Below are 72089 nucleotides of genomic sequence, written 5' to 3'. Positions count from 1 at the left end.
TCCTCCTGGGATGAGATGCGCGACCGCTTCATCGCCAACTTCCAGGGCACTCACGACCGCCTGCCGCCTGCGGGTGACCTACAATGCATCAAGCAGCAGCCAGGAGAGACCCTCCAGAAGTACATCCAGTGCTTCAACAACATTCCCCTCAAGATCCCTAAGGTGTCGGACGAGGCCGTCATCTCAGCGTTTACCGACGGCGTCCGCGATATCAAGCTGAAGGAGGAGCTCGCCATACATGAGGACCTCTACACATCCCTGGAGATGTTCAACATGGCGAACAAGTGCGCGAGGGCTGTGGAGGGACGCCTCTCCCTCCACGAGCTCCCCGATGCTGACCCAGAAAACAAGAAGGCCAAGGCCAAGGACGTAAAGCGCAAGGGACCAGCTGTGCTTGCAGCTGAGCCGGAGATGAAGCATGGCTGTGATAACCCTGAGTCTTCCAAGAGCAGCCGACCGTTCTACGTCTTCCACAACGTGCACATGCATAACACCAATGACTGCTAGGAGTTCAAAGCCCTCCGCGACGTGCGCTCGGTCGACGCCCTGAGCGAAACGATCAAGGCTACGGTCGTGGAGGTGGCCAAGGTGGAGGACGCTGGGACGGCCGCGACCATTGCCAGGAGTGGCGCGACCAGCCTCGGGAGGACCGCTGACAAGGTCAGTCTCAAGAAGGTGCCTGGAGGGACTAGCCTCGGAAGGATCATCCTCAAGGAAACGCTGGTCTTCCTTCGCTGCCCCCTCCGCCAAGAAGGAACGAAGATCATCACCAGGACGAGGGGGTTGGGGGCTTCCAGGAGCCTCGAGCCATTGCCTGCATCCTGGGCGGCTCCCAGGCCCCAGCCTCTCACCGCGTCATCAAGCAATTCGCGCGCGAGGTGAACGCCGCGCTCCCCAAGCTCGAGGTGACACGCCCTCTCAGGTGGTCCAAATACGACATAACCTTCAACTCCTCTGACCATCTCAAGTGCGCGGCCACTGCCGGCGTGCTCCCAATGCTTTGCTCGCTCATCATCAGCAACGTGGTCGTTACCAAGACCCTCATCTATGGTGGAGCAGGGCTCAACGTTCTCTCTGTCAAGATGTTCAACAATATCCAAGTGCCATACCACCAGCTTTAGCCTACCAAGCCCTTCTTAGGGGTGACCGACAGCTCCACGCATCTAATAGGGCAAGTTCACCTCCCTGTCACCTTCGGCAAGCACGAGAACTACCACACCGAGCTCATCGACTTCGACGTCGCCGACATTCGCCTGATGTACAACGCCATCCTCGGGTACCCAGCACTGGCCAAGTTCATGGTAGCAATGCACCACGGCTACAACATCCTCAAGATGCCAGGGAGCAGCGGCATCATCACGGTTTCCTGCAAGGAGAAGGACGCGGTCTACTCTCTCGAGCGCGCCTACCAAGCTGTAGCAGTTGAGAACCCTGAACATGAAGGCGACATACTCCCTCCTGAGGTCTCCCCCAAGATAAAGAAGCTGCAGCTGGGCCAGGGATCTCATGCGGAGGCATCGCCCGACAGTGCCGCCTTATGCCTCGCGTCCTTGGATGGGTCGCCTTCACCTATCGCATAGGAAGGCACACCCGGTGCCCCTATCAGGTTGGGCTCGGGGGATCTTCTCCGGAGGGCCTCAGACGTGGCCGATGTCATGAGGGAGGCGCTCGGGCACCATGTAGAGACATGCTTCAATGCACGCTTCCCAGGAGAAGGCGCGGGGCGTGAGGCGCCAGGTGCTCAGGAGTTCATGAGCAAAGCAGTCAAGGAGATTCGGGAGGCAAGGGTCATGCAGGCCAATCACCGCCCACCACTGGGCGTGGCTCCTTTCCCTGGAGATGGTAAGGAGTTCCGCAGCTGCATCGACATCCCAGGGCTCAACAGGGCCACGTCTCGGCAGCTCTTCTGGCCACCCCGTGTTGGCCAATGTGAGGGTCCCCCTCGCAGCTACGTTCGCACGCCCTTTTGCCTGCCGAGCGCGGATGTCGTGTTCCAGCGCCACATGCGGGACGTCCAAGCGGCTCAGGAGGCTAGGCGCCAGGCGATCCTGGCGGAGATCGAGATGAGTCTTCGTGAGCCCACCAGGCCCCCAGAGCCTCCCGATGCTTGGGGCCAGGGTGGCTCGTGGGGAACGACTTCAGCAAGGTGCATCTTCTGCTACCCCGACATCTCTTCAACAATGGTTCCAGGTGACATATTTTAGTTCATTCCAGTTGGGAGCACCCCTCGGGCTGCATTAACCCCAGACCGCGTGGGTCTGTCCCTGCGACATGTATCCCTTTTGCGTCTACCAGAACTAGTTTACCTTCCTTTATGAGTTGCCTTGAAATTATCGATTGCCTGACCGGCGCTTCGTTGCCAAGAACGTCACGCGCCCTCATGAGCCCACGCATGACTACCTCCTGATTAAAGACTGGCACGGCGTTTATGCTCGGGTCCGTCCCTGCAGTGTCGCTAAACCCAAGAGGCTGAGCTCTGGCTCACGGGCCAGCTCCCGTGTACATCACCTCCCATGGCCCTTGGTGCCTTGTTCTCGCATGAGCTAATCTTGGGCGGATGAGTGAGGTCGCACGACCTGGTGCCTCGCCACCGTGAGGGCCGCACGCCGGTTGTGTTTTCTTCAAGACCTTTGCATGAGAATACTCAGCACGACATCTATGCTCGAGTACATCCCTGCAGCATCGATAAAGACAATGGCTGAGCTCTGTCTAGCAGGTCGGCCCCATTCACGTCACCTCCTGGGGGCATTGGTGTCTGGCCTTCTCATGCAATAACCTCCGGTGACTCATTCGGCGCAGGTTTCCTAACCATCTTGAAGGACTGACACAAGTGTTCCCAATCAAATTCTGGCACAACCCGCCTTGAGGTAGGGTCTCGTGAGTCCCGCGCTGGCTCACGAGTGCCCATAAACACCTCCTTCAGCCATGTCATGCAAGCCACGTGTCAGGGCAGGGTTGTACACACCCCGGGGGATCTCCTTAGAAGGAGCCCCCTCCCATGCACCAGTGGAAGCACCATCCTCCGCGCTGGCAGTTGACACTACCGAGGAGCGGCTATGCCCATGGAAGAGCGGAAGCGCCATGCTCTACGCCGGTGATAAACAACTAAGGGTAGCCTTGCGGCTGCAGCAACCTCAGGGAGCCTCTGGTCTTAGTGCCTAGCCTCACCGTGCTGCTCTCCCTCGGGAGGGTAGCGGAGGGGGCTGGGTACGGGGGCTACACTCAGGTCACACCTGGCGTACGCTACCCTACCAGGTCCCACGGACATGGTCTTCGCGCGCCCCTCCCGAGCAAGAGCTCGCGCGAGGAAAGGTACGATGGTCTGTTCATATGTCAAGGGGACTCCTGAGCATCGTGTCTCAGGAACCTAACTGGCCGCGTAGCCCCTCACCCCCTGGTCTCTTCTGGGCGACCCGGAAGACCCAACGTCGGCTGAGGTACGCGCGAGGCCGGGCCCTGGCGATGCAGAACGCCAGGGCCTAACTCTCATCTCTCCCTTCCCAACCCGTTTGTACATCAAGAGGGACTCCTGAGCATCGCGTCTCAGGAGCCTAACTGGCTGCGTAGCCCCTCACCCCTTGGTCTCGTCCTGGTGATCCAGATGACCCAACGATGGCTAAGGTATGCGTGGGGCCGGGCCCTGCCGATGCAGAACGCCAAGGCTTGCCCTCGCACCTCCTTTCCCAAGATGTTAGCACATCAAGGGGGAATCCTGAGCATCACGTCTCAGGAGCCTAACTGGTCACATAGCCCCTCACCCCCTGGCCTCATCCTGGCAATCCGGCTGACCCAACGGCGGCTGAGATACGCGTGGAGTCGGGTCCTGCCAACGCAGAACAATAAAGTAAATGGAAAGGAAGTCGCAAAACCATAAGTTAATTATTACAAAATGCATTTTTCCAAGCATCAGTTTTAATGCCTCCACGAGGCATGGTACATGTTGCAGAATAAAAACGGGAAGGAGCACCACTGCCGCGCCACCTCTTTATCCTTGGCCATCGCCGTCGCTCACCTGTGGAGCCCGTCGTCGACGGCATAGCTGTCGCCCTTGCCCTAGCCGTAGGACCAACGGCGAGGAACTTGACCAACAGGGCCTCCACCGGACCTTTCACGATGTCAGCAGCAGCATCACAGGAGTCAGGGTCCATGGGCTCGAGCAAGGCGGTGAAGTCAAAGCTGGCGTCCCGGAGATAGAGATGGCTGAAGGCACGCGTCAGAGCTGACGAAGAGAGTATTTGAAACTCACGTTCCACCATGGATCCAAACCCAGCAACGACGTCCTCGAGCGCCTCGACGAGCTCGGGCAGCAGAGCGGCAGGGCTTTCCTTTGGAGTCACCACTATCCCTTGGGGCTCGCTCCAAAAGAGTTCCTGCCGCGCCTTGCGGGACCTCGCCTCGAGGGTGTTAAAGACGTTGCCCTCCATGGCGGCCGCCTTCTCGGCCTCGGCAAGGGATGCACGAGCCGCCTCCGTCTCCTCTTTCAACTTCCACAGGAGGCTGTGCTCCGTGGCCTGCTCCTGGGCTACCTCCTTTAGCTCGGAGTCGTGCTCAACGACCGCAGCTTCCTGGGCCTTCAACTTTTCCTCTCGCCCCTGGAGCTGACTGGCCTGGGCAGCCTGCTGATCTTGGAGGGCCTTCAGTTCAGCCTCCACTGCACGACACCGCTCCAGCGCATCCTTGCCCTCTGTCAATGACACGCCGCGCTCGGCGGTAGCTATGCTGTCCACCTTCTGAGCCTCCTCTACAGATGTTGCGGCTTGACCCCAGGCCACCCGGACCAATGCATCAGCCATGAGCCACCCCGAGACCAGCTCTGGTCGCTCCAATGCCCTGCACTATTCCGGACCTCAGAGTTCACCCTGGAGCCGGTCCAGCGCGAAGCGGGCCTCCTCCAGAGCTGCGGGCGCGACAGGAGCACCATGGCCCGACGGCGTGGCAAATGGAAGAAGAGGCGCCCTTGACACCAAGACTGGCGGAGTAGTAGCAGCAAGAAGGGACGGGGGTCCGAAGGCCTTGCGTCCCCAGCAAGCGCGAGGGGGATGGGCGCCGCCACAGTTGGCTCTGCTGCGGGCACCATTTCCTCTTGAGGTTGGACCTCAGGGCTTTTGGAGGACGGTGCCGCTGCGGGGGCCACAGGAGCCGCTGCGTCCTTCTGCGCTGGAGCCGCAGCAACCGCCCCAGCACGCTTGACCTTGGCGGCCCCAGCATCCACCTTCTTCTTCTTCACCACTAGCTGCGACCTGATATCAAACAAAGACACTAAGCACTACAACGAAGTCTAAGGGCAAGGCAAAGAAGGAGCACTTACTGGTCCGTGGCGATGTAGTTCCTCTTCTGGTGCATCAACGCGGGCTTCGTGGGCGCGGCTGGAGTTGCACCCTTGGGAGCAGGTGAGCACATGGTCGTCGCCCCGCGGGATGGCGACGGCCAAGGAGGAGTGCTGCCTGGGGGAATCAGCGCCGTCCTACCCTTCTTCACGATCGCCCACTTCTGCTTCTACGAAGAGGCCCTCCTGGATCTTGTGGTGACCCCGGCGGGGCGAGCCAGCTGCATGACCGGATGCGCGTCCTTGTCGTCGTTGCTACCTCTAGAGCTTGCATGGGTTTTTCCCTTGAAGAGGAAAGGGTGATGTAGCAAAGTAGCATAATTATTTCCCTTAGTTTTGAGAACCAAGGTATCAATCCAGTAGGAGACGACGCACAAGTCACCTAGTACCTGCACAAACAATCAAGAACCTTGCAACCAACGCGATAAAGGGTTGTCAATCCCTTCACGATCATTCGCAAAAGTGAGAACTAATAGAGATAATTAAGTAAATATTTTTGGTATTTTGGTTGTATAGATTAGAAAGTAAAGATTGCAAAATAGTAAACGAGATGCGATATAATGGAAAAGAGATGTAATATAATAGAAAAGAGACCCGGGGCCATTGGTTTCACTAGTGGCTTCTCTCAAGATAGCATGTATTACGGTGGGTGAACAAATTACTGCCGAGCAATTGATAGAAAAGCGCATAATTATGAAGACATCTAAGGCATGATCATGACCATAGGCATCACGTCCATGTCAAGTAGACCGAAATGATTCTTCATCTACTACTATTACTCCACACATCAACCGCTATCCAGCATGCATCTAGAGTATTAAGTTCATAAGAACAGAGTAACGCATTAAGCAAGATGGCATGATGTAGAGGGATAAACTCAAGCAATATGATATAAACCCCATATTTTTATCCTCGATGTCAACAATACAATACGTGCCTTGCTGCCCCTACTGTCACTGGGAAAGGACATCGCAAGATTGAACCCAAAGCTAAGTGCTTCTCCCATTCAAGAAAGATCAATGTACTACGCTAAACTAAACCGATAATTCGAAGAGACTTGAAAAGATATCAAATAATGCATATAAAAATTCAGAAAAGAGCCAAATAATATTCATAGATAATCTTGTTCATAAATCCACAATTCATCGGATCTTGGCAAACACATCGTAAAAGAGTATTACATCAAATAGATCTCCAAGAACATAGAGGAGAGCTTTGTATTGAGAATCAAAGAGAGAGAAGAATCCATCTAGCTAATAAATATGGACCTAAATGTCTGTGGTAAACTAATCACGCTTCATCGGAGAGGCAATGGTGTTGATGAAGAAGCCCTCTATGATCGATTCCCCCTCTGGCAAATCGCCGGAAAAGGCCCCAAGATGGGATCTCACGGGTATAGAAGGTTGCGGCGGTGGAAAAGTGGTTGCGTGGCTCTCCCTGATGTTTCTAGGGTATAAGAATATATATAGGCGAAAGAGGTACATCAGTGGAGCTACCAGGGGCCCACGAGGGTGGGGGCGCGCCTACCCCATTGAGCGTGCCCTCCTGCCTTGTGGATGCCTCGTGGCGTTTCTGACTTCAACTCCAAGTCTTCTAGTTTGCTTTCGGTGCAAGAAAGATCATCACGAAGGTTTCATTCCGTTTGGACTCCGTTTGGTATTCCTTTTCTGTAAAACTCTAAAATAGGCAAAAAAACAGAAACTGGCACTGGGACTCCGGTTAATAGGTTAGTACCAAAAATAATATAAAAGAGCATATTAAAGCCCATTAAACATCCAAAACAGATAATATAATAGCATGCAACAATCAAAAACTATAGATACGTTGGAGACGTATCAGTCGTCATCGGAGAAGTCGCAGAGGAGGTCCCTCTGCCTCGCGGCAGAAGATTCCCCCTCGCCCTCCTCTTCCTAGGTGGCTTGAGAGGAAGGGTCGCCGGAGGATAGGTTCACCAAGGAAGCGGACAGCGGAAGGCTCCGTCAACACGGGCCTGCGCTTGTTAAAGACATGCATGGCAGCGGCGATCTTCTCCCCATCTTCTCGGCAGTACAGCCTGAGGGAATCATCTAGAGGGCCGCTTGGGTCTTTCTCGGTTAAGGAAAGCAGGACCTTGGTCAACTCCTCGTCAGGCGGGTTGTCCAGGCGTAGCCGGATCTTGTCTTCGGCACCCCCAAGCTTCCACAAGAGGCGGGAGCACTCCTGGAGCGGTGCCAGGCGCTGCGTTAGGGACTCCTTGATAATCATGCCCCCCGTCAGCTTCTTGGCCTTCAGGTCGTCCTCCATCTTCTTCATCAGCGGCCTCAACTAGGGATCGATGATCTTCTCGGAAGACCATCCCTTCTCCGAGGTCGGAAGCTCGGTCGGCAGCTCCAGCAAGATGTGGGAGCACTTGGCGTCCATGAGGACCCATTTGTTCCGGACGTCCTCCACCTTCTTCCCAGCACGGGAAATCACGTTGCTTCCATGGGACGCGATGAAGCCAGCAAACCCACCGGGCTGGTGGCTGTTCACGCGGAGGTAGAAGAAGTGGCGGAGCATCGCGGTGGAGGGCATCGCTCCCACGAATGCCTCATAGTAGAAGGCGAAAATGGACAGAAGGAGGACAAAGTTCGATGAAGGTGGAGCGCGTGGAGGCCGTAATGGTGGAAAATAATGTAGAAGAAGCGGGAAGAAGGAGGAATCAACGCTACATAGACGCTAAGATGGAAGACGGGGTAGAAGGTGCTGTTCGCGGGCTCCGGCTCGGTGGTGGCGACCCAGAGCGCCTTCTTCCCCCATTCATTGTCGTCGCTCGCCATCAGGAGAAGCGCAGTCTGGAGCTTCTCCTCAGTGACGGAGGGCGAGATCAGCGCCGGCTCGAACCAGGAAGGGCCGACAGCCGGGGCTAGAGCTTTAGCTTTCTCGGTGGCCATCGGGCGAAATCTTGGTGGGGAGGACCGGCAGATATGGAGGATTTTTCTGGTGTGGATAGAAGGGGATCTGGAACAAGACCGGAGGAAGGCAATGAAAGCTCAGCGGCAGGTGTCATCCCATTTTGCCAGCCAGGAACGGTTGCCGAGGCAGTATGGGGAAGCAGAGACGCCCACGTCCCGACAATCACCACGCATCGTTCAAGGACGCAGGCGGTTAGGGCCCGCGATGCTCCGCACTTACCCTTGGCTTCACCCAGAAGCCAAGTCCGAGCGCGCCTTGGGCCCGGGGGCTACTATCGGTGTTGATGTAGAAGCCCTTCGTGATTGATTCCCCCTCCGGGAGATCGCCGGAAAAGGCCCCAAGATGGGATCTCACGGGTACAGAAGGTTGTGGCGTTGGAAAAGTGGTTTCGTGGCTCTCCCTGATATTTCTAGGGTATAAGAGTATATATAGGTGAAATAAGTAGGTTAGTGGAGCTACTAGGGGCCCACGAGGGTGGGGGCGGGCCTACCCCCTGGGCGCGCCCTCCTGCCTCGTGGACACCTTGTGGCATTTCTGACTTCAACTCCAAGTCTTCTGGTTTGCTTTCGGTCCAAGAAAGATGATCGCGAATGTTTCATTCCATTTGGACTCCGTTTGGTGTTCCTTTTCTGCAAAACTCTAAAATAGGCACACACAAAATAGAAACTAGCACTAGGCCTCCGGATAATAGGTTAGTCCCAAAAATAATATAAAATACCATATTAAAGCCCATTAAACATCCAAAACAGATAATATAATAGCATGCAACAATCAAAAACTATAGATACGTTGGAGACGTATCAGTCGTCATCGGAGAAGTCGCGGAGGAGGTCCCTCTGCCTCGCGGCAAAAGATTCCCCCTTGCCCTCCTCTTCCTAGGTGGCTTGAGAGGAAGGGTCGCCGGAGGATAGGTTCACCAAGGAAGCGGACAGCGGAAGGCTCTGTCAACACGGGCCTGCGCTCGTTAAAGACAGGCATGGCCGCGGCGATCTTCTCCCCATCTTCTCGGCAGTACAGCTTGAGGAAATCATCTAGAGGGCCGCTTGGGTCTTTCTCGGTTAAGCAAAGCAGGACCTTGGTCAACTCCTTGTCAGGCAGGTTGTCCTGGCGTAGCCGGATCTTTTCTTTGGCACCCCCAAGCTTCCACAAGAGGCGGGAGCACTCCTGGAGCGGTGCCAGGCGCTGCGTTAGGGACTCCTTGATAATCATGCCCCCCGTCAGCTTCTTGGCCTTCAGGTCATCCTCCATCTTCCTCATCACCGGCCTTAACTAGGGATCGATGATCTTCTCGGAAGACCATCCCTTCTCCGAGGTGGGAAGCTCGGTCGGTAGCTCCAGCAAGATGTGGGAGCACTTAGCGTCCATGAGGACCCATTTATTCCGGACGTCCTCCACCTTCTTCCCAGCATGGGAAATCGCGTTGCTTCCATGGGCCGCGATGAAGCCCGCAAACCCACCGGGCTGGTGGCTGTTCACGCGGAGGTAGAAGAAGTGGCGGAGCATCGCGGCGGAGGGCATCGCTCCCACGAACGCCTCGTAGTAGAAGGCGAAAATGGACAGAAGGAGGACAAAGTTCGATGAAGGTGGAGCGCGTGGAGGCCGTAATGGCGGAAAACAACGTAGAAGAAGCGGGAAAAAGGAGGAATCAACGCTGCATAGACGCTAAGATGGAAGACGGGGTAGAAGGTGCTGTTCGTGGGCTCCGGCTCGGCGGAGGTGACCCAGAGCGCCTTCTTCCCCCATTCATTGTCGTCGCTTGCCATCAGGAGAAGCGCAGTCTGGAGCTTCTCCTCAGCGACGGAGGGCAAGATCAACGCCGACTCGAACCAGGAAGGGCCGACAGCTGGGGCTGGACCTTTAGCTTTCTCGGTGGCCATTGGGCGAAATCTTGGTGGGGAGGACCGGCAGATATGGAGGATTTTTCTGGTGTGGATAGAAGGGGATCTGGAGCAAGACCGAAGGAAGGCAATGAAAGCTCAGCGGCAGGTGTCATCCCATTTTGCCAGCCATGAACGGTTGCCGAGGCAGTGTGGGGAAGCAGAGACGCCCACGTCCTGACAATCACCACGCATCGTTCAAGGACGCAGGCGGTTAGGGCCCGCGATGCTCCGCACTTACCCTTGGCTTCGCCCAGAAGCCAAGTCCGAGCGCGCCTTGGGCCCGGGGGCTACTATCGGTGTTGATGTAGAAGCCCTTCATGATTGATTCCCCCTCCGGGAGATCGCCGGAAAAGGCCCGAAGATGGGATCTCACAGGTACAGAAGGTTGTGGCGGTGGAAAAGTGGTTTCGTGGCTCTCCCTGATGTTTCTAGGGTATAAGAGTATATATAGGTGAAATAAGTAGGTTAGTGGAGCTACTAGGGGCCCACGAGGCTGGGGGCGGGCCTACCCCCTGGGCGCGCCCTCCTGTCTCGTGGACACCTTGTGGCATTTCTGACTTCAACTCCAAGTCTTCTGGTTTGCTTTCGGTCCAAGAAAGATGATCACGAATGTTTCATTCCATTTGGACTCCGTTTGGTGTTCCTTTTCTGCAAAACTCTAAAATAGGCACACACAAAATAGAAACTAGCACTAGGCCTCCGGATAATAGGTTAGTCCCAAAAATAATATAAAAGACCATATTAAAGCCCATTAAACATCCAAAATAGATAATATAATAGCATGCAACAATCAAAAACTATAGATACGTTGGAGACGTATCAGTCGTCATCGGAGAAGTCGCGGAGGAGGTCCCTCTGCCTCGCGGCAGAAGATTCCCCCTTGCCCTCCTCTTCCTAGGTGGCTTGAGAGGAAGGGTCGCCAGAGGATAGGTTCACCAAGGAAGCAGACAGCGGAAGGCTCCGTCAACACGGGCCTGCGCTCGTTAAAGACAGGCATGGCAGCGACGATCTTCTCCCCATCTTCTCGGCAGTACAGCTTGAGGAAATCATCTAGAGGGCCGCTTGGGTCTTTCTCGGTTAAGCAAAGCAGGACCTTGGTCAACTCCTTGTCAGGCAGGTAGTCCTGGCGTAGCCGGATCTTGTCTTTGGCACCCCCAAGCTTCCACAAGAGGCGGGAGCACTCCTGGAGCGGTGCCAGGCGCTGCATTAGGGACTCCATGATAATCATGCCCCCCGTCAGCTTCTTGGCCTTCAGGTCATCCTCCATCTTCCTCATCAGCGGCCTTAACTAGGGATCGATGATCCTCTCGGAAGACCATCCCTTCTCCGAGGTGGGAAGCTCGGTCGGTAGCTCCAGCAAGATGTGGGAGCACTTGGCGTCCATGAGGACCCATTTATTCCGGACGTCCTCCACCTTCTTCCCAGCACGGGAAATCGCATTGCTTCCATGGGCCGCGATGAAGCCCGCAAACCCACCGGGCTGGTGGCTGTTCACGCGGAGGTAGAAGAAGTGGCGGAGCATCGCGGCGGAGGGCATCGCTCCCACGAACGCCTCGTAGTAGAAGGCGAAAATGGACTGAAGGAGGACAAAGTTCGATGAAGGTGGAGCGCGTGGAGGCCGTAATGGCGGAAAACAACGTAGAAGAAGCGGGAAAAAGGAGGAATCAACGCTGCATAGACGCTAAGATGGAAGATGGGGTGGAAGGTGTTGTTCGCGGGCTCCGGCTCGGCGGAGGTGACCTAGAGCGCCTTCTTCCCCCATTCATTGTCGTCGCTCGCCATCAGGAGAAGCGCAGTCTGGAGCTTCTCCTCAGCGACGGAGGGCAAGATCAACGCCGGCTCGAACCAGGAAGGGCCGACAGCTGGGGCTGGACCTTTAGCTTTCTCGGTGGCCATCGGGCGAAATCTTGGTGGGGAGGACCGGCAGATATGGAGGATTTTTCTGGTGTGGATAGAAGGGGATCTGGAGCAAGACCGAAGGAAGGCAATGAAAGCTCAGCGGCAGGTGTCAGCCCATTTTTCCAGCCAGGAACGGTTGCTGAGGCAGTGTGGGGAAGCAAAGACGCCCACGTCCCGACAATCCCCACGCATCATTCAAGGCCTCAGGCGGTTAGGGCCCGCGATGCTCCGCACTTGCCCTTGGCTTCGCCCAGAAGCCAAGTCCGAGCGCACCTTGGGCCCGGGGGCTACTATCGGTTCTGATGTAGAAGCCCTTCGTGATTGATTCCCCCTCCGGGAGATCGCCGGAAAAGGACCCAAGATGGGATCTCACGGGTACAGAAGGTTGTGGCGGTGGAAAAGTGATTTCGTGGCTCTCCCTGATGTTTCTAGGGTATAAGAGTATATATAGGTGAAATAAGTACATTAGTGGAGCTACTAGGGGCCCACGAGGGTGGGGGCGGGCCTACCCCCTGGGCGCGCCCTCCTGCCTCGTGGACACCTTGTGGCGTTTCTGACTTCAACTCCAAGTCTTCTGGTTTGCTTTTGGTCCAAGAAAGATGATCGCGAATGTTTCATTCCGTTTGGACTCCGTTTGGTATTCCTTTTCTGCAAAACTCTAAAATAGGCACACACAAAATAGAAACTAGCACTAGGCCTCCGGATAATAGGTTAGTCCCAAAAATAATATAAAAGACCATATTAAAGCCCATTAAACATCCAAAACAGATAATCTAATAGCATGGAACAATCAAAAATTATAGATACGTTGGAGACGTATTAAGCATCCCCGAGCTTAATACCTGCTCGTCGTCGAGTAGGTAAATGATAAAAACAGAATTTTTGATGTGGAATGCTACCTAACTTTATTGTGGCATGAATGTTCAAATCCAAAAGATTCAAGACAAAGTTATAATATTGACATAAAAATAATAATAATAATAATACTTCAAGCATACTAACAAAGTAATCATGTCTTCTCAAAATAACATGCCGAGAGAAAGTTCATCCCTACAAAATCATATACTTTGTCTATGCTCCATCTTCGTCACACAAAATATTCAAATCATGCACAACCCTGGTTTCAGCCAAGCAATTGTTTCATACTTTAGTATTCTCAAACTTTTTCAACTTTCACTCAATACATGTGTGTGAGCCATGGACATAGCACTATAGGCGAAATAGAGTGGTGGTTGTGGAGAAGACAAAAAGGAGGAAGATGGTCTCACATCAACTAGGCATATTAATGGGCTATGGAGATGCCCATCAATAATATTAATGCGAGTGAGTAGGGATTGCCATGCAACGGATGCACTAGAGCTATAAATGTATGAAAGCTCAACAAAAGAAACTAACTGGGTGTGCATCCAACTTGCTTGGTCACGAAGACCTAGGGCATTTTGAGGAAGCCCATCATTGGAATATACAAGCCAAGTTCTACAACGAAAATTACCACTAGTATATGAAAGTGACAAAATGAGAGACTCCCTATCATGAAGATCATGGTGCTAATTTGAAGCACAAGTGTGGAAAAAGGATAGTAGCATTGCCCCTTCTCTCTTTCTCTCTCATTTTTTTGTTTGGCTTCTGTGGCCTCTTTTTTACATTGGCTTCTTTGGCCTCTTTTCTTTATTTCCTCACATGGGACAATGCTCTAATAATGATGATCATCACACTTCTATTTATTTACAACTCAAGGATTAGAACTCAATACTTAGAACAAAATATGACTCTATATGAATGCCTCCGACGGTGTACCGAGAGGTGCGATGAATCAAGAGTGACATGTATGAAAGAATTATGAATGATGGCATTGCCACAAATATGAAGTTAACTACATGATCATGAAAGGCAATATGACAATGATGTAGTGTGTCATAATAAACGGAACGGTGGAAAGTTGCATGACAATATATCTCAGAATGGCTATGGAAATGCCATAATAGGTAGGTATGGTGGCTGTTTTGAGGAAGGTAAATGGTGGGTTTATGGTACCACCGAAAGTTGCGCGGTACTAGAGAGGCTATAAATGGTGCAAGGATGAGAGTGTGTATAATCCATGGACTCAACATTAGTCATAAAGAACTCACATACTTATTGAAAAAATCTACAAGTCATCAAAACCAAGCACTACGCGCATGATCCTAGGGTAAGGGTTGGTAGGATTTAACCATCGTGCTATCCCGACCTCCACACATAAGACAATTAAAGAAACACCTCATGCTTCAAATTTGTTACACAACGGTTACCAAACGTGCATGCTACGGGACATACAAATATCAACACAAGTATTTCTTAGATTCACAATTACTCTACTAACATGACTCAAATATCACCATCCTCATATCTCAAAACATTCATCAAGAATCAAACTTCTCATAGTATTCAACGCACTTTATATGAAAGTTTTTATTATACCCATCTTGCATGCCCATAATATTAGGACTAGTTCTATAGACAAAGCAAACTACCGTGCTATTCTAAAAGACTCTCAAAATAATATAAGTTAAGCATGAGAGATCAAAATTTCTATAAAATAAAACCACCACCGTGCTCTAAAAAGATATAAGTGAAGCACTAGAGCAAAATTGTCCATCTCAAAAGATATAAATGAAGCACATAGAGTATTCTAAGAAATTCCGATTCATGTGTGTCTCTCCAAAAAGGTGTGTACAGCAAGGATGGTTGTGGTAAACTAAAAAGCAAAGACTCAAATCATACAAGACGCTCCAAGCAAAACACATATCATGTGGTGAATAAAAATATAGCCTCAAGTAAAGTTACCGATAGATGAAGACGAAAGAGGGGATGCCTTCTGGGGCATCCCCAAGCTTAGGCTTTTGGTTGTCATTGAATTTTACCTTGGGGTGCATTAGGCATCCCCAAGCTTAGGCTCTTGCCACTCCTTATTCCAAAATCCATCAAATATTTACCCAAAAACTTGAAAACTTCACAACACAAAGCTTCAACAGAAAATCTCATGAGCTCCGTTAGTATAAGAAAAGAAACCACCACTTTAAGGTACTGTAATGAACTCATTATTTATTTATATTGGTGTTAAACCTAATCTATTCAAACTGCTCTATGGTTCATACCCCCCCCCCCCCGATACTAGTCATAGATTCATCAAAATAAGCAAACAACACACGAAAAACAGAATCTGTCAAAAACAGGACAGTCTGTAGAAATCTGTAGCTTTCAAATACTTCTGTAACTGTAAAAATTCTTAAATAAATTGGTGGACGTAAGGAATTTGTCTATTAATTATCTGCAAAAAGAATCAATTAAAGAGAACTCTCCTGTAATAAATGATATCTATTCTCGTGAGCGCAAAAGTTTCTGTTTTTTACAGCAAGATCGCAAAGACTTCACCCAAGTCTTCCCAAAGGTTCTACTTGGCACAAACACTAATTAAAACATAAAAACACATCTAACCAGAAGCTATATAGATTATTTATTACTAAACATGAGCAAAAAGTAAAGAACAAAAATAAAATTGGGTTGCCTCCCAACAAGCGCTATCATTTAACGCCCCTAGCTAGGCATTAATAATTTCAATGATGCTCACATGAAAGAAAATAATTGAAGTGCAAAGAGAGCATCATGAAACACGTGATAAACACATCTAATTCTAACATACTTCCTATTCATAGGCTTCTTATAGGAAAAAAAATATCATAGCAAGCAAAAACTAGCATATGCAAGGAAGCGGAAAGAAACAATAGCAATCTCAACATAACGAAAGGTAATTGAGTAACATGAAAATTTCTACAACCATATTTTCCTCTCTCATAATAATTACATGTGGAATCATAAGAAAATTCAACAAAATAGCTATCACATAAGATATTTTCAGCATGATCCACATGCATACGAAGTTGACACTCTTCCAAAATAGTGGGTAACATTAACTAAAGTCATGACCTCTCCAAACCCACTTTTATCAAAAATTTCATAAGATTGAACATACTCAAATTATGTGTTATCTAAGGTTGACACTCTTACAAACCCACTTTCAATATTATTGCAAACACTATTATCAATCTCATATTCATCACGGGGCTTAAAGAAAATTTCAAGGTCAAAAGAAGAATCACCCCAAGCATGATCATTGCAACAAATAGTAGTCATAGCAAAACTAGCATCCCCAAGCTTGAGGTTTTGCATATCATTAACACAATTGACATTAAGAGAATTTATAGTAATATCATTGCAATCATGCTTTTCATCGAAGGAACTATCAAGTATGGGTGCAATAGCAATGATCTCATGTTTAACATAAGGAACTATAGCAAATTCTTCTTCATAAATATTGGCATCATGGCCACAAGAAAAGTAAGCATCATGTTCATCAAGGGATATGTCAATCAAAACATCGGAATCATAATTATCTATAGATTCATGCATATCATTATTTTATTCCAAAGCAGCGGTCATTCTCTCAATAAATTCTTTGACATAGACATTATAAGCATAGTTTTCATAGCAATATTTAAGTATGTCAAAATTTTCAATCAAAGAAGCAACTTCATAATCACCCTTAAAAGAAACAAATTCTTAAATTTGTTCGATTTCATAGTAACTATAATCACCCTTTGCATAAGAAGATAAGATTTCATTACCATTAAACTCACATGGGTAGGGAAGGTGTTTTTTTAGGGTTCTTACAACAACAAGTAAAATCATAAATTTCACAAAGATTCCAAGCATCACACAACAATCGGTTTATTTGATCCCATAAGAGTCTCCCTTTTTCGTACAAACGGTGACACACATAATGAGCATGCTCATCTAAAGATTTTCCCTCAACTAAGTTAGTTGGGGTTTCAGCACGAGCACATATAGATCGAAGATGATCCAAGTAGAACACTTTAAGTGGATCCATATCAATAGATTTTTAGCAAGCAAATAGAAGGCACATGGAAACACAAACAAAAACACATGCGGGAAGAAGGCGAAGAAAAGGCAAAGGTTTTCAAAAATCGTTTTAGAAGTGGGGGAGAGGGAAACGAGAGGCGAATGGCAAATAATGTAATGCGAGGGAGAAGAGTTTATGATGGGTACTTGGTATGGCTTGACTTGACGTAGATCTCCTCGGCAACGGTGCCAGAAATCTTTCTTGCTACCTCTTGAGCTTGCGTTGGTTTTCCCTTGAAGAGGAAAGAGTGATGCAGCAAAGTAGCGTAAGTATTTCCCTCAGTTTTGAGAACCAAGGTATCAATCCAGTGGGAGACGACGCACAAGTCACCTAGTACCTGCACAAACAATCAAGAACCTTGCAACCAACATGATAAAGGGGTTGTCAATCCCTTCACGGTCATTCGCAAAAGTGAGATCTAATAGAGGTAATAAAGTAAATATTTTTGGTATTTTTGTTGTATAGATTGGAAAGTCAAGATTGCAAAATAGTAAACAAGATGTGATATAATCGAAAAGAGATGTAATATAACAGAAAAGAGACCTGGGGGCCATAGGTTTCACTAGTGGCTTCTCTCAAGATAGCATGTATTACGGTGGGTGAACAAATTACTGCCGAGCAATTGATAGAAAAGCGCATAATTATGAATACATCTAAAGCATGATCATGAACATAGGCATCACGTCCGTGTCAAGTAGACCGAAACGATTCTGCATCTACTACTGTTACTCCACACATCGACCTCTATCCAACATGCATCTAGAGTATTAAGTTCATAAGAATGGAGTAACGCATTAAGCAAGATGATATGATGTGGAGGGATAAACTCAAGCAATATGATATAAACCCCATATTTTTATCCTTGATGGCAACAATACTATACGTGCCTTGCTGCCCATACTGTCACTGGGAAAGGACACCGCAAGATAGAACCCAAAGCTAAGCACTTCTCCCATTGCAAGAAAGATCAATCTAGTAGGCCAAACTAAACCGATAATTCGAAGAGGCTTGCAAAGATACCAAATCGTGCATATAAAAATTCAGAGAAGAACCAAATAATATTCATAGATAATCTTGTTCATAAATCCACAATTCATCGGATCTTGGCAAATGCACCGTAAAAGAGTATTACATCAAATAGATCTCCAAGAACATAGAGGAGAACTTTGTATTGAGAATCAAAGAGAGAGAACAAGCCATCTAGCTAATAAATATGGACCCGGAGGTCTGTGGTAAACTACTCACGCTTCATCGGAGAGGCAATGGTGTTGATGAAGAATCCCTCCACGATCGATTCCCCCTCTAGCAGATCGCCGAAAAATGACCCAAGATGGGATCTCGTGGGTACAGAAGGTTGCAGCGATGGAAAAGTGGTTCCATGGCTCTCCCTGATGTTTATAGGGTATAGGAGTATATATAGGCGAAAGAAGTACATCGGTGGAGCTACCAGGGCCCCACGAGGGTGGGGGCGAGCCTACCCCACTAGGCGCGCCCTCCTGCCTCGTGGACGCCTCGTGGCGTTTCTGACTTCAACTCCAAGTCTTCTGGTTTGCTTTCGGTGCAAGAAAGATCATCACGAATGTTTCATTCCGTTTGGACTCCGTTTGGTATTCCTTTTCTATAAAATTCTAAAATAGGAAAAAAACAGAAACTGGCACTGGGCCTTCGGTTAATAGGTTAGTCCCAAAAATAATATAAAAGAGCATATTAAAGCCCATTAAACATCCAAAACAGATAATATAATAGCATGCAACAATCAAAAACTATAGATACGTTGGAGATGTATCAATCGTCATCGGAGAAGTCGCGGAGGAGGTCCCTCTGCCTCGCGGCACAGGATTCCCCCTCGCCCTTCTCTTCCTCGATGGCTTCAGAGGAAGGGTCGCCGGAGGATAGGTTCACTAAGGAGGCAGACAACGGGGGAGGCCCCGTCAACACGGGCCCACGCTCGTTAAAGACACGCATGGCAGCGGTGATCTTGTCCCCATCTTCTCGGCGGTACAGCGGGAGGCAATCATCTGGAGGGCCGTTGTGGTCCTTCCCGGTTAAGGAAAGCAGGACCTTGCTTAGCTCCTTGTCAGGTGGGTTGTCCTGGCGCAGCTAGATCTTGTCTTCGGCACCCCCAAGCTTCCACAAGGGGTGGGAGCGCTCCTGGAGCGGTGCCAGGCGCTACGTAAGGAACTCCGTGATAATCATGCCCCCCGTTAGCTTCTTGGCCTTTAGGTCGTCCTCCATCTTCCTCATCAGCGGCCTCAAGTAGGGATCGGTGATCTTCTTAGAAGACCACCCCTTCTCCGAGGTCGGAAGTACGGTCGGCAGCTCCAGCAAAATGTGGGAGCACTTGGCGTCCATGAGCACCCATTTGTTCCGGACGTCCTCCACCTTCTTCCCAGCACGGGAAATCGCAGTGCTGCCATGGGCCGCGATGAAGCCAGCAAACCCAGTGGACTGGTGGCCATTCACGCGGAGGTAGAAGAAGTGGCGGAGCATCATGGCGGAGGGCATCACTCCCACGGACGCCTCACAGTAGAAGGCAAAAATGGACAGAATCAAGGTGGAGCGCATGGAGGCTGTAATGGCGGATAGAGTTGGATGAAGGTGGAGCGCATGGAGGCCGTAATGGCGGAGAACGTCATAGAAGAAGCTAGAAAAAGGAGGAATCAACCCTGCATAGATGCTAAGCAGGAAGAAGGGGTAGAAGGTGTTGTTCGCGGGCTCTGGCTTGGCGGAGGCGACCCGAAGCGCCTTCTTCCCCCACTCGTGATCGTTGCTCGCCGTCAGGAGAAGCGCAGTCTGGAGCTTCTCCTCGGTGACGGAGGGTGAGATCAGCGCCGTCTCGAACAAGGCAGGGCCGGTAGCCGAGGCTGGAGCTTTAGCTTTCTCGGTGGCTATCAGGCGAATCTTGGTGGGGAGGACCGGTAGATATGGAGGATTTTTCCGGTGTGGTGAGCAGGGGATCTGGAGCAAGACGGAAGGAAGGAAATGAAAGGTCAGCGGTAGGTGTCAGCCCCTTTTGCCAGCCAGGAACGGTTGCTGAGGCAGTGTGGGGAAGCAGAGACACCCACGTCCCAACAATTGCCACGCGTTGTGCAACACCGCAGGCGGTTAGGGCCCGCGGCGCTCCGCACTTGCCCCTTGGCTTTGCCCAAAAGCCAAGTCCAAGTGCGCCTTGGGCCCGGGGGCTACTGTAGGCGTTCCGGATACGGGGTTACCCATACTTGCCTGCCTGCTGCCCATTGCACAGCTCCATCGACAGCCTGGTACGACCCAGCTTCAGCATCAATGACTCAAGACCCTCGTGAGGGGCCAAGCCTCGCGAGGCAGATGACGCCAAGACCTCCAAGGGGATCGACCTCCTCAGGCTAGCTCCCGTGGAGCGAAGACTTCCATGCAAGGTGCACCTCACGAGGTTCAGCTGATGTGAGCCATGACGATCACGGCCTGGTGGGCGCCAGCGGGCGCAGATTACCAGTTCCCTCTTTGGTGCAAAGGAGGCAAGCAGCAGGCGCGGAGTCCCGAGGAATCAACCAAAGGTTTCATTCTAGTGCAACAAGACCAAGACTGCCAGGACGGCAGGACGGAGGTCATCGGCGAGCCCACCGCAGTGTCATGACCATAGGCTTTTGTAGGTGAAGACCACTTTCATCAGAATAGGATGTACTTCTTATCCCCCTTCAAATCTGGCCATTGTGGGATCCCTTCCCAGCAACATTTGGGACGAGGATCAAGGCCACAATAAATAGGACTTAGCCACCACTGTGGAAGGGGGAGATCCATTCCACCCAAGAGGAGAAAATAGATAGATCGATTCCACACACACCACCTCACCAGCTCATCCGAGCTCAAGAACACCTCATCTCCTGAGGCTGTTCATCCATTGTACTAGTTCATCCTCAGCCCCTTGAGGTAATCCACCACAAAGCGTGAGTAGGGTATTACACCGCAAGGTGGCCCGAACCAGGATAAACTGATGTGTCCCTCTGTCCCTTTGAGCTCGACGCGCTAGGCTGTGAGGATCGCGAGTAGGTAGGCTAGGCAGGTTGAGATCTCCGCATGCACCCCAGAGTTCGAACCTCTCAAGGGTTTGCGGAACCCGAAACCCTACAGGATGATCGGCACGTGTCCTTCTTTGCTCTTGTGTCTATCCCTTCGTGGAAATGTCATGAGTTGTTCCTTTAAGTCCTTTTAGCTTGCTACGACTTGGGTTCATATGTTGATGACCGACATGTGCATTGGTGGGTCATGTATGCCTATCCCTGTAAGTTAGTGCCACCTTGGGTTTACGACTAGTCATGTCGGCCCGGGTTCTCTGTCATATGGATGCTAGCGACACTATCATATACGTGAGCCAAAAGGCGCAAACAGTCCTGAGCCAAGTAAGGTGGCACCCGTGGGGATACCATGCGTGTGACTGTAAAGTGATATGTTGTGTTACATGCTAGATCGGTGTGACTTAGGATCGGGGTGTCGGTGTACTAAAGTAGGGACAGTACTTTGTACCCCTTACTAAGTGCATGGGCACTCGAAGCCGCGTGGCCACAACCACACTTAGCAAGGCAAGGGGAAGGGCCGGAGCTGCAGAAACCATCTACACAGCACCAAGACCAGAAGATCAAGAGGGCAAGGCAATTTTCCCCGGCAAGAGTCTTGCCGGGGCAGGATCCGCGGCCCCGAGGAGAGTCTTGCCAGGGCAACTTGCCCAGCCCCACGCCAGCAGGACGCGCCACCCTTAAGCCCAAGTTCCCCAACCTCGTTGGAACCAGGCCTCGGGGGGCACTTCTGTGGTGGCATGCAGATCTTTGTGAAGACAAGAGATACTTCAAATCAGAGGAGGAATAGAAGGCAACAAACCACGGTAAGATCCTTGCCAAGGAAACGCGCAAGGCCTCCGGCAACATCCTTGCCTGGGACGACTACGATGCCGCGTCAAGACCCTTGCCGGGGCCCCGGCAAGGCCCTTGCCGAGGACATCTACGACATCTACGGCCAAGCCCATGCCTGCCACGGCCCCGCCCCCATTTCCTATGCAGCTGCCAGCCCACCAGCTGGGCATGCTCCTGCGTGTCAACGGGGGGCTCCTGGGCCAAATCAGAGCATGCCTACTTGGTGGCATGCAAATCTTCATGAAGGTCCTACCACCGCACCACCTTAGCTGCCTGCCAGCCTACATGGCGCCGCCTCAGCTGCCTGCTAGTCTACATGGCACCACACGCCTTGCTGGCTCGGGCGCATGTCGAAGCAGGGCGGAGCGGCAGCGGACGGGACGTGGGTTCGCATTTAATGCGCCTTTTCCCATATGACTATCGATAGGCTTAAACACAGTACCCCGATGCCACCTCCTGGTGCCACTGTGGCGATCCCCTTGCCTATAAAAAGATGCCCAAGGCATCCGGGAGAAGGATTCGGATCCTAGGACAAGTTACACTCATTGTAGCTAGCTCAAGAACAACAAGAACACTCAAATAGAGATCTTAGGCAGGAGTAGGGTATTACGCACAACGCGACCCGAACCTGGGTAAACGCCCTGTGTCCACTGAATTGGCCTCCGATCCCTCTCTCCTCTCAACCCCGCGCCCCGCAACCGTAGTAGGGATCCCGTTCAGATCCCATAGGTGTCGTTTCCACCGACATCAAGATAACCGGCAGGATTTCTCGCACCCACCCCGGTAAGCGCACCTCTTTGGAGTGCTGCGCTCGCGCAGAGGACGTGCCAGAGAGCTCCCCCAGCAAGAGCAAGAAGTCTAGAGCAACACCACCAGAGACCAAGAAGGTGTCCTTTAAGGAGGACGGTATGGGAGGGGCTTTCACCATAAGCTCCTCCCTTGATGGCAAATAGGAAGGCGAGCTTGTTGCTTTCCTGCAGGCGAATGTCGATGTGTTTGCGTGGCAAGCCTCCGTCATCCACAGTGTTCCCAGGGAAGTGATTGAGCACCATCTTGGTGTCTGTCCTCATGCGCGACCTGTCAAGCAGAAGGTCAGGAGGCAAGCTCTAGAAAGGCAATAATTCATCACGGAAGAGATCAGAAAGCTAGAAGCAGTAGGCTTGGTGAGGGGGGTACTCCACCCGACGTGGTCGGCCAATCCTATAGTGGTCTGCAAGGTAAATGGGAAGTGGAGGCTGTGTATTGATTACACGGACATCAATAAGGCGTGTACAAAAGACCCCTTCCCGTTACCACGCATCGACCAGATTATTGACTCTACGACTGGGTGTGATTTCTTATCCTTCCTCGAAGCCTACTCTGGATATCATCAGATCTTCATGTCAAAGGAAGATGAAGAAAAGACAGCATTCATCACCCCATGTGGTACGTATTGTTTTTTACGGATGCCTTTTTGGTTGAAGAGTGCTGGCTCGACTTTTGCAAGAGCGGTCCAAATTGGTTTTGAGCCCTAGCTCCATAGAAATATTGAAGCCTATATGGATGATATAGTGGTCAAAACCAAGGACAAGGCAACACTGGTGCAGGATTTGGAGGAAGCATTCACAAACCTACGCAAGATCAATCTCAAGTTGAACCGTGAGAAGTGTGTTTTTGGCGTGCCTTCTGGCAAGCTTCTCGAATTCTTCGTGTCGCAGCGCGGGATAGAGGCCAATCCCGACAAGATCAAGGCCATCGAGCAGATTGAGGCGCCTAAGCGGATCAAGGATGTGCGTCGGCTCACTGGCTGCATTGCCGCCATGAGCAGATTCATCTCCAGGCCCGCCAAGCGTTCCCTTCCCTTTTTCAAAATTTTGAAAAAGGCGGGCCCAATGGAGTGGACCCCAGAGGCCGAGACAACACTGCATGATTTGAAGAAGTACCTCTCTTCTATGCCCATACTGGTCGCGCCTAGGCCACAGGAGCCATTGTTGCTGTATCTAGCGGCGACGAATCAGGTGGTTAGTGCTGCACTAGTGGCGTAGAGGGAGGTTTACGAGAAGGCAGAAGAGATGGCAGGCCTGGTGGACACCAAGCCAGGGCTCCCCCCGACAGGATTTGATCCCGGCAAGGTGTAGCACCCGACAGAGTCTGATGCCGGTGAGACAGGACTCACACAACTAGGTGAAGTGGTGCAGAAGAAGAAGATGATGCAGCACCCAGTTTACTTTGTCAGCTCCCTCTTGCAGGGGGCTAGGTCAAGGTATTCTGGTGTGCAGAAATTGCTCTTCGGCCTCCTTATGGCCTCAAGGAAGCTGTGTCATTAGTTCCAAGCACACGAGATCACTTTCGTCACCCGCCTCCTGTTGCAACGGATACTGTATAACCCAGATGCAACGGGGAGGATTGTGGAGTGGGCCTTGGAGCTGTCAAGTTTTGGTTTGAAGTTTGAGAGTACCTCGACAATCCAGAGCAGAGTTTTGGCAGAGTTCATGATGGAATGGACCTCGACGCCCGACGAAGAGTTCCAGGAGACCACTCTCCCTGGCAAGGAATCAAGTCGCAACTGGGTCATGTACTTTGATGGGAATTTCTCGCTACAAGGCACCAGTACTGGTGTGCTGCTTGTCGCACCCACTGGAGAGCACCTCAAGTATGTCATCCAGATGCACTTCCCCAGGGAGATGTCAACAAACAACACTTCCGAGTACGAGGTATTGCCTGCCGGTCTCAGGATCGCGGCAGACCTCGGAGTCAAAAAGCTCATTGTTAGAGATGATTCGCAGCTCGTCATTAGGCAAGTTAATAAGGATTATCAAAGTCCGCTGATGGAGGCCTATGTGGATGAGATAAGGAAGCTGGAGGAGTGTTTTGATGGTATACAAGCGGAGCACGTTCCCCGAGTGGAGAACGAGATCGCCGACTACCTGTCGAGGCGCGTTGCCTTCAAACTACCTTTGGAACCAGGTACCTTTGTGCTTCGGCTGACTCAGTCATCCGTGGAACCATCAACGGAGCAGAACAAGCGAAGGAAATCAGGCCCCGACAAGTACTTTCCCACCGAGCTCCCTGGAGCCGCCGGCAAGGATGCTGTCGGGGACACTAAGCCTGCCGTGGGGCCGCCGACTCCGGCAGGACGTCAAACCCTGGCCGTAGAGATGGCAGCTCCCATGGTAGAGGAGATGCCTTTAGTCCTTGCCGTCGAGCCTCGGGCTCCGGCATGGGTGAAGCATACCATCCGATTCCTTCAGATAGGGGAACTCCTGAGGAACAGGAAGAAGCAGAGAAAGTGGCCCGTCGGTCTGCCCTGTATTAATTCATTCACGATGTTCTTTATAGAAAAAGGCCAAACAGCGTCAAGATAAAATGCATACCCCGGGAGGAAGGACTGGAGTTGTTGGCGGAGATACATGGGGGCATATGTGGCTCCCACATAGGGTCGAGGGCCCTTGCCGGCAAGGCTTTCTGGTAGGGTTTCTTTTGGCCCACTGCCCTCTAGGATGCGATGGCACTAGTAACCAAGTGTGAAGCCTGCCAGTTCCATTCGAAGAAGCTTCATCAACTAGCTCAAGCCCTTCAAACAATCCCTCTCTACTGGCCCTTCTCGGTCTGGGGGCTGGACATATTGGGCCCTTTCCCTTGTGCCGTCGGGGGCTTTGAGTACTTGTACGTTAAAATCGACAAGTTAACAAAGTGGCCTAGGGTGGAAGCCGTGAGGAAGGTGACAGTGCAGTCAGCCATCAAGTTCTTCAAGGGGCTAGTCTGCCGTTTTGGTATACCCAACAGGATCATCATAGAGAACGGCACACAGTTCACAAGCCACACCTTCATGCAATACATTGAAAGATCTCGGTAGCAAGGTCTGTTTTGCTTCCGTGGCACACCCATGAAGCAACGGCCAAGCAGAGAGAGCCAATGCTGACGTTCTGCGAGGTTTAAGAACGAAGACTTTTGACAGGCTGCGCAATAGTGGAAGGCGCTGGATTGATGAGTTGCCGGCGGTTCTTTGGTCGATCAGAACGACGCCAAATCGAGCCACCGGCCAGACACCCTTTGCCCTGGTCTATGGGGCAGAAGCAATTCTCCCCACAGAACTCATACAGGAGTCACCTCGAGTGCTTGCTTATGATGAGCTTGAGCAAGAGCGATTGCAGCAAGATGACATGACGCTCCTTGAGGAAGATCGTCTTCGGGCGGCTGTGAGAGCAGCACGCTACCAGCAAGCCTTGCGCCGCTACCATAGCCACAAGGTTCATGCCCGAAGCTTTGAGGAAGGTGACCTTGTTCTTCGACACGTTCAGTCGGCCAAGAATTCCAACAAGTTGACGCCAAAGTGGGAACGCCCTTATTAGGTAACACGAGTCACCAAGCCTAGCGTAGTCCGCCTGGAGACTGAAGATGCCATTCCAGTGAGCAACTCCTGGAACATCGAGCATCTTCGTAAGTTTTACCCGTAAGGCACGGCTGCCGGGCCCCCCGGCAGACCACCTTTTGTACAAGCCTTGTCGGCAAGGCATGTAACCCTTTGTACAAAGCCAGGCGCAGACCCTGAGCATAAATAAATGAAGCATTGGCGCCCTAAGTTATAGCATGCATGCTAGGTTGAGTCTCCTCCTCGGTTAGGGTTGATAAGTGCTTAGCGGCGACTAACCCCTAGCTTAGAGGTCGAGTTTGCATCTCTTTGTTCCTCTCTGGCCTTTTTGGTTTGCAGGATACATGAGCAAATCCGCTTAGCCTTATGGAGATTGGGGGAACAAGCTGGCGCTCCGACCCTGGCAAGCTAAGGTTATCGGGGGCTGAAGATACGAGGGTCTGACCCTGGCAAGCTAACGCTATCGGAGGGGGGACCACAGATCCAGATAAGTTTTTCATCCCCCATCTTGCATTCCCGTATGAAACTAGGGGCATATGAAACCTCGTCTTGCTTCCAGGCTACCGTGCTCCTTTTTTCCTGTACCAAAGGAATTATTTCTTGGGACAGAATCTGGTTGCAGCTGCGGCAACAAGGAGACAAGCGTAGGGCCTAAATCTATTTCATCACTGCCTCCATCGGAAATGCGAGTGCAACTGAGCGAAGTAAGGGGGCGGCAAGGTCTGTTGCTGGGAGACTTTGTTTATGCAAAAAATAAAAAGGACTCATTCCTTGGTCTGATCGTGGCTTACACACAAAGGACCCGACAAGCACCCCTTTTTCATTAATACGCACCATACAAGTACAAATCATACGGAATGTATACACAAGCAAGGGGATTGCAGGTTTTAGATCTAATTAAGGCCCATAGGCTTACAAGCTAAAAAAAGAGATAAGGTGCCCGTAATCCCTTTCTTGTCCCTCTCCTCAGGAAATGTGACAAGAAGGTGAAAAGGGCAGAGGGAGCGCCTAGGCGAGGTACGAGCAGCAGAAGGTGCGAAGAGAACATGCCGGCAATCGCCTAGGAGAGGGCTGGCGGTGCTGGCGCCGGAGCAAAAACTGGAAGATGAGGCAGCGGTCCGTCCTACGCTATGAAGGCGTCGGTGCCATCGTACTCCGACTTGACGGCCCGCCACCCGCCTTCTTCGCTTCTCCGGCCTCCCCATGCTAGCCACCCAAGGAGGCGACCCTGAAAAGTTAAAGGAGGTGGTGACACGGATGATGGGGTTGCCGGTGTCGCCTCGGCGCGGTGCGACCGACGCCTAATTAGATCCGTCATCCCGCCGCCCGCTACCCTCGTCGTTGCTGCCGCTGTCCTTCTCGTCACTCTCATTCGAGGAAGAATCTTCATCGTCAGAGGAGATCTCCACGCAACACTTTAGACGAGTGCCAAGATCTCTAAAAACCTTGACGGAGAGCAGGCCGTTCTCCATCAACTTGAAGTAGAGAACGAGCCCCGGCGTTAGGCTGTGGATGCGAGCGAAGGTCTTCCACCCACGGCGAAGATACATGATGGGAGGGGCTGGGAAGTCGACATCAGCCCATGTGTCACTGTTCCCATAGCCCCTCATGTGCAGTCTCAGCGCCTGCGACGGGTCTAGTTCCATGGCCCGAGCAAACAGGGTCGGGAGACGGAGACGACGGGGCGCCGGCTGGCGCAGCCTGATGAAGAACTCGTAAGGGTTGTCCCCGACGTGGCCCTTCATTGGGGGAAGGACTACTGGCGGAGGCGAGGCCGATGCACCACCCCTTCCTCCTCTTCCCCGAGCACCACGGCGGCCTCGGCCTCGTCCCCTCCCTCTTCCCCTCGCGGTCGGCTCCACCACCACGGGCTCTTGGGGAGAAGCGACGCACTGTCGAGCAGAAACCGTCGCCGCCACCGATGAAGCATCAGCGCGGCCTGTCGCCATGGCAGGATAGAAGAAAGAGCAAAGATGGGGAGAGGCAGATGGCGAAGGACTGCGGGGCACCGTTTCTTCCGCTACCCACTTAATAAAGGGATGGGATGTAGCTCGGCCGCCCTTTTCAGCCAATCCGGCTCCTTAAGGTGACAGTGGGTGAAGCCGTTGACCGCCCTCCCCGCCCAATTAAAGGCGTGTGGGTATCAACCCACACGCGCACGTCTTCCCGTGCTCTGCGCGCCTGTCACTCGCCCCGCGCCGTGCATGCGGCGTACGTGGCGCAAGGGACGGGCGTAATAGGACGCGTGGAGCGACGGTTCCCAAGTACGGAGAGTAAATGAGCAGCAGCCCTCCAGTCTCGAAGAGACACACAAGCCTCCTCCTTACTGTTCGCCGCAAATGACGCCAATATGCTTCAATCACCCGCACGCGTAACCCCCACATCATGCATTCATCACAGGTCGTGGGGAAGTGCAGCGGGCGAAAAGTTATTGCGGTAAAAAACCGCCCCGCGTGCCCATGCACAGTTTTTGGGCCTAGCCCAACAAATGCGCCGCGCTTATGTGTGGCCCAGGCCCGGGGGCTCCTGTCGGTGTACTAAAGTAGGGGCACTACTTTGTAATCCTTACTAAGTGCACAGGCAGTTGAAGCCGCGTGGCCACGACCACACTAAGAAGGTTAAGGGGAAGGGCCGGAGCTGTAGAAAAAATCAACACAGCGCCAAGACCAGAAGATCAAGAGGGCAAGGCAATTCTCCCCGGCAAGAGTCTTGCCGAGGCAGGATCCGCGGCCCCGACGAGTCTTGCCGGGGTAACTTGCCCAGCCTCACGCCAGCAAGACGCACCACCCTTAAGCCCAAGTTACCCAACCTCGTTGGAACAGGGCATGGGGGGCACTTCTGTGGTGGCATGCAGATCTTTGTGAAGACAAGAGATACTTCAAATCAGAGGAGGAATAGAAGGTAACGAACCGCGGCAAGATTCTTGCCAAGGAAACACGCAAGGCCTCCGGCAACATCCTTGTCGGGGATGACTATGACGCCATGGCAAGACCCTTACTGGGGCCCCGGCAAGGCCCTTGCCGAGGACATCTGCGACATCTACGGCCAGGCCCAAGCCTGGCACGGACCCGCCCCCATTTCCTATGCAGCTGCCAGCCCACCAGCTGGGCAGGCTCTTGTGTGTCAACGGGGGGATCCTGGGCCAAATCAGCGCATGCCTACGTGGTGGCATGCAAATCTTCATGAAGGTCCTACCACCACGCCACCTCAGCTACCTGCCAGCCTACATGGCGCCGTCTCAGCTGCCTACTAGTCTACATGGCACCACACGCCTTACTGGCTCGGGCGCGTGTCGAAGCAGGGCGGAGCGGCAGCGGCCGGGACATGGGTTCACACTTAATGCGCCTTGTCCCATATGACTATCAATAGGCTTAGACACAGTACCCCGATGCCACCTCCTGGTGCCACTATGGCGATCCCCTTGCCTATAAAAGGAGGCCCAAGGCATCCAGGAGAAGGATTCGGATCCTAGGACAAGTTACAGTCATCGTAGCTAGCTCAAGAACAACAAGAACACTCAAGTAGAGATCTTAGGCAGGAGTAGGGTATTACGCACAACACGGCCCGAACCTGGGTAAATGCCCTGTGTCCACTGAATTGGCCTCCGATCCTGCTCTCCTCTCAACCATGCGGCCCGCAACTGTGGTAGGGATCCCGTTCTGATCCCATAGGTGTCGTTTCCACCGACACGGGGTCCTAACAACTTTGGTATCAGAGCCTGACTGCCTGTAGTATTACCAAGCCAAACTAGTCGAAGTCATTTCTAGAAATGCTTTAGTTATATAAGGGAATTGATTGCGGAAGGGAACATAAGGCTCTTTTTACTCCTTTACCTTATGTCCTTCTAATCTGAGTCACCCTCACCTTTTCTATGTGGATAAGAAACTAGGCCTTCTCATCTATCTATCAGGATGACGAGTTACTATGATAGAGACTTATAGGCATGATGTCTTCGAGTCTCAACTCAGTTTCTAGTACTTCCGTGTGTTAACAGTTGGTCTCGGAACCTTGATATTGTGATGTTAAGTGGTTATTCCACCAATTTGCAGGATGTCTCAAATCTTTTTGAGCATTTACAACCATTATGTTGCCCGAGTCATCCCAGGTTTCTAAATAGTCTGGTGCATTTGCAACTCCCTCATTTCTGTTCTCGATGTTCATTTGGGCCAGATTAACCACACTAACCAGTGTGTTGAGGTACCTCATTTCTTCGGTATATATGTTGGAGTTATTATTATGACTCTAGGTGTCTTAGAGAATCACTTAGTAATCTAGCCATGTTTTGTGTTCCCAGTGTGATGATTCTAGCCGTCATTCTTGAAATCATCCCATGATGCCATTTAGTTAGTAGGCATTCTATTCCTGGGTTCTTGAACCCGAGATTCAGCCTACTAACTTCTTGTTGATAGTGTTTGCTAGGTCCTTTAAGATATTAGTAACCTTTGTGATAGTCCTCATGGTTTGTGATATATCGTTCTTCCAATACCATGAACCAATATGGCAGAAGTTCTTCTGAACCAAAAGATCAGAACCAGAGTGCTCTTGATGAGTTCTCGATTATATTTGTGACTCTGCCAATCCTACTTTCTGCATGGGTTATCCTGGAAGAAATGTTGAGCTCGCTCGACATACTAATCTATGCATCCACAACATGGAAATCTATATGTTCCTTCGAGTTATCCCTTCCCAATTGTATTTCGACCTTAGTTTATCAATTGATCATCAGGAATAGTTGTGCTTTCATGTTCATTGATGCCTATTATTCTTATGGTCCGTCGAGCCATTCCATTCCGGAATGAATAGGATAAACAAACTCTGGTACCTTATCCATTTCTAGGATTGGGTCGAAGCAATTGTATCCCGTAGATCAAAATGCCAATCCAACTTTTGTTCTGTTCTACCCTTGAGTATTACCTCTTTCGTTAAGAATATTATAGGAATTGCACCATCTCTTATGAATTCTTGATGCAATAATACTTATCGCTATCATTGTTCATTTCTCGGTACCCGTGTTATGGCAACCAGAATGCCGACAAGTGAACCATGGTGTGTGAAATCTCCTAGCAATGGTGCTTGCTTGGTAGTTAATGGACGATAATTCCATTCTTAGCGTGTTGGTTATTGAATCATCATTCTAATATAGATTGTGCTACCTAGTTCATCTTTTTGGTGCACTCTTTGATCAATGAGTTAGTATTGTGTCAACCCCTTGCTTATTTGATCACATCGTCTTACCTCCAAAGCAAGATTGTTCTCGAGCTTAATAACATATAGGTGGTTTGTGATTTTTTGAACATCTTCTTGGAAGTATTACTAGGTTGTTCCCTGACTGCTATGTTGAGTTCGTGATCATGTTGGATTTCCTTTAATCCACTCCTTCCCAAAGAATCTTTGTTGGATACCTCGAGCTAGTTGGTTAAGCTAAACAATAACTTGGAGAGTTGGAAGATAAAAGCTTTATCTGACTTAGTTCATTCCAAAGGGATGTCGTTGTGTATGTGTTGAAGAAAGATGATATCATCATTGATTGATCCTCGTGATCAGTTGTCGGTGCTATTATCTTGTCAAAACTTTGACTTGAGTGTGGGCTATCCTCAAATCAAATCAGAACCAACGATGTTCGTAATGTTGTCTTACTCATAGTTGATCCCTCGAGCATAAACCATTACATCTTTTGGTCTAACCAATGCTATCACCGTGTACACTAAATTGTGGAATTCCTTCTATGTGGAAATCTGGATGAATTGTTGTTGAGCCTAGCAGCAACATTTTATCTTGTCCATGATTCATGTTGAACATCTAAGTTAGTGTTGGAAACTATTGTAAGCATTTCTTCATGCTAGCTCATGAAGCATATGTTTGGATGAAATAAGTGACTTCCTCTAATTCATGTGCATTTGATGCAAGTTGCCACCATGAATTTGAGAAAGCTTGTTTAGCTTCCTCTGGAACCGTCCCAAGTCAGTCATGCACATGCGAAGTATACTATGGTTTGGTAGATTTGCAACCTCCATTCCACAGGTATTTCCTAGCACATAAAGCCACTGATTGATTTGTTCAAGGATAAGAAGTTCAAATGCTATTCCAGAAGGGCCAATACGGGCACGCACAAGACTTCGTTATTTCAATGATGGTTCCCAATCAGAACTTGTTAGTGTTTTATTATCAGAATTCCGTGTGGCCAAGCTTGTCTTGGACAACGTGTTCACATGTATGTAGCAGAATGAGCTCATGTTTTGGACCTTACTACCGTAGTCCATGTCCCGAGGATCTCACAATGTTATCTCATCGATTTGTGTTGCAAACTTTCCTTTTCAAACATGTGGATGTCTAGAATATCTTGTCACCAATCGGATCTGAATCTCAGGCAGATATGATGGTTGGAACATTCCCAACATTTGCATTGTTCCCCAGCTTGCACCGTCATTGTGCCAAATTTCATGGGCTACCCTTCTTAGTAATGGTTATTAAGGATCATCTTTAAAAGTGGTCCTACCATGGGTCCCGTCCATTTCAAATGATAAGAAAAAATCACTCATTGCATTGGTCCACATCATCCATCCTAGTTCGAGTATGTCATTCTTTTGGACTCCTTCAAATGATCGACTGAGATTGCCTTAGGATGGTATAGAGAACTTCAATGATCCTTGTGTCAAAAGTAATTCTTTTTTACACTTGAAGAATAATTCTACGAGTTGCCTTCCCTAAGGTGCCCCATTAAGGAATCATAGCAATTCATCTCCTCGCTACTCTAAAACCATGCACCATCTTACTTAAGCATGGAATTGTTCCTTACCAAATTGAACCTCAGTCCTCTGTTCTTCCATCCCACCCAATGTGTGTTTGGACGTCTCAGCTCAAGAGGTGTTCTATGTCTCATCCCGTGAGTTGGTCGTCAGTTTCTTGATCTTCCAGAAGATCGATTCTTCTAGAGTTTTCCTTTCTTCTCGTTGTCATGTTTGATGGAGTTCTCAGAGCAAGACGTCGAGACAAAGATGATGATCGAATCAACGTTCTTATGAAGTGCAACCTAGATCGTGAATATTGTGTTAGCTTTATGTCCCCTCTGTCTTCTTACCTCATGTTTTGAATATCGAGATGAGATTCTTGTTTTGTGGGGGTGAGTCGTCACAGCCCTAGCTTAGTTATGGACTGTCCTTGCATGATCATCATACCATCATGTTTAAATAATTTTGAATTTGAAATGTGGACTGATAAACCCTAGCACTAGATGAAATTCAACTAGGGTCAAGCATAAATCATTTCAATGAACCCAAAATGCCCTTCAGAAGAGTTCATCACTTTTGAATTGGTTTAAAACCTCTGTCAAAAATGGTTCACATTTTTCTAGGTCATTTTGGATTTTTGAATTAATTCATAATCTATTTGAATTTGGGCATTTAAATGCCACAAATATTTTAAATGCTCAAATAATTCTGGAACCAAAAGAGGGTTGTTGTAAATTATTCAAATAGTGCCCACAATTATTTTCAGAATTTTTAGAACTGCTCTAGTATTTTTTTAATAAAGCCCATACAAAGAGAGAAATAGAAAAACAAAAATGAAATAGAAAGGAGAGAGAGAGAAAGCCCTTACATGGTCCACTCTGTAGTGGCCTAGCACTGTTCCTGGCCCAGCCCAGGGACAGGGGCGTCATCTTCCTCGTGCCATTGGGCATGAGGGCATGTGCCCGCCGCACGTCGGCACGTGTCGGCCACCTCCTGCTTACCTGTTCACTGCTGGAGGCACCTGAGGGTGCCACACACTTCCCTCGACCCCCTTCACCTCTCCCCTCTCTCCCAGGACTTCCTCTCCCTCCTCTGCTCTCTTCTCGAAGTGCCACCGAGCACGGTCGTCGATGCCACTCGCCAGCCCCGCATCTACTGCCGTCCCGACGACACCCCAAGCTATCTACGAGCTCTGCCTCATCCCCCTCTTCCTCCACACCCTGACGCAGGGCGCCGGAAGCCCTTGGATGCCGCCAGCTCCGTCGTTCCCCTCCTCTGCCACCGAAGACCGTCGTCATCGATTCGCCGCCTCCGGAGCTTCCCCGAGCACCCTGGCCATCCCTGCGACACCGCTGTGACCCCCGAGAATATTACCCCTCGCCCCGCGCTCGTATGTGTCCTCTAACCACCGTGGCCATTGGAGCTGAGTGCTCCTCGCCACCGGCCATGTCGCCACCGTTTCCACGGCCGTGAAAGCTTATACCCAAGCTCACCACTGCACTTAGTACACCCCCATGAGTCTAACGCGCTCATCCGCGGCTCCTGCCATGCCCTACACCTTCGATTCGTTTGAAGCCCGGACGCCGGCCGCCGCAGTTGCCATTGCCGCCATCTTTGTGGGCCATCTCCAGCGAAGCTGAGAGCACCACTCGACGTGTGCGAGTTACAGCTACTCGTAGATGGCCTCCGCCGTTGTTTTGGTAACCGGAGGGATATTTCTGAGCCTCTCAGCCGTGTCTAGCCTCACCGGCGCCGAGTCACCGGCAGGTTTGACCCAGTTGACCAGGGTTTGACCCCCTTGTTCATTGATATGTGGGCCCCAGCCCTGCTTACTTTGGGTTAAGTTTATAATTAAACTTAATTAACCCACTGACTCACTGACTAGTGGGCCCAGGCCCCACTCACAGTTTCGTTAGTATTAACTTAATGCAAACACTGGTAGAAAAGGGGGCATTATTCGAGGCCGGGTAAGCCCATTAGTCCCGGTTCATTCCAGAACCGGGACCAATGGTGGCATTGGACCCGGTTCATGAGCCCCGGGGGCCGGCCGGGCCACGTGGGCCATTGGTCTCGGTTCGTCTGGACCTTTTGGTCCCGGTTGGTGGGACGAACCGGGACCAATGGGCCTCTCTCCTGGCCCACCACCATTGGTCCCGGTTGGTGCCACGAACTGGGACCAAAGGCTGCCCTTTAGTCCCGGTTCACGCCACCAACCGAGACCAATGAGGTGCCTATATATACCCCCTCCCGTAAGAGCAGAGCACACTGCTCTGTTTTTTCTGGTAGCCGAGGGGGAGAGGGCTTGGTGGTGCTCTAGCTCACCTCCTATGCACACAAGGTGTTCGATGGAATGGCCGAGCCACACTACTTAAGCTTTCTCCTCTCCAAGCTCGACCTCCAAGCTCCATTTTCTTCAATATTTGTCTAGGTTTAGCGGTCCATCACGCCCCGTACCCGTCTTCACCGCCGGTCGATCACCTGCGCCGATCTCATCGCCGGCACCATCGTGGTGAGCCTCTTGTTCTTATCTTCTTTCTGAAAGGAAAAATATTCTTACTTGTATGTTTAGATAGATACTTGTATTATTTTATTACTTTTATTATTGCATCTTGTATAGTTCGATGGTTTTGGTATCCGCCCCCGCCGGCCCTCGTCCTGTCTATGATTCGGATGTGGTATATATTATCTTTTCATAACTATTGGTTCATTTACTGTTTATGAAAATTATGCCGACCAACATGACATAGATTTTATTTATCTAGGAGGTTGTTGAACCGGAAATTCCAACCGACCCTATTGTCGAGAGGTTAAATTTAGTTGAAGAAGAAAACAATTTCTTGAAGGAAAAAATAAGAAAAATTGAGGAGGAGAAGATGATATTGGAGTTACATGTTGCGGATGTCGTCGATGATCACAAGATCAAGATGGATGCTATGCGCTTGAAGATTAGAAAGATTAGAAAATATGCCATTCATATCGAGTCTTGGTATCATTATGCCGTTGGATCAGTTGTTACCTTGGTTGCGATTATGATCGCATTTGTTTTCGCATTGAAATGTTTTACGTAGTTTCAATGTATGGTTTAATTATTTTAGATGCTTTGCAAAGCTTTATGTTGTTCTGTAATGATTTTCGCTTGAAGATGAGAACTATGTATGTACTTTCGTTTTAATGTGATGATGAACTTCTATTAATTTGGTCACTTAGTTATCTATTCATGATGTTCTGTAATGATTTTTGACACACTTAATTATATATAATGCACGCAGATGAACCGGCAATGGATGTACGGTAACAGACACACCTACGAGTACATTAAGGGCGTGCATGATTTTCTCGAAGTGGCTGAGGCAAACAAGAAGAATGGTTTTATGTGTTGTCCATGCCATATATGTGGGAATACGAAGTCTTACTCTGACCGGAAAATCCTTCACACACACACCTGCTTTACAAGGGTTTCATGCCACACTACAATGTTTGGACGAGGCACGGAGAAATAGCGGTTATGATGGAAGACAGCAAAGAAGAAGAGTATGATGACAACTATGTGCCCCCTGAATACGGTGATGCTACTGAACATCAAGAGGAACTAGACGATGTGCATGATGATGCTGCAACGGGCGAAGCTGCTAAAGATCAAGAGGAACCAGACGATGTGCCCGATGATGATGATCTCCGCCGGGTCATTGTCGATGCAAGGACGCAATGCGAAATTCAAAAGGAGAAGCTGAAGTTCGATCGCATGTTAGAGGATCACAAAAAAGGGTTGTACCCCAATTGCGAAGATGGCAACACAAAGCTCGGTACCGTACTGGAATTGCTGCAGTGGAAGGCAGAGAATGCTGTGCCAGACAAAGGATTTGAGAAGCTACTGAAAATATTGAAGAAGAAGCTTCCAAAGGATAACGAATTACCCGACAGTACATACGCAGCAAAGAAGGTCGTATGCCCTCTAGGATTGGAGGTGCTGAAGATACATGCATGCCCTAATGACTGCATCCTCTACCGCGGTGCGTACAAGGATCTGAACGCATGCCCAGTATGCGGTGCATTACGGTATAAGATCAGACGAGATGACCCTGGTGATGTTGACGGCAACCCCCACCAGGAAGAGGGTTCCTGCGAAGGTGATGTGGTATGCTCCTTTAATACCATGGTTGAAACCTCTGTTTAGAAACGGAGAGCATGCCAAGTTCATGCGATGGCACAGTGAGGACCGTAAGAAAGACGGGAAGTTGAGAGCACCCGCTGACGGGTCGCAGTGGAGAAAAATCAAGAGAAAGTACTAGGCTGAGAATGCACGTGACCCAAGGAACATATGGTTTGCTTTAAGCGCAGATGGCATTAATCCTGTCGGGGAGCAGAGCAGCAATCACAGAACCTGGACCATGACTCTATCTATGTATAACCTTCCTCCTTGGATGTGCATGAAGCGGAAGTTCGTTATGATGCCAGTTCTCATCCAAGGCCCTAAGCAATCCGGCAACGACATTGATGTGTACCCAAGGCCATTAGTTGAAGAACTTCTACAGCTGTGGAATGGAAACGGTGTACGTACGTGGGATGAGCACAAACAGGAGGAATTTGACCTAAAGGCGTTGCTATTCGTGACCAACAACGATTGGCCTGCTCTCAGTAACCTTTCAGGGCAGACAAACAAGGGATAGCATGCATGCACGCACTTTTTACTTGACACCGAAAGTATATACCTGGGAAGCTACAGGAAGAATGTGTACCTGGGCCATCGTCGATTTCTTCCGACCACCCATCAATGTCGAAAGAAAGGCAAGCATTTCAAAGGCGAGGCAGATCACCGGAAGAAACCCGCCATGCGTACCGGTGATCACGTACTTGCTATGGTCAATGATTTACACGTAATGTTTGGAAAGGGTCCTGACGCACTAGCTGTTCCAAATGACGCTGGGGGACACGCACCCATGTGGAAGAAGAAATCTATATTTTGGGACCTACCCTACTGGAAAGACCTAGAGGTCCGCTCTTCAATTGACATGATGCACATGACGAAGAACCTTTGCGTGAACCTGCTAGGCTTCTTGGGCGTGTATGGAAAGAGAAAAGATACAACTGAGGAACGGGAGGACCTGCAACGTTTGCACGAAAAAGAAGGCATGCCTCCAAAGCAGTATGAAGGTCCTGCCAGCTATGCTCTTACCAAAGAAGAGAAGGAAATCTTCTTTGAATGCCTGCTTAGTATGAAGGTCCCGACTGGCTTCTCGTCGAATATAAAGGGAATAATAAATATGCAGAGAAAAAGTTCCAGAACCTAAAGTCTAATGACTGCCACGTGATTATGACGCAACTACTTCCGGTTGCATTGAGGGGGCTTCTACCGAAAAACGTCCGATTAGCCATTGTGAAGCTATGTGCATTCCTCAATGCAATCTCTCAGAAGGTGATCGATCCAGAAATCATACCAAGGCTAAGGAGTGATGTGGTGCAATGTCTTGTCAATTTCGAGCTGGTGTTCCCACCATCCTTCTTCAATATCATGACGCACGTCCTAGTTCATCTAGTCGACGAGATTGTCATTCTGGGCCCCGTATTTCTACACAATATGTACCCCTTTGAGAGGTTCATGGGAGCCCTAAAGAAATATGTCCGTAACCGCGCTAGGCCAGAAGGAAGCATCTCCATGGGCCATCAAACAGAGGATGTCATCGGGTTTTGTGTTGACTTCATTCCTGGCCTTAAGAAGATAGGTCTCCCTAAATCGCGGTATGAGGGTAGACTGACTGGAAAAGGCACTCTTGGAAGGGACTCAATAATATGCAGGGACGGATATTCTTGGTCTCAAGCACACTACACAGTTCTACAGAACTCTACCTTGGTGACCCCGTATGTCGATGAACACAAGAACAGTCTGCGCTCCAAACACCCGGAGCAGTGCGACGACTGGATTACATGTGAACACATCAGGACTTTCAGCAGTTGGTTGGAAACACGTCTCAGAGGTGACAACACTGTTTGTGATGAGCTGTACTTGTTGTCCAGGGTACCATCTTCGACTGTTACGATTTGGAAAGGATACGAGATAAATGGGAATACATTTTACACGATTGACCAAGATCAAAAGAGCACCAACCAAAACAGCGGTGTCCGCTTTGATGCAACAACCGAGAGGGGAAAGGACACGTATTATGGTTACATAGTGGACATATGGGAACTTGACTACGGACATGATTTTAAGGTTCCTTTGTTTAAGTGCAAATGGGTCAATCTGTCAGGAGGCGGGGTACAGGTAGACCCACAGTACGGAATGACAACAGTGGATCTGAAAAATCTTGGGTACACTGACGAACCGTTCGTCCTAGCCAATGATGTGGCACAGGTTATCTATGTGAAGGACATGTCTACCAGACGAGAAAAAGAAAAGATAAGGAAGCGAATACATCATACGATGAGCCAAAGCGCCACATAGTTCTTTCAGGAAAAAGGGACATCGTGGGAGTGGAGGGCAAGACAGACATGTCTGAAGATTATGAAAAGTTTCATGAAATTCCTCCCTTCAAAGTCAAGGCTGACCCCAGCATCCTGATAAACGATGAAGATTATCCATGGTTACGGCGCAATAAGCAAATGACACAAGCGAAGAAAAAGTGAAGACTTTCTCCCGCAACTATTATGATGATACCATGCCAACTTTGTAACAGACGAGTATGATACCATTGTCCGTTTTGTACATGCACATGCTATGTGGGTGAAATTATGATACCATGCCAACTTTCAACTTTTTCAGAGTTCATTTGAAATGCTTTAATGTCTTATGGTTCGGCCCTCGTAATACCATTAATCCCGGTTCGCTCCTTGTCAACTATGTTCTCACCAAGAACACTCTCAAGAGGGCAGCCACGTGGGCCATTGGTCCCGGTTCGTCTGGACCTTTTTTCTCTATAGGCGCATCTATGTTCATTTTTTAGTAAAGTTAATCACAAACTTGTGATTCACACAAATTTCAAAGAATTCAAATTTTAACTATTCAAATTTGAAAACTAATGGCACTAACAGAATGTTTATAATTTTTGTGACTTAAAAGAAAAATAATTAAACATAAACTTTAATAAAATAAATAAAAATAGCAACAATAAGTATTTTGTTGTAAATAGAAACAAAATAAAATAATTAAAGAAACAAAGAAAACAAAATAACAAAATATTTTTTCTAAAACTAATGGCACTAACAGAAAGTTTATAATTTTTCAGACCTAAAAGGAAAAAGAATTCAAAAATAAAGCAAAAAACAAAACAAAATAGATAATGCAAAAAAAACAAAAAACTGGGAAAAAAATAAAAAAAACTGCCACCTATTGGGCCCCACGGCCTGAATACGACTAGAAACCTAACCTGGGCCAGGATTCAGGCCCGCAGAAGGCCCAATAGGCCCACAACAGCATAGTGTGAAATTAGGCCCATAAGCCTGCATTTGAGAGGAGCTCGAGAGGGTAGCCGCAGCAGGGCATATAAACCACTCCGAGCCCGTCTCAACTAGCGAGGTGGGACTAAATTTTGGCCGCGACGCGGGCAGCGCAGTGGCCTTTGGTCCCGGTTGGCGGCACCAACCGGGACTAAAGGGGGGCATTGGTCCCGGTTCGTGGCACAAACCGGTACCAATGCCCACCCTTTAGTCTCGGTTGGTGGCACCAACCGGGACCAAAGGCCGCCGCTTCTCGCCCTTTGGGCTGCTGAAAAGAGGCCTTTTGTCCCGGTTGGTGGCACCAACCGGGACTAAAGGGAGCATTGGTCCCGGTTCGTGCCACGAACCGGGACCAATTCTCTTGATATATATACAGCACTTAGCAGTTTTCGACCAAATCCCCCACTTCTCCCCCGACGCCCCCTGCTCCTCCTTGTCGCCGTCGCTGCCCGACGACCCTGCTCCACCTTGCTGTCGCCGCCGCCACCGACGCCGTCAGGCTGCTCGCCTTCGCCGTCGCCGCCGCCACCGACGCCGTCAGACTGCTCGCCTTCGCTGTCGCTGCCGCCCCCTGTGAGCACATGCTCCCGCGCCCCTCCTGTCCCGCGCCCCTGCACGGCCGCCGCTCCGCCGCCCCTGCCCTGTGCGGCCGCCGCGCGCCGCCCCTGCCCTGCGCGGCCGCCGCGCGCCACACTTGTCCCGCGCGGCCGCCGCGCCGCCGCCCCTGCCCTGCGCAGCCGCCACGCGCCACCGTCCCTGCCCTGCGCTGGCGCCGCACGTCGCCCCGCCGCCCCTGCCCTGCATTTTTCATAGCTTTTTTGTATTTTTTTGTGTATATGTGTTTGTATGTGTATATATGTGTACGTGTTCATAGTATTTTTTTTCATAAGTGTATTTTTTTGTTCATTGCATTTTTTTCATATATATAATGTATATATGTATGTGGTAGCTATATGATGAATGGATGTGGCTATCTATGTATGAATATAATGTTCATAGCATTTTTTTGTTTATATATGTTTTTTAATATATGTATTAATTTTTTATTTAGGTTGTTAGTAGATATCAATTTTAGGTTAGTGCATTTTAGGTTAGTGTAGAGGAAAAAGTAAAATAAGGAAAAGGAAGAAAAGAAGAAGAAGGAAGAAGGAAGAAGAAGAAGAAAAAGAAGGAGAGGAAAAAGGAAAATAAGAAGAGGAAGAAAGGAGAAGAAGAGGAGAGGAAGAAGAGGAGAAATAAATAAGAAGAGGAAAAAATAAGAAAAAGAAGAGGAGAAGAAGAAAGGAATAGAGGAGAAGAAGAAAAAATAAAAAATATTCGATCTTCTCCTCTGTCGTCGTCGATATACCCCCCCTCGGCCCTCTCGCTCGACCAAAACTCTCGAGGACGCCCAAACCCTAGAGAAAAAATGATGTTGGTCTCCTACCCCCTCCCGCTGCGCCCCTACCCGACAAACTCTCTTGAGGCCACCCAAATTTACCAAGTTAAAAGAGCATTGTCGTCGAGGCCACCCCAAACCCTTGAAGCATTGTGTTGAGGCCACCCCAAACCCTTGAAGTGTTGTCTAGGCCACCCCAAACCCTAGAGAAGCAGCGTCGAGGCCACTAACAGGATTCCTTATTGTGATTAGCTAGCTAGTTCTACGTTTGCCACTAATATATATCCATCTATACCATGTTTGAATAATAATTGACATGTTGTAAATATTTCCAGAAACTATGGAGCACTACCGAGACGAAGCAACAGAAGCGATGTTGGGGGAGATAATCGCAGAAGTAACTGATGTCGTTGCGTCATTTTTCAACGACACCGTTGGTCAGCTAGAAGGACTGGGTGAAGAAGAGGGCTATGTTCATGATGGCTCCGGCCCATTAATACCGTGCTGACTGCTCCGGTGACCAAACTGAGTCCGACCAGGTATATATATATTAGTTAAGCCCGTGCTGACTAGTTAATTGATGCATTCATTGTTTTGGTATATGTACACATATTAATTAACTCTCATATTTAGTCCTTTTTCTAGCCCTCCAGATCGAGGACAACTTCGGTAAGGAGACGAGGCCCGAAGAAAGAGTTGGGCTCGGATTAAAAGTTTGAGATCACAGCAATCGTGCGTGACGGCGAACCGATTGAACCCATCCGGACAAAGAACGCATTTGTTGCTCAGTGCGGGGTTCTTGTTGACTGTTCCATTTGATGAGTTCTTCGCGTTCTTCAATCAAAAAACCCTCAATAAACATATGGTCTTTTGCTACTGTCTGTAAGTACTATTTCTGTCATTAAGTCTATATATATAGCTTGGCTCTTTCATTGCATGTATTTATAATTAATTATCCTCACTATATTATGCAGATTGAAGATCGTCGAGTGCAAAAAACAAGGAATGTATGATATTGGGTTCATTAACACAAATATCATAGATGAATTTCTGGTTAAAAAGCACCCCGCAGAGGCCGAGGCGAACTTGCTACAGTCGTGTGCATATTCGGATTCCCGTATTACTCGAGCAAGGTTATAGTAATGTAATTGATGAGTTATGCATGCGTGCGTAGATTCCACTATGTTCTTCTGGAGATTAAGCTTGAGCGGGGAGTAGTAAACGTCTTAGACTCGAGACGAAAAGATCCCCAAACCTATGCGGACATGACTAAAATACTCAACAAGTAAGTTCAATCGATCATTTATCGCACCATATCGGCAATTTTTTTTTCATTTCCTGATATCTCAAGTAATAATATTTATTTTCTTTATCTTGCAGGGTTTGGAAACAGTTCACCGCAGAAGTTCCGGGACTGCCGAAGGAGCTGCGATATACATACCCGAAAGTAAGTACTACTAGCTAGCTAGTTGCACGCATCTCCCGTTGATTCTATAGCTGTACTTTCATCAATGCCATTTATAATGCTTCATTATCAATTTGATTGACCTCTATTCCTCATAAAGTGCTTGTGGCAGGAACAAGGGAATGATTTCTGTGGATACTACGTGTGCGAGTTCATCTACAACGCGACTTTGAAAAATAAGCGGGGCTACTCTAAAAGACAATATGAAGTGCGTAAGCAATAATATTCACAATTTCATTTTATTACACCATCATTTATGTTGAGTTTCATTCATATATGTATTAACCCCCTTCTTCAAATTAGACGTGGCAGATGCGGGATGAACTCCTAGAACAAGATCGCATGAAAGCAATTCAAGAGGAATTGGCGGGATTCTTTCTTGACCACGTCATCAATAAAGCCGGAGAATATCATGTGGAAATTGATTTCAATTGCTAGGGGATTGTAAGAGATTTTACATATTGTATATGTATGTAGCCAGTAGCGTTAGATAGATAATACGAAAACTTGTTGTTCGACCAATCTCTCGGAGAAGGAGAGGTCGATCGATCACTTCTCTAGGTATGCATGACGAATTTCTGTACTTAATGGTTCCCATCATTTTCTTACTAGCTAGCATGTTGAGGGCCTCTCTATGTACAGTACGTAGCGTCGACCAAGCACAGACATAAGAGAGGACACTTTTCTCTATTAATTAGCTAGCTAACACAATATATGAAACACCTAAATTAACCCCCCAAAACCCCCAAACCCCCCCTTCCAAAAAAACAAAAACCACGTCCATTGAAATGCTGACGCGTGGATGCCTTTTGGTCCTGGTTGGTGCCACCAACCGGGACCAAAGGCCCTCCTGCCTGGGCTCGGCGCACAGGCCACGTGGAGGCACATCTGTCCCGATTCGTGTTAGAACCAGGACTAAAGGGGGGAGGCATTAGTAATGAACCTTTAGTCCCGGTTCAAGAACCGGGACTAAAGGCCCTTACGAACCGGGACTAATGCCCCCTTTTCTACTAGTGTAATTAACCCAGTTAATTAGTTGTTTCACTGACCAGTGGGCCCCACTGGTCAAGTTTGACCTGGAGCGGTCAATTGAACTGCTAAGGTCATCATGACATCATGCTGACATAGTAAATGTTTCTTGGATTTTAAATAAACTAGAAATGATTTATTTATTTCAGAAAATATCCAAAAACTTCTATAATTTATAGAGAATAAACTGTAACTCCATATGGAGTAATTTATATATGAAAAATGATCAGAAAATCCAATCTATCCATTGGTACTGGTTTCATGCATGATAAAGCAACTTAAACTTGCTGTATAGATCAAAACATGTTAATGCACTTTGGAAATTCATAGCTTGAATTTGAATTTGAACCTTTGGTTCAAATCAACCCAAACCCATATGTTGCTAGCTGCATTAGCTCAAATCATGGCATATTGCCATGTCACATTCATGCATCATATTGTTGCATTGCGTTGATTGTGTTCCTTCTCTATTTTCCGGTGTTGTTCCCCCTCACAAGACGTTGTTCCGACGATGAGTTCGATGACAGCGATGAAGAGCTATACTATCTTCACAAGTGCTAGGCAAGCAAAACCCCCTTGATCACTCTGATACAATCCCACTCTCTCGCTCCTACTCTCTTTTACAGCATTAGGACAAGAACGATTCAATTTTACATGCTGTGGTAGTTGAACCCCCTTCCTCTGCATGACCTGTCTTTGCCACATTAAAAAGTTGAAACCCACTAGCATGAGTAGGAGTTGTTTGAGACATGATGTGCCTACTCATTTATGCTTGCTTGTTATGCCTGCTATTGTTTAGAGTTGTGTTAGGTATAGTTCATCAGGGATGAATTGGAATGTGGTCATCATGTCCTACTATCGAGAGCTAAGTGTGTGAACATGATTTGGTAAAGGTAGCGGTGAGAGGACATGTAGGAGTACATGGTGGGTTGTCTCATTGAAACCTTCCTCAGGAACTGAGTTCTATGTTTGTGATCCTAGAACAGTTACTACCACACACTGGACCCCGAAATATGACCACGCTCGATTTATTAACCCTCCTGACCTCTGTCCAGGAGTTGCAAGTAGTTTTTGGTGTTTGTAATGTGCTGGAGGCCATGCATAGCACTGACCGGAGGGGTGGGCTATGATGCGGTAGGCAAGTGGCTCGGTGTACGGAGTCGCCCGTTTGGTGCCTCGGGAACCCTGCACACATCATTCAGGGCCGTAGTGGAAACCTTGGCGGGACTCCTTGTGGATGGAACCTAAATAGGCGATAAACCTGGACTAGAGACTTGTGTGGTTAGTCAGGTCGTGGTATACACCCACGTCAGCTTTCGCTTGAAGTCTGCCGAGCACATGTCATGTGCAGACGCTAAGTGGTGGAAACATGTGTGAAGAAGTACACCCCTGCAGGGTTATAAATGATCTATTCAAATAGTCGTGTCCGTGGTAATGGACTACTGGGTTGCTTATGCAATTCATAGACAAGTGAAAGTGGATACTCCAAAATGCGCAAGATAAGCGTGAGTGCTATGGATGGCCTTCTCGTAGGGAGACGGAAGATCCATAGTGGTGTATTGATATTGTGAGTATGTGGACTCGTGTGCGCCACCTTAAAAGAGTTACCAGCAGCCGTAGTACAGGATAGCCACAATGTCAAAGCTGGCTTGCTGCAGTTAAACTCCACCACCCCTTTGTTCATACTGATGCATATGTAGCTAGTTCTGATGTAAGTCTTGCTGGGTACATTTGCACTCAGGTTTGCTTAATTTATGCTTTTGCAGAGAGACTTCAGTCTCACTAGTAGTTCCGCGTGGACTTGGACATTTAGCTTGTTTCCTTAGATACGATCTTATACCGTTGGGAGGGTCTTGTAGATAGTCAGGCTTCTCAGCCTTTTTCATTTGTAGTTGTTTGTACTCAGACATTTTATGCTTCCGTTGCCTGTATGCTCTGTATTGGGTCATGTGACCCATGATTGTAATTCTTACTATGTATGACTCTTCAAAGCCTTTTGAATAAATACTTTCAGTCGTAGAGTTTTTTTGTGATGCCATGTTGTATTTGCACATATCGAGCATATTGTGTGTATGATTTTGAAATGCTTGGTATGTATGTGATCCGACAATCTAGTTGTTTATTCTTGGTAGTCTCTCTTATGGGGAAATGTCTCCTAGTGCTTCCACTAACCCAAGGTAGCTTGCTGCTGCTCCAGAACACATGGGATGATCGGCATATGTCCTTCTTTGCTCCTATGTCTGTCCCTTCGGGGAAATGTCATGCGTTGTTCATTTAAGTCCTTGTAGCTTGCTACGACTTGGGTTCATACGTTGATAAGCGACATGTGCATTGTTGGGTCATGTATGCATGTCCCTGTAAGTTAGTGCTACCTTGGGTTTATGACTAGTCATGACGGCCCGTGTTCTCTGTCATATGGATACTAGAGACACTATCATATAAGTGAGCCAAAAGGCGCAAACGTTCTCGGGCCAGGTAAGGTGGCACCCGTGGGGATACCTTTCATGAGGTCGCAAAGTGATATGATGTGTTACATGCTAGATCGGTGTGACTTAGGATTATGTGTCCTGACAGGAATACCCAATTTTTTCTTTGGCATAACCTACAAAGTACACTTGTCTGCCTTGGGATCGAGCTGTAGGATCAAAAGTATGTCTAGAGGGGGGGGGTGATTAGACTACTTGACCAAATAAAAATCTAGCCTTTTCCCAATTTTAGTTCTTGCAGATTTTAGCAACTTAGCAAAAGTCAAGCAATCACAATACAATTCAAGCAAGCATGCAATGAGTATATGAGAAGCGGAAAGTAAAGCATGCAACTTGCAAGACTGTAAATGGGAGGAGTTTGGGAAGGAAACACAATTGGGGACACGGATGTTTTTGGCGTGGTTTCGATAGGTGGTGCTATCATACATCCACGTTGATGGAGACTTCAACCCACGGAGGGTAATGGCTGCGCGAGTCCATGGAGTGTTCCACCCACAAAGGGTCCACAAAGAAGCAACCTTGTCTCCCACCATGGCCATCACCCACGAAGGACTTGCCTCACTAGGGTAGATCTTGACGAAGTAGGCAATCTCCTTGCCCTTACAAACTCCTTGGTTCAACTCCACAATCTTGTCGAAGGCTCCCAAGTGACACCTAACCAATCTAGGAGACACCACTCTCCAAAAGGTAATAGATGGTGTGTTGATGATGAGCTCCTTGCTCTTGTGCTTCAAATGATAGTCTCCCCAACACTCAACTCTCTCTCATAGGATTGGATTTGGTGGAAAGATGATTTGAGTGGAAAGCAACTTGAGGAAGGCTAGAGATGAAGATTCATATGGTAGGATTGGAATATCTTGGCCTCAACACATGAGTAGGTGGTTCTCTCTCAGAAAATGAATGCTGGAAGTGTAGGCACGTTCTGATGGCTTTCTCCACAAATGAAGAAAGGGTGGAGGGGTATATATAGACTCCACACAAATCTAACTGTTACACACATCTTACCAAACTCGGTGGGACCGAATTAGAAAACTCAGTCGAACTAATTTAGTTCATAATGTGACCATTAGGCATTTCGGTGGGACCAAATCAGAAAACTCAGTCGAACCGATTTAGTTCATAATGTGACTGTTAGGCATTTCGCTGGGACCGACATGTCAACTCGGTGGGACCAATTTAGTTAGGGTTAGGGCATAGCGTAATCTCGTCGAGACCAATTACACAAACTCGGTGGGACCGACTTTGGTAATAAGCTAACCAGAGAGTTGTTCACGCAAACTCGGTGGGACCGATTTGCTCATCTCGGTGGGACCGAAACATTACGAAGGGGAAACAGAGAGTTTGCAATCCCATTTCGGTGAGACCGAGATCCCTATCGGTGAGACCGAAGTGACTAGGGTTTCTGGCAATGTCTATATCAAATGAACTCGGTGGTGCTGGATAGATCAAATCGGTGGGGCCGAGTTTCAGTTTTGGTTTGGGAAATATGTGGATATGAGAAAGTGGTTGAGGGTTTTGGAGCATATCACGAAGCATTTTGAGCAACCAAGCCATTAAGCAACACCTCATCCCCTTTTAATAGTATTGGTTTTTCCTATAGAATCAATGTGATCTTGGATCACTAAAAGTAAAATGTAGAGTCTTGAGCTTTAGAGCTTGAACCAATCCTTTGTTCTTAGCATTTTAAGGGGTCGACATTCCTAATCCATGCCATGCCAATCATTGAACTTTCTTGAAATATTCATCTTGAAATAGCATTAGTTCAATGATCTATATGTTGTCAATGATTACCAAACCCACCCAAGGATAGTTGCACTTTCAATCTCCCCCTTTTTGGTAACTGATGACAACCTATAGATCAAAGCTTCGACAAATGATAATAAGATTGAAATACATCGTTGCTTTGAGAAGTATGTGATAAGCAAGAGCTCCCCCTAAATTTGTGCATTATTTAAGATTTGCTTTTGAATGCAAATGCACAATCGATTAGTATCATGGGTTACTCTTCCATGTCACATACATCTTGGTGGAACGCTCAAAATGACAGCAATTAAAGTCATGCACTCATCACCAAGCATAGTGAATGATCATATATGGATATAAGAGATAATGTCATCCAAGCAAACATTAAAGTAGCATATGATCAAACACATGATCATACAAGTATCTCACACAAGCACACAATAAAGTTCAACCAAGCAAAATAGCAAGAGAGACAAAAAACAACAACACTCTCTCTCGAAGCCTATGATCTATACATATTTCTCCCCCTTTGGCAAAAAGTTACCAAAAATTTCAAATACGCATAGTGCTATGCCTCTCTCAGGCTTGGTCTTTGGGAGGTGGTGTAGAGATAGCTCCAAGGACGAAGGCTTCAGCTGATGTAGCTGGAGCCGGAGGAGTGGCTGCTGGAGGTGGCACTGAAGCTATAGCTGCTGGTGCTAATGTGGTAGCTCTAGTATCTGGAACAGGCATTGTAGCTGACCTCTGACCTCTTGGCACTTGCACTCGCTGAAAAACATCTGTATTTGTCTTTCCTTTCTTCTCCTGTGCTTCCTCCTGGATCTGCTCAACTGTTGTCTATATCTTAGTGACTTTCAGATCAAGATCATAAAACTTGGTCTCTATGATCCTCTCCAAGCTCTCCTGATTCTGAGTCAGGGTGGCCAAGCCTTTCTCAATCCTCAAACTAGATTGGATCAGATAGGCTAGTTGATCTTGTTTGCTCTTCAAGAACACTTGACATGCTTCCTCGACAGTTGGCATCTTTGCAACTCTTTCTGCCTTTTCCTTTGCTCTCTTCTCTTGTGCTTGCACTGATGAAGGTTCCTTCTCATCCATTACAACTGTGTTGTTTTCAAATTATGGATGGAGAGGTAAATGCTCCTTGTCCAACAAGTAAGTGCATGTGCCCATCTTTGAGTTGATGAGCACCTGAATATGTGGAGCATACCCACAAGACCTTTTCTGATAAGCAGCTGTCATCTTGATTGTCTCTACAATCAGACTCATGACCTTGAATTTCTGAGGAACACAAAAAATGTGCAGCAAGTTGATTGAATGTCCTCTTATCATCCTATGATCTCTAGATTTGGGAAACAAGGTATGCCTTAGGATGGTGTTGATAGTAGGAAGACCAGACAACAAATACTTCACTGAGCCAAACTTATGAGTTTCCAGGGCTTCATCAGGAATTTCCTTGTACATGCTTGCCATGGAGTTGTGGTCTTTCTTCTTATTGGCATACACATCGAAATCATCCTCATGTTCTGCTGGGGCATTGATCAACTTGGCCCATTCATCAACAGTTGACTGGTACCTTGTACCTTTAGACATCCACACTATCCTTCCATCTGGATAGAAATGAGCAGTGGGGTAGAATGCATGATTAGCTCTTCATTCCATTTGGTGAGCTTCTGTCCAACAAACTTGTCAACTTCACAAGACTTGAAGCTGTTATATACACCCGGAAAGTGATCTTCATTCTCTCTGATATAGTTCCAGTCAACCCATCTCATATCACAGACAATTGGCTACTTTTCAAGCAAAATGGTCTCATAGAAGTCTTGTTGTTCTTTGGTGTGGAACCTGTAGTCCACTATAGTTCTCCTTCTCACAGCATAAGGATGATTTTTCCTCCAAAGTCCCAGACATGCATCCTTCCTGTTTTTCATGTCCTCACCCACTTGATGAGTGTCATTGTGGTCAGGAATCTTTGATTTGAGCTTTCTTAGCACTTGGGCTTCAGCATCTTCTTCTTCATGTCTTTCAGGCACTCGGCCTTGTTCTTCTCTTCAGCAATATGTTTCTAGTGCTTCTCTTGGGTGCAGACTTGGTGGCTTGAGTAGCAGCTTTGGGAGCAGGTTTGGGCTTAGAAGCAGCACCTAACTTGATTGCATCTCCCATAAGCTTTTGTGACTTAGGTGCTGGTGCAGCATCCTCTTCCTCTTCATCTTCAGATGGATCTCTCATCATAGTTGACTTTCCAAGAACTTTTGAAACTGTGGTTCTTGCCCTCTTCTTCTTCTTCTTGTCATCTCCAGCGGCCTTACCATCATCTGATTCTATTGTGAATTTCATGGTTTCTCCTATTGGAACATTTCTTGTCTTTGACATTGGAACTCTCCTTGCTGGTGCCTTCCTGTTCAAACCAGGCTTTGTTGCAGCAGCAGTGCCATACTCTTTCTTTAGCACTTTCTTCTTTGAGGTGGCCTCATCCTCAATAGCCACATAGTCCTCATCTTCAAAATCTGAGGTTCTCTTCTTTCTGGCTCTGGTGGATGCCTTTGGCAAGCTACTTGGTGTGCTCCTGCTGCCCTCATCGTAGCTGCTTGAGGTACTAGTGCCCTCACTCATTTGCACTTGCTCTTCAGGTCTATTCTCGCTATCACTTTGGTCAAACATCTTGGCAGGCAAACTGATAGCAGACCCTGTGAATAGATGTAGATGAGGTAGAGTAGATGAGCATCACAAAGTGCGGAGGTTTTGCAAAACAAATGAGTCAAAAACTTAGTTTAATTCTCTACTGAAATGATCTTAGAGCTACCGAATTTATAAACTAGGAGATACCGAAGCAACATTTGGAACTTAACTAGTGAACTCGGTCAGACCGAGTCATAGTTCGGTGGCATCGAGATTGCTAGGGTTTCACAGAGAATTCAACTCGGTCACACTGATTTGCAGTTTTTGGTCAGACCAAAAAGCGCACGTGCATTGGCCTAAGCCAAACCAGTGAGACCGATTTCTACAATTCGGTCAGTCTGAGATGAGCTCAGTGGAGACCAAACCCTAAATTTTCAAATCAAACTTAGCCTAAAGGAAGATTTCTCTGGATAGATCGATTTCATACATGGCAAGAATCATGGCATTGACCCGGTTCTTAGAATCGGAGTTAAAAAGATAGCACAAGGGATCGAACTCATACCCTATTCCGGCGGGAGTTCGCTACGGCGAGAATGGCGGAGCAAATTTCCGTTGATGGTGACAGAAACCATCGGCGGGAGGTCGCTGGCGGCAAGGGGATGATCCGGAGACCCGAGGCGGCAGAGCAGGACACGTGCGGGCTGAGGGGTTTTGAAGAAATTTCCAAAATCTCACCTGTGGGTATATATATCCCGACCCTGTCGCTGTGACCGAGTGGAACAACTCGGTGGCATCGAGATGCAGAATCGCAAGCGGTTACTGCAACTCGGTGTGACCGAAGTGTTCAAATAGGTTGCACCGAGATGAAAACCTAGATCAACTTAGTGATCTCGGTGTGACTGAATTGGATAGCTCGGTTAAACCGAAATGCACAAAGAGGTTTTTGGAAGTTTAAGTCTATGACGAATCGGGGACTCCGAGTGCTCCTCACACAGAGTGGTTTGAATCTGACTTGATCAAACTTTGTGATGTAAGATGAATAGAGTTTGAGACGAGAAAAGCATAGATAGCTAGAGAAGGTTCTTAGGCATTCTTGTCGATCCACTTGGCAAAATAGAAAGAGCCAAACAACCAAAGCAACAAGTGGATGCCCTCGAATGAGTAAAATATGCAATCAACATGCTCACACAATAAAATGGCAATGGAAATATGTGGCAAAGCATGCACAACCATTCTAGCATCTATCAAGCAATTGGCGATGACTAGGTCATCTATATATGAGTATATTGACTTAGGAGTCAAATGAGAACATTTGATCATAGGTCATACTCATTGTTTAAGCACAAGTGGGGTTACCACTTTTACATAAAGCATTGTTGTGTTCACACCGTTAGAGTTGCTTTAGCTCAATTCTTAGAGTAAAGCTCTCCCTAGATGTGATATCCCCCCCCCCCTTAAGAGGGATGAACTAACCTTGGGTTATGTTGATGATGACTTCATGTAGGTTTTGAAGATGTGGATGCTCAATGTTGATGTAGAACATTCAGAGCAATCTATTGGAGTGAGTTGCAGTTCCAATACCTACACGAGTTAGTCCCACAAGGAACAAGCAAGGATATCCATAAACATAGAGTGATGTACACACAAGATGATGTCCATGAAATCATTAGGTTACCTTGTCCCTTGTCTTACCAACAAGAGGGTTTGTGACTCCTTGAACTAGTGAAAGATATGGAAGTTGTTTGCACTTGTTCTTGCCAAAATGATGTGAGTGAAGTATGTTGGCGGAGTCACCCTCAAGAACTCTCTGGTGCTTCTTCCTCGGGATACACTTCATCTTGATGGGAATCCTTGGAGTTGTAGTCATACTTGATGAAGTAGGACTTGATGTAGTCTTGGGAACCCACTTGACCAAGGCCTTGGGAGGTTCTTCAAATGCATCAATCTCCTCTTGAAGCTTGTCCTTGCCTTTTTGCTTGTGGTCTTGTGGTGGAAGATCATCTTGAGCTTGTGTCCCTTAGAAAGAAGTAGGATCATACTTCTCTTGTTGTGGAACAAACTTCGTCTTGGGGTATTGATCTTCTTCCCACTCAACTCCATTGGCATTGAACTTTCGTTCAAAACCAACACCTTGATTCTTCCGGTGCCTTCCTTGCTTGCGTACAATTTCCTCAAATTGCTTACTTCCGGCAAGGCTCTTGTAAACACCTTTCTCTATAATTCCCTTCAATAAGCTATTTTCTTGCTCAATTGTAACATAGCTAAGAGAACCATTAGTGGAATCAATAGAACTACTAGAAGCAACAACATTGGATTTAGCATGACCATTGTTACTACTAGAAGAAGAATCTTTCTTACTCTTGTTGTTAGATTTAGCTTGTGGCATATAAGTCGACAAGAGTAAACGCTTGGCAATGTAGGAAGAACTTTTCTTGCGAAGATCATCATTGATTTCCTATAAATACCCATGCTCTTGCTCAAGGTTGAGCTTTTCAAAGCGTAACTTCTCATGAGTCTTTAAAAGTTCTCGATGATCTTCCAAGGTAGTTTCATGAGCTATGAGGGAGTCCCGGACTAGGGGGTGTCCGGATAGCCGAACTATCATCATCGGCCGGACTCCAAGACTATGAAGATAGAAGATTGAAGACTTCGTCCCGTGTCCGGATCGGACTTTCCTTGGCGTGGAAGGCATGCTTGGCGATACGGATATGTAGTTCTCCTACCTTTGTAACCGACTCTGTGTAACCCTAGCCCTCTCCGATGTCTATATAAACCGGATGGCTTTAGTCCATAGGACGAACAACAATCATACCATAGGCTAGCTTCTAGGGTTTAGCCTCCTTGATCTCGTGGTAGATCTACTCTTGTAACCCACATCATCAATATTAATCAAGCAGGACGTAGGGTTTTACCTCCATCAAGAGGGCCCGAACCTGGGTAAAAACATCGTGTCCCTCATCTCCTGTTACCATCCGCCTAGACGCACAGTTCGGGACCCCCTACCCGAGATCCGCCGGTTTTGACACCGACATTGGTGCTTTCATTGAGAGTTCCTCTGTGTCGTCGCGATCAGGAAGGATGCCTTCTCCCGTCTTTAAAGACGGCACCGTCTTCAAGATAGCTTTGGCCGCCGGCCAAACTGTCCGGCTAGGTGGTTTTCTTATGACCGCCTGTTCGGCCACCGCTCCGACGATGACCTCTTAGGTCATCAAAAGCGATCTTCACGTCAGCCCGGAATTCGCCGAGCAGATAGATCCGATTGAGCTCTCCTCTGTAAACGAGCTCTTGGATCGCATCGCTGCCCTGTGAGTCGCTACAGACTACAATCAGATTGGGCTTAAACCCGATCAGAGAGAGATTAACTCTCCTCAGGCCACCCACCACGTTCTCGTGGTAGAGGAACAATGCGGCAACCCTTCTTCTATGTTGAAAACCAACTATGTCCGGATTCCCGATCCCTCCAAGCCGGATTCCCACGAAGGGACGGACGCTAATCAAATACTGAACTTAGAGTCAGGCATTGGACTAGATTCATTGGAAAGCATCCAGCAAGTCAAGCTTCCAAATCTGGAAACTTCTTGGCCTTTGAGCCTCAGATCGGGCGGGGTTCCGAACTTGATTACACCCGCCCACCCAAACATAAGCGATCTATCTCGAATACGGCAAGAGCCCGATGAAACAGTACATCATTACTGGGCCAGATTCCTCCTGGTTATGAACGGGATAAAGGACTGCTGCGAAGAAAGGGCGAGTTCAATTTTCTGCAATAATCGCACGGACAAGGGAATCATGTACGCCATAAGTCGTCGCGAAGTTACACGCTTCATCGACCTAGCGACTATCGTACAAAAATACTATGCGATAGAGAGTGCCAGGAACACCGAAACTAGATTTTGGGACAGTCCGGCCTTGACCACAACCCTAGTCCAAAGTAAAAGGGTGCGCCATACTCAAGCACCTGGGTTAAAAACCAAAAAGGAAAGACCCCCTAAAGGGCATGGAACCGTACTGGCGGGCTGGCTCAATGGACCCTGCAAAATCCACAGTACGGAGGGCGCCACTCCAACACATAGCCTTCGAGCATGTTGGATACTACGGCAGGTGGCCAAAAGTTTCAAAGGATTTTTAGCCCTGGGCAAATAGCCCAGCAGTACCGGTACGGTATTAACAATCTTCGAGACTTTCGCATCAAATAACATGCGAAAACGAACAATCCGCGGCCTCGCCGAAGTCTACCAAGTAGCAACAGCAAATCCATGGAGTGACACGGCTATCACCTTCAACGCCAGTGACAAACCTAAATTCCGAACAGCTAGAGCCCCAGCCGCATTGGTCCTCAGTCCGATAGTGGATGGCTTTCGCCTTACCAAGGTACTCATGGATGGCGGCAGCGGATTAAACCTCAGCTATGAGAAAACCCTTCAAAAAATGGATATTGACTGGAGCCGCATCGAGCGAAGCAGCACAACCTTCAGAGGGATAATCCCTAGTCGAGAAGTATGCTGCACAGGAAAAATCACACTAGATGTAGTGTTCGGCTCACCGGACAATTACAGGTCCGAGGAGGTCACGTTCCAAGTGGCCCCATTGGGCAGCGGATAGCACGCTTTGTTAGGGCAAGAGGCATTCACAATCTTCCAAGCTATACCCCACTACGGGTACATGAAGCTCAAAATGCCCGGACCCGATGGAATAATCACTCTTGCCAGTGATCCAGATACAGCACTCCGCGCTGAAAATAAACAGCCGCACTGGCCCTAGAGGCACTGTCCGAAGCCCTAGCGGCAGAGGAACTAACTACGCTGCGCTCCACAGTGGATAGGGACGATGTGATACTCGATAAGAGGTCCAAGTCCACCTCTTTTAAACCAGCAGACGAAATAGTCAAATTTCAGGTCCATCCGACGGACCCCACAAAGACCGCATCCATTGGGGCACAATTAAGTCCTGATGTCGAAGCCGCACTACGGGAAAATTGGGACATTTTTGCCTGGCACCCTTCAGACATGCCAGGAATCCCACGCAGGCTGGCAGAACACAACCTAAACATCCTAAAAGGATTCAAGCCGGTCAAACAAGCTCTTCGGCGATTTTCCGAACCCAAAAGACAGGCAATGGGAGAAGAGCTAGCCAAACTCTTAGAAGCCAGATTCATCAGAGATATAAAACATCCGGACTGGCTAGCCAATCTAGTAATGGTACCAAAAAAGGACAAATCCTGGCGCCTCTGCGTCGCTTTTAAAGACCTTAACAAGGCCTGTCCAAAGGACCCTTTCCCCCTCCCTCGCATCGACCAAATCATCGATGCCACCGCAGGGCACGATTCATTGTGCTTCCTCGACGCATACTCCGGATACCATCAAATCAAGATGGCGGAGAAATACCAGGCCGCAACGGCATTCATTACTCAGATAGGCAACATGCTCGAAAACGCCGGCGCAACATATCAGCGCATGATTCAAACATGTCTGGCTACCCAGATAGGCAAAACAGTAGAGGCATACGTAGACGATGTGGTCGTCAAGACCAAACACGTCGAAACTCTAGTAGAAGACTTGAGGGTGACATTCGACAACCTCCAAGCATATGACATTAAGCTCAATCCGGAAAAATGCGTCTTCGGCGTACCAGCTGGAAAGCTCTTGGGCTTCATCGTATCCGGTAGAGGAATTGAAGCAAACCCGGCCAAAATCCGAGCTTTGTCACAATTGGATATTCCAAAAGACCTCAAGCAAATACAAAAACTAATCGGATGCATAGCGGCCTTAGGTCGCTTCATCTCCCGTTTGGGAGAAAAGGCTCTGCCCCTCTACCGCCTCCTCCGGCACACCGAACATTTCGAATGGACGGATGCTGCCATAGCCGGACTCGAAGAAATAAAGGCCATACTGGCAACAAATCTAGTCCTGGCCGCGCCCAACCTGGGCGAACCTATGTTATTATATATCGCAGCAACACATCAAGTTGTCAGCGCGGTACTCGTCGTCGAGCGAGAGACAGAAGGGCACAGATTCCCTCTTCAAAAACCAGTGTACTACGTATCCACTGTTCTAACTCCATGCAAGTCCCGGTACCCACATTATCAAAAGATAGCATATGCGGTGTTCATGGCATCCCGGAAGCTGTGACACGACTTTCAAGAGTGTTCCATAATGGTGGCCTCCGAAGTACCTCTCAATGATATTATAAACAATTGCGACGCAACGGGCAGGATTGCAAAATGGGCTATTGAGCTCTTACCATTTTACATAACCTATAAACCACGGCAAGCTATAAAGTCGCAGGTTCTGGCCGACTTCGTCGTCGAATGGACCGAAGCCGAACTCCCTAAAGAGTACGGCGCATACTCCAATTGGATCATGCATTTCGACGGATCCAAAATGTTGGCTGGCTTGGGGGCTGGCGTCGTCCTGACGTCCCCAACTGGAGACACAATCCAATACGTACTTCAAATAATGTACATGGACTCCAATAACGCAGCCAAATACGAGGCCCTTCTACATGGCCTCCGGATGGCAATCTCCATGGGCATTCAACGCCTAGAGGTGCGCGGGGATTCAAACCTCGCAATATCCCAAGTAAATGGAGACTTTGATGCCAAAGATCCAAAAATGGCAGCTTACCGCAACGCCGTCCTAAAAATGTCAGCTCGGTTTGAAGGACTCGAATTCCACCATGTAGCCCGGGATAATAACCAGGCTGCAGACGTGTTAGCATCCATCGGCGCGAAACGAGACGCCGTCCCTCCAAACATCTTCCTGGAACGGCTCTTCAAGCCATCCGTGTTATGGGAAGAGGAGTCCGGAAATAACAATCCGGAGCCAGCTGCATCACCGAACTCAGACCATTCTGACACAATCGGCGGCTCAGCCAACGAAATAACACCTTCAGCTCACGAAATAATGGCAGTAATTGCCCCGTGGACAGAACCATTCCTAGACTACTTAATTCGGCAGGAACTTCCCGAAGACCAAAATGAGGCCCGCTGCATAGTTCGGCGATCTAAAGCCTACAAGGTCCATGAGGGAGAACTTTATAAGAAAAGCACAACTGGAGTCCTTCAAAGGTGTATCTCCGATGAGGAGGGGCGGAATCTCCTGGCTGAAATTCACGCCGGACTCGGCGGGCACCACGCTGCAGCCCGGGCACTCGTAGGCAAGGCCTTCCGTACAGGATTTTATTGGCCGACAGCCGGGGCAGATGCTCAGGACTTAGTCCAACGATGCATCGGTTGCCAGCTCTTTGCTAATCAGAGCCACATGCCACCCACCGCCCTCAAAACTATACCCATTACCTGGCCATTCGCAGTCTGGGGGCTTGACATGGTTGGACCCCTTAAAGGGGGAACCCACAAGCACAAATACTTATTCGTCATGGTGGACAAATTCACCAAATGGATTGAGGCCAAGCCGGTTAAAACGGCAGAATCCGGACCGGTGATAGACTTCCTATCCAGGGTAGTACACCGTTTTGGCGTCCCCCCCCCCCAGCATCATCACTGATAACGGCACGAACTTCACTACCGACGAGGTTAAACTCTGGTGCAAAAACATGGGCATTAGGCTCGATTACGCTTCAGTCTATCACCCCCAAACTAACGGTCAAGTCGAGCGAGCAAATGGTCTAATCATGAGCGGCATCAAACCCAGACTAGTGTGGTCCCTCAAGGAATCTAACACGCACTGGGTAGAGGAGCTCGACTCCGTACTCTGGGGGCTGCGGACCACGCCAAACCAAACTACTGGATTCACACCATTTTTCATGGTGTATGGCGCAGAGGCAGTTCTGCCTTGTGATATAATTCATGACTCACCTCGTGTGCGCATCTACGAAGAAAGGGAAGCCAAGTTGGATCGGCAGGACAGTTTGGAAGCCTTAGAGGAGGAACGGGACGTGGCAAAGGCTCGTTCCGCATTCTATCAGCAGCAGGCTCGAAGATATCAAAGCAGAAAAGTACGGGCCAAAACTTACAATGTCGGCGAACTCGTTCTACGCCTGCCGGACAAGAAAAAGTACAAACTTAAGCCCAAGTGGGAAGGTCCCTTCATCATCGACCAAGTCCTGACCGGCGGAGCATACCGTCTACGTAAAGCATCTGACAACCGACTCGAGCCGAACCCATGGAACGCAGCCCGTCTCCAAAGATTCTACGCCTAAACACCAGACTCAGAGTTCGTCTCACTCCCCCGTCCACCTTTTTATATTTTTTACTGTCTCTTGTCCCCCTCCTTCTTCCCACTTTTTTTTCAATACCTTTTATAGGCTGATTTGCGCTTTGTTCGCACACACTTGATGTGCTCCTAGCACTCATTATACCTGGGGGCTTCTTTACCAGAAGCTTTTTAATATGGGCTTCACGCCCAATACATGTGTCATACTTCCGGATGTACCTTTTATTCACCATTATATGCATCGATATGACTTAAGTTTTGGCCAAGCTGGGTTGCCTGGCTCCTGTGCTTACCCCTATGTTCCCGATTGTTCAGCTAGGAGGTAAAGGGAGCACCTCTGTGATTGTTACTGCCGGGTCAGCCGGATGTGTACCTCAGACTGGGTGAAGCCTAAAGCTAGCGTTCTTAAGAGAATATTCGGTCGGTGACTTGAAAGATGATTTATTACTTACTTATTTATAAGCCCCCAGATGCTTTTTCTGCTATTTTCGCAGTCCGGCATTGCACCTTAGGGCATGCCTCCCAGGGAAAGGAACCCTTAACGGAACTATTCTCCCTAGAAGATGTTTCTTACTAACCATGTAATATAACATAACTAGTTGGGCACTTGTCTGATAAAGCAATTATGACCCCGATGTCTTGTCTCCATGCATGCCCCAGTTCTTTTATAACCGTAGGGGTATTCGGACACACTCCGGACTGTTGGGTCCCGAGGTTGAAGCGAAACGGTCCGCAAAGACAAACAATCTACAATCTGGCTAGAAGGCATCTTACATGTCATTTCAAATTACATCGTCAAACCGACTGATTGTACTCCTCCTCAATCCCATCTAACAGGCTGTCTAATTTACAGTCCTATTGGGAATATTTCGCGCCCAGTTCTACTTGGCCATACATCAAGCTCACAGGGATCTCCTTCCCATCAGGCCCCGCAGGTCCGACCTTGGCCACGTGGTTTGGGTCAGCCTTCGGGTAGCGCATCTTCACCATGGCCCAGGCCTCCCTGGCGCCCTGACGGCAGGCCGATATCTTCCACAAACAGAGGCGTCGCCGTGCTCCCTGGAGCTTCTCAGCAAGCTCACCAAGGTCCTCGGGTAGGGAGACAGATGGCCATAAAGCCTGAACGACGCCACTCATCGCCTGCCGAACACGTTCAAACAATTGCACCAGCTCGGGAAGTTGGTCACCTGTTGACCCAGGCATTTCCTCCGCAGGGCGACCTGTGAGCACACCTAAAGACATATTTCTGTCAAACGACTTCCTCGCCGAATTCTTCTTTTCAAAGGAATTTGCTCAAGCACTTACTATAAATGCCGCGACGAAGTCGCTGATTCTCCTTCAAGGAGCCAGACAGCTGGTCCCGTACACCTTTCAGCTCTTCTCCTAGCTGGGTGTGGGCATCTTGGAGCTTGTTTCTCTCCTGCTGCACCTTCATAAGCACCCTCTCGCCAGCCCTTAGTTGACGCAGTAGCTGTTGCTTGTCCGGATCTGGTCCGGTGCCCTCTGCAATATTATTGTCAGATTCACGCCGCAGTTTGTTAATTAATTATCTTTTCAAAGTACGTCTTACCAGCGGGGGTCTCTGTGGATCCCCCTGTGGCGGCCAGTGCGGCCTCAAGTTGGGCCTTGCACTCTTGGAGCTCCTGGGATAGATGGGTATTCTTCTCCGTAAGATCCTGCATAAAAATTGATCCTTAAATAAGTTATTTTAACCATTTTAAGTCTCTGGGGCTACTGGCATATATAACTATTAAAATTACTTACACGTATGTCTTTCACATACTGCTCCGTGGCTCTGATTAACCCATCTTGAGCGGCACGGAGGTGCGCGTTTCCCGCATCAAAGGCATTTAACGCCTCCGGGGAGAAACACGCGTCACGAAGAACTGTCCGGCGACGCCTGTGATTCATGGCGCTCTCCACCTCAGACCGGGTGGCGGACAGCCTATCGGCATCCTCCGTCGGAGGAGCGTCCGACTCATGCCTTGTATTCGCCTCCCCTTCCGGGCCATCCATTGGAGCATGGCTGGCGGAGGCTTGATTGGCAACCTCTCCGGACACTGTCTGGCGAGCACTCTTTCTGGAAAAGTTATGAGCATTAATATACCTCCTGCGAATCCTTCCCTTAAAAAATAGCGGTGCTCCGTACCGTTGCGGCGACGTTTCAGTTCACGTCGCACTCCTCTTCCGCCTGGTGGGCCGGACTGACCCTTGTTGGCCGGTCGCCGCGGGCTTGACTTCCTGCCATAAAGGCGCTTCCTGTCGAACACCATTGGTGCACGATGGTCAGAACTAAGCATTAAAGAAGTAACGGCGCCAGGACTTCGGTCGTACTCACAGGGGAAGCTGGACACAAACCGGGGTAGTCAGCCATAATGGCGACTAAAGCATTATCTATGCTGAGCTGGTGGTACACCCCGTCGATCAGTTCCACCGCTAAGTCCGGATCCTCTTCGGAGGCCGGATCAAGGGACCTTTCTGGGTCTTCGGGTTGTGGGGCTGGGCTTTTTATGCCCTCCACATCCCGATGCAGTTCCTGTGTCAAAATCATACAATAAGATAATTGCCTTTAAAGGTACGGTTCAGATATGCATGCGATCGCTTACCCAGCTCTGAGGGTTGTTCATGGAAAATCCGTTCAGAGGATTCGTGCGGAGGAAGTCCTCCTTCTCCCCCTTGTACAAGCCGGACAGGATCTTCACCAGATCGTCGGTCGAGCCAGGTCCCTTGCGGCCATGACGGGTGGCGTCGTCGTCTCCGTTGAAGTCCCACATGGGGTGGCCCCTATATTGGAGCGGCTGCACCCCACGCATTTTGCATGTGGCCATGACTCCGATCATGGTTAGTCCGGAATGGGCTAGCAGCCATATCCGGACCATCAAGTACTGGATGCTACTATCATCTTCTCGTCGAGGGCTCCGTCGGCGCCAACTTAGGCGTTTCTTCAGGGGAGCGTTGCTGAACTCCGGAAGACCGATCCGGACTGGATCCGGCAGCGGAGCATCCTCCATATAAAACCACTCCGAAGGCCAATCTTCGGATGCCTTCTTCGGGGTCCCGGACAGGTATCCGGTCCCGGCGATGTGCCATATTTCGGCTCTGCCCACTTGATATATCGACCCCTCGTGAGAGCGGGGTATGAGGCAAAACAGCCTCTTCCACAGCGCAAAATGGGGCTCAATGCCCAAGAACAGCTCACACAGAGCTACGAAGCTCGCGATGTGCAAAATGGAGGCAGGTGTAAGGTGATGAAGCTGGAGTCCGTAGAACTCCAGGAGCCCCCGGAGAAACGGATGTATAGGAAATCTGAGTCCCCTTATTAAGTAGGAGACGAAGCACACCCGCTCTCCTTTGGAGGGATTGGGGGCGCTCTCCGCCTGCTTCCCACCTTTGTAGGTGGCCAGTCCGGCTCGAACCGGAACCATGAAGGCCGGGGGAAGATATCCCTCTGCTTGGAGCGTCACTAACTCGCTGTGCGGGACTGAGCATCTCCTCCAATCTCCTGGCTTAGGGCTGGGAGCGCGAGAAGAGGAGCCGCGTCGACTGTCCATGTTGGAATGGGTTTGGTGTCAGATGCGTCTCGATGAGTCCTTGCGGAAGGAGGATGATGTGATTTGGATCTAGATCCTCGCCTCTCTTATAGGCAGCTTATTTGCACAGCTAGGGGGTAAAACATAAAAATACCCTGGCTTTTTGCATTCGTGCGATGCGTGGAAGAAGACCATTATTGGACGCAGAAGCCAAGGAGCGCAGCATTTATGAAGCAACCGGACACTATCCGGCAAACACATGGAGCATGAAGAAGAACCCGCCTTGCAAACGCCAAAGACAACATATGCGCCGGATTCGTCGTTATTGAAGCCTGGTTCGGGGGCTACTGAGGGAGTCCCGGACTAGGGGGTGTCCGGATAGCCGAACTATCATCATCGGCCGGACTCCAAGACTATGAAGATAGAAGATTGAAGACTTCGTCCCGTGTCCGGATGGGACTTTCCTTGGCGTGGAAGGCAAGCTTGGCGATACGGATATGTAGATCTCCTACCTTTGTAGCCGACTCTGTGTAACCCTAGCCCTCTCCGGTGTCTATATAAACCGGATGGTTTTAGTCCATAGGATGAACAACAATCATACCATAGGCTAGCTTCTAGGGTTTAGCCTCCTAGATCTCGTGGTAGATCTACTCTTCTAACCCACATCATCAATATTAATCAAGCAGGACGTAGGGTTTTACCTCCATCAAGAGGGACCGAACCTGGGTAAAAACATCGTGTCCCTCGTCTCCTGTTACCATCCGCCTAGACGCACAGTTCGGGACCCCCTACCCGAGATCCGCCGGTTTTGACACCGACAAGCTAACTTAAAAGTGTTTAGTTCTTTAGTTAGACGCTCAATCTCCTTATTATCATTGTCATCTATTTTATCTTGATTAACATGATTAATAGCAAGTACATCATAGTTTTCATAACTAGAGTTATCAACAAGTAAATCATCACCTAACAGATCATCTTCATCACTACTGAAATCAACAAACTCGGGGTGTGATACCTTTGAGACATTAGCCATGAAGCATCTTCCAATTCCTTCATTTGGTGAGTCAAATATGTCGTAGGAGTTGGTTGACACAAGTGCTAGACCGGCAACACCTTCATCTTGAGTATATTCGGAGTCGGAGTGATAACTTCTCTCGGAGTGATGGTCGGAGTCGGAGCCACATACCCATTCACCAATGATACGTCAATTTTGCATCATGCTTCTATATTGATATTTATTGCATTATGGGCTGGTATTACATGGTACATCACAATACTTATGTCTATTCTCTCTTATTTTACAATGTTTACATGAAGAGGGAGAATGCCGGCAGCTCGGATTCTGGGCTGGAAAATGAGCAAATATTAGAGACCTATTCTGCACAACTCCAAAAGTCCTGAAACTTCATGATAGCCATTTTTGGAATTAATAAAAAATACTGGCGAAAGAATCAACGTCAGGGGGCCCACACCCTGTCCACGAGGGTGGGGGGCGCCCCCCCCCCCCAGGATGCGCCCCTGCCTTGTGGGCCCCCTGGTAGCCCTCTGGTGGCCATCTTATGCTATATGAAGTCTTTTACCCTGAAAAATCATAGCAAGCTTACGGGATGAGACTCCACCGCCACAAGGCGGAACATTGGTGGAACCAATCTAGGGCTCCCGCGGAGCTGTTCTGCCGGGGAAATATCCCTTCGGGAGGGGGAAATCATCATCATCATCATCGCCAACGATCCTCTCATCGGGAGGGAGTCAATCTCCATCAACATCTTCACCAGCACCATCTCCTCTCAAACCCTAGTTCATCTCTTGTATCTAATCTTTGTACCAAAACCTCAGATTGGTACCTGTGGGATGCTAGTAGTGTTGATTACTCCTTGTAGTTGATGCTAGTTGGTTTATTAGGTGGAAGATCCTATGTTCAGATCCTTAATCCATATTAATACCCCTCTGATTATGAACATGAACATGATTTGTGAGTTGTTACGTTTTTCCTGAGGACATGGGAGAAGTCTTGCTGAAAGTAGTCATGTGAATTTGGTATTCGTTCGATATTTTGATGAGATGTATGTTGTCTCTCCTCTAGAGGTGTTATGTGAATGCCGACTACATGACACTTCACCATTGTTTGGGCCTAGAGGAAGGCATTTGGAAGTAATAAGTAGATGATAGGTTGCTAGAGTGACAGAAGCTTAAACCCTAGTTTATGCGTTGCTTCGTAAGGGGCTGATTTGGATCCATAAGTTTCATGTTATGGTTAGGTTTACCTTAATACTTCTTTTGTACTTGCGGATGCTTGCAATAGGGGTTAATCATAAGTGGGATGCTTTTCCAGGAAAGGGCATTACCCAAGCACCGGTCCACCGACATACCAAATTATCAAGGTAACGAACGCGAATCATATGAGCGTGATGAAAACTAGCTAGACGATAATTCCCATGTGTCCTCGGGAGCGCTTTTCTCTATATAAGAACTTGTTCAGGCTTGTCCTTTTCTACAAAAAGGATTGGTCCACCTTGCTGCACCTTATTTACTTTCATTGCTTGTTACCCTTTACAAACTACCTTATCACAAAACTATCTGTTACCGATAATTTCATTGCTTGCAGAGATTACCTTACTGAAAATCGCTTGTCATTTCCTTCTGCTCCTCATTGGGTTCGACACTCTTACTTATCGAAAGGACTACGATAGATCCCCTGCACTTGTGGGTCATCAAGACTCTTTTCTGGCGCCTTTGCCGGGGAGTGAAGCGGCTTTAGTAAGTGGAACTTGGTAAGGAAAAATTTATATAGTGTGCTCAAATTTACTGTCACTTGTTACTATGGAACATAATCCTTTGAGGGGCTTGTTCGGGGTATCTTCACCCCGACTAGTAGAGAAAAGAGTTGCTCCTCAACCTACTGAACCTACTGAAAATGTTTACTTTGAAATTCCTTCGGGTATGGTAGAGAAACTGCTAGCTAATCCTTTTACAGGAGATGGAACATTACATCCCGACTTGCACCTAATCTTGCAGGTATGCCCAAGGATGTTATCAAGAAGAAGGTCTTCCCTTTATCTTTGAAGGGAGAGGCATTGACATGGTTTATGCTATGTTATGATATGGGATCATGGAACAACAACCGATTGAAATTGGACTTTCATCAAAAGTTTTATCCTATGCATCTTGTTCATCATGATCGTAATTACATATATAATTTTTGGCTCGTGAAGGAGAAAGCATTGCTCAAGCTTGGGGGAGGCTTAAGTCAATGTTATATTCATGCCCCAATCATGAGCTCTCAAAAGAAATGATTATTCAAAATTTTATGCTCGGCTTTCTCTCAACAATCGCTCCATGCTCGATACTTCTTGTGTTGGGTCTTTTATGATGAAGACTATTGAATTCAAATGGGATATATTGGAAAGAATTAAACGCAGCTCTGAATATTGGGATCTCAATGAAGGTAAGGAGTCAGGTATAACACCTAAGTTTGATTGTGTTAAATCCTTCATGGATACCAATGTCTTCCGTGAGTTTAGCACTAAATATGGACTTGACTCTGAGATAGTAGCTTCTTTCTGTGAATCATTTGCTAGTCATGTTGACCTCCCTAAGGAGAAGTGGTTTAAATATAATCCTCCCAGTGAAGTAAAAGTAGTTGCACCTATTAAAGTTGAAGAAAAGACTATCACTTATAATGATCCTATTGTCCCTACTACTTATATTGAGAAACCCCCTTTCCCTGTTAGGATAAAAGATCATGCTAAAGCTTCAACTGTGGTTCGTAAGAGTAATACTAAAACACCTACACCACCTGGGCAAATTAAAGTTGAACCTAGTATTGATGTGGTTAATGATCTCTTGGCTGATAATATTGGTGGGCATGTTATTTACTTCTGTGATGAAGGCACTAGAATTGCTAGACCCGATTCTAAGAATAAACATAGACCTGTTGTAGGCATGCCTGTTATTTCTGTTAAAATGGGGGATCATTCTTATCATGGCTTATGAGATATGGGTGCTAGTGCTAGTGCAATACCTTATTCCTTGTATACATAAATTATGCATGATATTGCACCTGCTGAGATAGAAGAAATAGATGTCGCAATTAAGCTTCCCAATAGAGATAATATTTCACCATTTGGGATTGTTAGAGATGTTGAAGTCTTGTGTGGGAAAGTTAAATATCCTGCTGATTTTCTTGTTCTTGGTTCCCCACAAGATAGCTTTTGTCCCATTATATTTGGTAGACCCTTCTTGAATATTGTTAATATAAAGATAGACTGCGAAAAAGATATTGTTACGATTGGTTTGGATGATATGACTCATGAGTTTAATTTTGCTAAATTTCATAGACAACCCCATGATAAAGAATTGCCTAGTAATGATGAAATTATTGGTCTTGCTTCTATTGTCGTGCCTCCTAATGATCATTTAGAACAATATTTGCTAGACCATGACAATGATATGTTCATGAATGAAAGAAGTGAAATAGATGAAGTATTCTTTAAACAGGGACCTATTTTAAAACACAACCTGTCGATTGAAATTCTAGGGGATCCTCCACCACTCAAGGGTGATCCCGTGTTCGAGCTTAAACCATTACCTGATACTCTTAAATATGCTTATCTTGATGAAAACAAAATATATCCTGTTATTATTAGTGCTAACCTTTCAGAGCAGGAAGAGGAGAGATTATTGAAAACTATGAAGAAGCACTATGCTGCTATTGGATATACTCTCGATGATCTTAAGGGCATTAGTCCCACTATATGTCAACACAAAGTAAATTTGGAGGAAGACGCCAAACTAGTTATTAATCACCAATGACGGTTAAATCCTAAGATGAAGGAAGTGTTAAGAAAGAAAATACTAAAGCTCCTAGAGGCAGGTATAATTTATCCCATTGTTGATAGCCAGTGGGTAAGTCCTGTCCATTGTGTCCCTAACAAGGGAGGTATTACTGTTGTTCCTGATGATAAAGATGAATTGGTCCCGCAAAGAATTGTTACAGGCTATAGAATGGTAATTGATTTCCTCAAATTAAATAAAGCTACTAAAAAGGATCATTACCCTTTACCTTTTATTGATCAAATGCTAGAAAGATTATCCAAACATACACATTTTTGCTTTCTAGACAGTTACTCTGGTTTCTCTCAAATACCTGTGTCAGCGGAGGATCAAGAAAAGACCACTTTTACTTGTCCTTTCGGTACTTTTGCATATAGACATATGCCTTTTGGTTTATATAATACACCTGCTACCTTTCAAAGATGCATAATGGCTATATTCTCTGACTTCTGTGACAAGATTTTTGAAGTTTTCATGGATGATTTCTCCGTTTATGGATCTTCTTTTGATGATTGCTTGAGCAACCTTGATCAAGTTTTGCAGAGATGCAAAGACACTAGTCTTGTCTTGAATTGGGAGAAGTGACACTTTATGGTTAATGAAGGCATTGTCTTGGGGCACAAAATTTCTGAAAGAGGTATTGAAGTTGATAAAGCTAAAGTTGATTGCATTGAAAAGATGTCCTGTCCCAAGGACATTAAAGGTATAAGAAGTTTCCTTGGTCATGCCGATTTTTATAGGAGGTTCATTAGGGACTTCTCTAAAATTTCTAAACCTCTGACCAATTTATTACAAAAAGATATCCCTTTTGTCTTCGATGATGATTGTGTAGAAGCATTTGAAATACTTAAGAAAGCTTTGATTCTGCACCTATTGCTCAGCCACCTGGTTGGAATTTACCATTTGAAATTATGTGTGATGCTAGCAATTATGGCATAGGTGTTGTTCTAGGACAAAGAGTTGATAAGAAACTAAATGTTATTCCATATGCTAGTAAAACTCTATATAGTGCCTAGAGAAATTATGCTACTACTGAAAAATAATTTCTAGCAGTTGTATTTGCTTGTGATAAGTTCAGACCTTATATTGTTGATTCTAAAGTAACTATTCACATTGATCATGCTGCTATTAAATATCTCATGGAAAAGAAAGATGCTAAACCTAGACTTATTATATGGGTTCTCCTGCTACAAGAATTTGATTCACATATTATTAATAGAAAGGGAGCTGAGAACCCCGTTGCAGACAACTTGTCTAGGTTAGAGAATGTTCTTGATGACCCACTACCTATTGATGATAACTTTCCTGATGAACAATTAGCTGTCATAAATGCTTCTCGTACTGCTCCATGGTATGCTGATTATGCTAATTACATTGTTGCTAAATTCATACCACCTAGTTTTACATACCAGCAAAAGAAAAGGTTTTTCTATGATTTAAGACATTACTTTCTGGGATGACCCACACTTTATAAAGAAGGAGTAGATGGTGTTATTAGACATTGTGTACCTGAGCATGAACAGGAACAGATCCTACGCAAGTGTCACTCCGAGGCATATGGAGGACACCATGCTGGAGATAGAACTGCACATAAGGTATTGCAATCTGGTTTTTATTGGACTACTCTCTTCAGGGATGCCCGCAAGTTTGTCTTATATTGTGATGAATGTCAAAGAATTGGTAATATTAGTAGACATCAAGAAATGCCTATGAACTATTCTCTTGTTATTGAACCATTTGATGTTTGGGGCTTTGATTATATGGGATCATTCCCTTCCTCTAATGGGTATACACATATTTTAGTTGTTGTTGATTACGTTACTAAGTGGGTAGAAGCTATTCCAAGTAGTAGTGCTGATCATAACACCTCTATTCAGATGCTTAAAGAAGTTATTTTTCCGAGGTTTGGAGTCCCTAGATACTTAATGACTGATGGTGGTTCACATTTTATTCATGGTGCTTTTCGTAAAATGCTTGCTAAGTATGATGTTAATCATAGAATTGCATCTCCTTATCACCCACAGTCTAGTGGCCAGGTAGAGCTGGGTAACAGAGAGCTTAAATTAATTTTGCAAAAGACTGTTAATAGATCTAGAAAGAATTGGTCCAAGAAACTTGATGATGCATTATGGGCTTACATAATTGCATAAAAATCCTATGGGTATGTCTCCATATAAAATGGTTTACAGGAAAGCATGTCACTTACCTCTTGAACCAGAACATAAGGCATATTGGTCTATTAAAGAGCTCAATTATGATTTCAAACTTGCCGGTGAGAAGAGGCTATTTGACATTAGCTCATTTGATGAATGGAGAACTCAAGCCTATGAAAATGCCAAACTGTTTAAGGAAAAAGTTAAAAGATGGCATAACAAGAGGATACAAAAGCATGAGTTTAATGTAGGTGATTATGTGTTGCTTTTAAACTCTCGTTTAAGATTTTTTGCAGGAAAACTTCTCTCTAAATGGGAAGGCCCTTACGTTATCGAGGAAGTCAATCGTTCCGGTGCCATAAAAGTCAACAACTTTGAAGGCACAAATCCGAAGGTGGTGAACGGTCAAAGAATCAAACATTATATCTCACGTAACCCAATAAATGTTGAAACTAATGTTATTGAAACCGTAACCCTGGAGGAATACATAAGGACACTTTCTAGAATGTTCTAGACTCCGAAAAGGAAGAGGTACATGGTAAGGTAAGTAAACCGACTCCAAGACAGTTCTAACAGCATTTTTTCTCTGTTGTGGAATATTTAAGAAAATAGGAAAATAAGTAGTCCGGGAATGACACGAGGCGTCCACGAGGGTGGAGGGCGCACCCTACTGCCCTGGGCGCGCCCCCTGCCTCGTGGGTACCTCGTGTGCTCTCCAGACTCTGTTTTCTTGCACGATACTTCTTTTGGTCGGTAAAAATTCATTATATAATCTCCTGAAGGTTTTGACCACCGTATCACGCAAATATCCTCTGTCTTTGTTTTGAGCTATTTTTTTGACAGATCTAGATCACCATGACGTCTTCAAGCACCTCTAAGGACAAGTTTTTCGAGAAGGTCATCAACCCCTATCTCACGGAGGTGCTGCGACACCCTCAAAACATTGAGATGCGTGAGGGGGTGCTGCACATCCGCGATGTTGAGGGACCAAGGAGGACCGGAAGCGTGGAGACAAAACTCAAAGCGATGGAGCAACAAGTTTTCAAGTGCCAAGGAATGGTGGAACATGGACTCAACTCCAACCACATGAGGATCATGGAGTTCACCAATAACCACAAGCAGGACACCAAGAACATTGAGGAGACCATCATCAAGCTTCATGAGAAAATCGAGCACCTCCAAGCCCAAATCTATGACCTGCAAAACCAAAACTGTGAGTATGAATATAGATTCAAGAGGATGAGTTTGGCTGCAGATTTGAGGATTACGGAGACTCGATCATCTTTCTATGATTGAGAGCCTATGCCTTGGAAGATGGATGACAATCCTACATCATCAACAACTCCACCCTCTTCACCAGCAAAGGAGGCATAATCACATGGGTATGGGCACTCCCCTTGGCAACTGCCAAGCTTGGGGGAGGTGCCCCGGTATCATATCACCATCACACTCCTATCTTTACCGTTTTACTTAGTTTGATCCTTTTAGAAATATCTCGATCTAGTAGAATAAAGTTTTGGTATGATTTAGTTTTGAGTTTTGCCTTATGATCCCTCTATGTAATCGAGTCTGTGAGCTATATATAATAAAGATTAGTGTTGAGTCAAGGGCTTTGCTTTTTTGCTATGATCTTGAGGGAATAAAAAGAAAAAGAAATAATAAAAAGAATAAATAGATCATATTGATCTTATGGAGAGTAATGACTTCACATATAAAGAATATGATGAATAAAAGTTTTTGAGAGTTGGCAAACGTAGTTTTGGTCATTGTTGCAATTAATAGGAAGTAATAAAGAAAGAGAGGTTCTCACATACAAATATACTATCTTGGACATCTTTTATGATTGTGAGCACTCATTAAAATATGACATGCTAAAGAGTTGACATTGGACAAGGAAGACAACATAATGGGTTATGTTTTCTTATATCTGAAATAAAGTATATTGTCATGGATCATACAACATGTTGAGCTTGCCTTTCCCTCTCATGCTAGCCAAATTCCTTGCACCAAATAGAGCTACTACTTGTGTTTCCGAATATCCTTAAAACTAGTTTTGCCATGAGATTCCACCATATCTACCTATGGATTGAGTAAGATCCTTCAAGTAAGTTGTCATGTTGCATGCAACAAAAATTGTTCTCTAAATATGTATGACTTATTACTATGGAGAAAATAAGCTTTATACGATCTTGTGATATGGAAGTAATAAAAGCGACATATTGCATAATAAAGGTCTCTATCACAAGTGGCAATATAAAGTGACGTTCTTTTGCATTAAGATTTCATGCATCCA

The sequence above is a fragment of the Triticum aestivum genome, chromosome 4B (assembly GCF_018294505.1).
Source record: "Triticum aestivum cultivar Chinese Spring chromosome 4B, IWGSC CS RefSeq v2.1, whole genome shotgun sequence".
NCBI lineage: Eukaryota > Viridiplantae > Streptophyta > Magnoliopsida > Poales > Poaceae > Triticum > Triticum aestivum.
The sequence above is the reverse complement of the archived record's forward strand: the minus strand, read 5'-3'. Positions refer to the sequence as shown.